Below are 72089 nucleotides of genomic sequence, written 5' to 3' on the forward strand. Positions count from 1 at the left end.
TAAATCGTTTATATAAATTATAAACAGCAAAGGTCCTAGTATCGATCCTTGCGGAACTCCATATTCCGTTTTGATACACTTTGACCATTGATTATTAAATCTAACTTGTTATGTTCTATTGCTTAGATATGATTTAAACCACTCTAATACCATTCTTTTCATTCCATATTGATCTTTTCCCAGTAATCTTTTTCTATCTATCGTTTCAAATGCCCGTTTTAAGTCCAAGAATATTACTCCTATCATTTTTCCCTCACTAATTATCAACTTCCAATCATTAATGACATTTTGTATCGTTGTTTCGCACGATATTTTCTAAATCTCGACTGATATTCTGTTATAATATCATTACTATGCAAGTACTTTTCAATTTGTTCCTTTACAACTAATTCTAAAATCTTCTCATAAATTGGTAATATATTAATTGGTCTATATTCACAGGCTTTCTTTGATTTTTTTATCTTAGGAATCAGTATTATCGTAGATATTTTCCATCTCTCTGGATATCATTTGTATATATCATTTGTTAATGACTCATTTATTACTCTTAATAGTTCATTTTTTATCACTTGAAAACTTATTTTTAATATATCACTAGATATCCCCTCATCTGTTCCCTTCTTCTGTGGCAACGCCATAACAATTTTTTCTAATTTCTGTACATTTATGCATTCAAAATTTTCAATTATGCCCCTGCTTTCTATAAAGATAGAAAGTTTTTGTACTTTTACTGTCATTTTTTCTTATAGATTCTATTATTTCCTTAATACTCTGTATATAAAATATATTAAATTTATTCGCTAAAATACATTTTCCTACATTCTCTAATATTTCAAAATCTATATTATTAATTTCTCTTGAACCCATAGTCTCTCCTCTTATGACTTCTTTTAAGGTTTTCCTCATTAGAGTAGGATCATTTTTATTATCATCTATCATTTTTTCATAGTATTCTTTTTTTTTATTTCTAATTAATTTAACTATCGTATTTCTTTCAATTTTGAACTGCAGCCAATCTTGTTCATTGCACGTATATATCGCCCTCACATATGCTTCATCTCTTTTATTTGTAGCTAATTTTATATCATCCGAATACCATTTTTTCCCTTCCCATAACTTTGGAATTTTAAACTTTTTCTTTGGCTATGATATCTAATGCCGCTACCATATTCTGAACAAACTTCTCTGCTCTTTCATTTACCTCTAAATTACCTTTTTGTTCCAATCTTTTTCCTATTTCGTATAAAAATTCATTTATTTGAAATTTGTTGAAATCCCTACTAATAAATTCTCTATATTTTATCTTATTATTACTTATATTAATTTCAACGCTTATCCATGAATGATCTGATACTTTTGGCTTTTATTTTTGGCTATCGTATACTTTATAGTTTATCTTGGTATTTGCGAAAACTAAATCTATCAAAGTTTGGCTGTTTTTTGTTCTTCGTCGGCTTATCTACATATTGCTTCATGCCCAAGCATAACATTTCATTTATTAGTTTTTTCGCGTAAAACATATTCGTCATTAAATCTATATTAAAGTCACCTAGGATAATACATTGACCTTTCGTTACTAGAAGATCCATTATATCCTCTAGAAATTTTATAAAATCGCCATCTGAAGCACTCGGTGAATGGTACATAACTATAATCACGCCTTTGTATATATTATCTCTCATCTCAACCTCAACGCACCAGCAGTTAGATTCTATCTTCTTTTTCGCTATTACCTGATATCTGATATCTTTTCTTATATAAATCACAACGCCTTCTCTGTTTCTGTTTTCTCCATCGCATCTAACTAAATCATATCCCGGCACATTTAATTCACTATCTTCGATTTCCGGGACGAGTCTGGTCTCCGATAACGCCATGATTGCCAGATTCATCCCCTTTATGTAATCTTGAATTTCGTTTTTGTGCGCCATAAAACTTTGCGTATTCGTGTATACAATTGACTCCTTCCGTGATTGCTATTTAGTAGACTCCTAGCCAGTTCTCTTCTTTTCCTCCTCCAGCGTTCTGATGAAAGTCGGACATTTTCTACTTAAAGCATCGTGTTCGTCATTTATCTTTAAATTGTATGTTTTATTCTTGTGCATACAATTTACACATCTTATCTTTTTTGCCTTACACTCGCCTGCTCTGTGATTCCCAGCACATTTATGACATGTTTCCTGCCGCTTACAATTTTTGGCAATATAGTAATAACCCCAACATTTAAAACATCTCTTAACACTAATGATTGAACACACGACACTTCCCTCCATCCGATATTTATTTTCTCTCTTCTTAGCATTAGCTCATGAATCATTTCATCTAGTATTAATCGCCCTCAACAATTCTCTTCACAATTTTTATGCCAAATTCTTCATCTTCTCTGCCGTCGATTGTATTCTGTGTCTTGATCGATATCAATTAAGATTTCACCTTTCAGCTGTATTTCTTCTTCTCCAACATTTATAACTTTTATTTTCGTTCTTATTTTTTTCGGTTCTGTGATCTTGAAATCTTCACCTAGCTTCTCGCGTACTGTATCTTTCAGTTTTTTCATTTCTCCCTCGCTCTCACATCCCAGAATGACCAAACCTTTACTTCCTTTCCTCAGCTTTGTTATTCCTACCTCCATCTTCTTTATATCTACTTTTTCTTTTACTAGTTTCTTGGTAGTTTCACTCTTTTGTTCCTTTAACGGTTGGACAATTAAGATGCTTTCTTTTTTCTTATTTTTTACTGTCGCACTATAACTTCCTAATCCATGAGTAGTATGTGGGCTGCTATGGGGCGTCAAAACAAACCCCCACCACTTTCCCCCACTGGCGCCGTGGCCTCCAGCTGTTAAGAGGGTTAATAGGGTCTCCACGTGGAAATGGAGCGTTCTGATTGGCTGAGGAACGTGGCCGGAGATAATTAGGTAATTAGTGGTGCGTTCTGATTGGATTCTCCCATAGTTACCCGGCGTGTGATTGGACGCTCTTATAGTTGCCCACATGCGTGATTGGATGTTCCCAAAGCTGCCCGGGGTGTGATTGGTTGTCGAAATGCTAGACGAAAAGATAGGGGGAGGGGGTGAAAGTGTCTGGGGCCGTTCGGGGTCCGACAAAATGGCGTGTGCAAAGATGGCGGACACCTGAGGAGAATTTGTTCCGGGGGGTCTGATCGGGGGTGTGATAAAATGGACAAGAAGGATGACGGGGTGTTGAAGGGGGACATACCTGACTAGCGAAGAATGGAATGCGATGGGAAAATAGGAACGGATAAGTTCGCTTTAGATGTTTTAACGACCTCGAGGTTATACGAAGCTCTTATCCTATGACAAACGCAATGTCTGCAAAATGTTTTAGATATTTTTAGCTTGAAGTAATGTAGCTAGGATTAATTTTAGGTTGGAGGGAAAATAAGAGGGCTGGAATTTAAGTTACAAAATCATTAAGTTTATTATTATTATTATTATGTAATACATTGTACATATTATTTCATAATAGTGTTTTTAATATTTACTTATTCTTAAAAGTATAAGTTTGTATATGGCAGCACGTTATATGAGATTTATCGCATTTATTTTTTCCATGAAGAAAGATTTTACGAAATAATTATACAATTAATCTATCATCTTATCTTTGTAATCCTCGCTGAATGTTTCGAGAAATTGATTAAGATTAATAACCGCGGGACAAATAATAAAGAAATACGCAGCAATATTGTCCACAAGTCTGAGAAAATGTGCCCTGTAGACGCATGATGTTCCATCTACGAGTAGTAGAGTTTCGTTGAAGTCGCAGATTGACTCTGGAATCCAAGGGAGGTAGTCCGTAGCTATCGAAATAAGTGCCTTCTCCATGCTTGTCTATGTAGAAGACAACACAGTGTTATCCAGGGCGATCGTGATTATCGGTGTTCGCGACGATGGCCGTCGACTTCGTCCACACCATCGGGATTCTGTCAGCAGGATACACACCCGCATGTCCGACACTAAGATGACGCAGTGCCCGTAAGATTTCGAACGAATTTATCTCTCGCAGAAAGGGGAGACGATTCAGTTATTTCTCTCCTCTCTGGTGTCGCTATATTTTATCGTCTTGCTTGGATTTTACGGTAGAAGTCTCCTTTTTTTCATATGGGAGTTTCGATAGCTCTTCTTTCTCCGCTTTCATTTGTTCGCACTCCGCTTGTTCTGTTTCCAAGCGCTTATTTCTCCACCTAAGGAGATTCGGAAAATTTTATTTTATCGTAAAAACTCCGCTTTCTGTATTGGAGTCATTGAAGCTTTCATCGGTAAAAGAATAATTGTTGCTCGAGTTACAACTGTTGCCTTCTTACGATTGCATCCAGTATCTCAGCACGCGTTGCGCAACGCGCAACGAAATTTGTTAGAATTTCGATGAAACCCATGATGACCGCAGCATAATTCATGCTCCTCATCTTCCGCTAGGTTTTTGAATGCGGGATTCCTTCTAGATTATATACGTTTCTGCCGAACGTCTTTTGCAAATAAAATACTTTCTCACGGCCTCTGCTATATGTAACGTACCCGCCGTGCAATTTCACATAATTTCCACCGTGAAATGTTCGGAATCGGCTGTTCCGTCAATCCATTCGATACCGTGGAAGTTTTGCGAGAGCTAGTTGTTTTCTTTTCTCGATTTTTCGAGTAATTCGGTGAATGGATACGGTGGTAGCACAATTCAATGATCTACGAAAGCTTCGTTAACCTCGATGAGCGCAACTTCCTTCGGTATAAACTTTCCCTCGATGTCACGGAAATCTTGTATATCGACGATATCCATACGATTATATCCATGATGTAGAATATGCTTTTTTCCGAAGCGGCGTAGTTCATGTGTCGAGTAAAACTGAAGCTTTTCCGTTGTAGTTCGAGTAAATATAAGGAGTGACCACAGTGGGGGATGAGATTTCCTACCATTGTCTTTATCCGCTAAAATCTACAATGATTTGACGCGAAGAGTCGATTTCCATCACGTTTTCGAATTCTGCGTAAAAGATATAATTAATCATTGTTGTAATTGCCTTTTCGAATCGTACCTCTAATTGTAAACTTCCATGTCTGACAAGATTCCAATGTCCTGCGCAATTTGCCGATAGATCGGGAGTGAGATCGAAAGCGAAAAGCGTGAATCCATCGGCATAATCTTCTCTGCTTATGGAATTCCCCTCGTTTAGAAAATGGATGCCGGTTTCCGAGAAGAGAGTGTTATAAGCCTCGATGTAGAGCGGCTCGTCTTTTAAAAAATTTGATTGCAGCGGTCTGCTCGGAATTTGCATGGCATCGGCATATAACGAGAAGAAATTTATACCATAATTTTTGAAATTAAATGGATTTAGCTTTCTATCACCGTTAAACGCTTTGTTATCGACGAATCCGACTATTACGCATTTTGGAAGCTGGCCGAGTATCGCGTTATCAATCGATTCTCCTACCACTCTTGTGTGAATCGTGAACGTTTTAACTTCGACTCGTGTCAGAGGATACTTGGTATCCTTGGCGGTTGTTTTACTCAACATTCTCGCATGATCGAGTAACACTTCGGGGCTTATTTTTGCTCTTCTTATGAGCAAACTAGCATCTAGAATACGTATTTTCGACGTTGAGTTGGCTTCCATGAGACAAAACGCATCTCTCGAGCGAACGAGTTTCATTCTAACCTCTACCCCATTAATTAAAAATTTATCCTGATTAAAGACGTCACAATGAAGATGGCCTAGATCCAGCGAACGACCTCCTTGGACGCGTCTTACGAGAGCTTGATTTGGGGTTCCCGATTCTAATAGCGCGTCCATATGACCGGGTTCATCCGTGTCCCAGAGAGAAGAAGTCAGATGGGAAGTTTTTGTCGGTGAAGAATAATTTAACAATGCTTCAATGTATGCGCAGTACGGATAGGCGTTGTTCGGGGGTGATACGAGTTTTTGATTGAAGTATACATCGATCTGGTTGAACCTCGAATTTAGTAGATGATTTACAGGGCCTACTTTGTTTCCTCCTGCCGCTGTTCCAGGACCGGGTAAACTTTCCATTCGTACGCGAAGGCTTAGCATGGTATGCGTGAGATCTAGATAATCTTCTCCATGTCCGGGTACGATGAATTCTATAGGTGCGTCGTCCGCGAGCGAAGTTACCGGTTTGTAATAAATCCATTGTGAACTCTCGATACTTCGTTTGAGTAGGTGGTAAACTGAAAAGATCGAGCTCACTCTTTAAATACTCGCTCGAGTGAGTATGGAGAAAAGACATATTTCTCAAACTTATGATTCACACTCGCGTCAGTTAAGCGAATAATATCGGATACAGTGCGCTTTTTCCCGCTATTTCGTCGATGTTTCGGCTTTTTAGTTTTTTTCGCCGCTGCTTTTCTTTTCGATGATTTTTTTATTCGTTTTTTTCACGCCGATTTTCGTCGATTTCTTTTTTTTACCGACTCGTCTATGTTTACGAACAGAGCTTCTCCCGGATTTATCGGTGCGTGCGTCGTGCCCTCCAAAGGGAAACTGAGCCACGCGCATTTTTGCGGATGTTTTATCCTGATCCCTTCATTAATTCGCTTATATTTTCTCTGGCTTTTCTCTTGGGATTTCTACCCGATTCCTTGAGTCGCGTTTTGAGAGCTTCCTTGAACGGAGTATTGTTTTCAACATCCTTTATTACGCCAATTCCGGCGCGTAAATCTTCTTTCCCGAGTGCACGTATTGCCCTGCTTAGATAAGGAAGTGCCCTTCTAAATAATCCTCCGAGGAAACTCCCGATTCCCGACACGTTGATAGGGCGAACCGACGAAAATTCGAGGAATTCCTCCTCCCCTACCTCCCCTCCACCGTTCTGCCTTTCGTAATACTCGTTGTATTCCATGGGGTGATTAGTTTTTTCTCAAAGCTCCGTAACTTTCCATCGCAAATGATAATTAACGGACACGTCTAAAATGTAATGTCGCTATCAGAATTTCGGATTCAAATGGTATTTTTTTCTCCATGATGATCTTTTATATCTATTTCAATTTTACGGAATTTCGTTTGACGCAATGGAGTATATTGCAGAGTGGGGAAATATTTTATCAGATTCGTCCCGTACGTGTAATTACAGCCGGGTGTATCGATTGAAACGATTCGAAGAAGCGGACTCTGCGTATCGCCGGTTATGTAAGGCTCGCAAATGTCGCAATAAACGTACATTTTATCAGGGATACCGTGCCATAGGCTATAGGGTTCTATAGTCCAGAAAGATACTGCGCGTCCACTACCGATGGCATAACCGAGTTTCAAAAACGGCGTTAATTCGTTGGAATTAGGTAACTTGTGACGGTAAATTGTGCCGGTATCGATGTTCATCTTCAATATTTGAAAAATATTAGCTGGCAGCTTTATATAATGAACGAGAGTACAGTTGTCGTCACAATCGATGCTTATACGGACATTACCACCTGAGCCTTTTTGTAGTTCGAAAGTAAAATGCGAATCAGTGCATCTGCACTATTTATTAATCGCGTAGATAAATTCCTCTGTATTTTCATAAACCCCTGCCTGTAAGTGCAATTCTTTCACCGTAAACTTATCGTACGTCGTCGTCGTCGTCGTCGTCGTCAAGTTTTCTTGGTATTTTCGGGGTGGAACTCGCTCGTGGTGGTGATAATATTTTGACAAATGTGGTTGCTAACAATTCCTTATTTCCTACGAGTACAGCCGGGATGTTCGTCGTACGCAGTAATCGTGCAAACTGACCTCTTCCTATTGCTTTCACGGTTTTCCTTTCGCGCATCGCATCGTTTGTCAGTTCCGTGATATTCGAATCTTTTATAATGTTACCTTCGATAGTCACGATTCCTTCTTCGTTCCAAGTAATTACTGCTTTATCAATCAAATGTTTCAAAAGTAAACATACCTTGGCACGAAAACTTTTCGGCACATTTTCTAATATTTTTTTGACGCTTTGCCGCTCGCGCCTACGCAAAGACTCGGTCCGTAGTGTATTACTTACGTACTCTTCGAGATGAGGAGATTTGCTCGGTGATTCGCGTGCCTGTTTCGCTACGTCTCCCTCCCGCGCCCCTCCCTCCCGCCCATCTGAATTGTTCTCATCGGCGGCGTTACGCATCGAATCTTCCTTTTGCGTTTTATCAAAATGAAGATATCGCCAAAGTACTTTCTTATACAATTTCCATTTCTCGCTTACATCGCGCGGAGTGGGTGAATTAAGAATTTTGCTCATATCTGAATTGCTCATATCGAGTCGTGATAAAGGCGTACCGGTGTTTGTACGGAATTTAAATTTTCTCCCTGTATCATCTCCAAATTCTGTCGTGCGGCGTTTTCCGTCGTGCCTATTACCGGATGTTGTTGTTGGAGCCGATGCTGCATTCTTTCGGAGATTATCCGTGAAAATCAAGACCATCTTCTTTGCCCTTTCCATAACTCGATTTCTTTTCTCTCGAATTACCCTCCGATAATTTTTGAAAATAGGAAGGATAGTATAGGCCCGATAAGATACGGTAAAAATCCGCCTCGCTGTAGTAATAGCTTTTTCTTACTTTTCCAATTACAACGTTTTCTCGCTAAGTGACACAAAGTTGTTTTATATCTTAGACGATTTTTTTCATTGCGTTCGAGCGGAACGTTACTATTGAAAACGCACTCGCAGATACAGCGAATGAATTTTTCGTCTGCCCAACGTAAGAAAGAGGCGCGCTGATTTTTGTTCGAATAACACAACGCTTCGAGAAGACAGATATTTTTCTTACCGATCGAGCATTCCGCGATTTTTCTCGCATTAATCGATAACGTTCTCTTCTTCATCGCGAGGAACTTGCGCGACTGCCGCGAGAGAATGCGTGGACGATACTTTTATACGAAACTTCCGGAAAAGGATCTGCGCACTACATAAACGTAATTCGCTGTATCATCGGGAAATATGCTCGTGCGAAAACGATACTCGTCCGGAGTCGATTGTTTTAAATCAAGCAGTAATTATCCATAAGGTTGGGACGTGGCGTCGTGGTACGCTTCCTCGAGAAACTTTGGATCGTTCGGATAGACTTGACGAGTGAGATGACGAATTTGCGCGCGATCCCGGGAATTTTTGAAAACCACAAAGTAATTCGCGTTCAGAGATATTCGCGTTGTCCGCGCCCTTAATGAAAGAGATTTTGTGTGATGAGAATTACGCTGAGATTTTTATGATGACTTCCCTTGGTAAATAGATCTACGATCGCTTCGCTCGAAGACGATTCCTTCATAAGATCATCAATTATTATCAATTTCGGACGAGCTGGATCGCTAGAATAATCTTCCGGACGCGATAATCCCTCGTGAAATTCGATCGCCGCAATGAAATCTCGAGTTTCGTATTGAAGCTGTTGATAAGCATCCTGCCACTTCGCGTAATAAAGCAAAATTCTTTCGAAACACATCGGCAATTTCAGATAAATGACGAAGAAATCTCTTCACAAAAATCGTTTTCCCACATCCTGTGGGACCGCACACGATCGACGTACACGGATGTTTCCACCGTACATCCATTTTACGAAATGCCAGATTCGCGTCTGTGCGCGATTTCATAAAGGCTGATGGGTGCTGTAAACTTATCCCAGCGATTTCATAAAGGCTGATGGGTGCTGTAAACTTATCCCAGCGACCGAGGGCCCATCGCGGCGAAGACGCTCGCGCCAGCGTTCCCCCGCGGGGACTAGCGAAAAACATCGCGGGGCGAGCTGATTCATCCCCGCGGTGTAAGCAAGCTTATCCTCGAAGATGCTCGCGCCAGCGAAACAGCGTTATAAGCTAGCCATATGGTTTGCGTTAAAAAATTAAAGATAAAATCATTTTTCTTAAATATAAAATATTTTTATATGAAATGAAAAATCTTTTTTAAAATTTGTTCTATATATATATATATATATATATATATATATATATTCTTACTTTTTCTATAAAAGGTATCGTTTTTATAAAAAAATACAGCGAGGGAAGGAAATTAAAGAAATCAAATTTTTTTCTGTGCATGTAAATATGTTTATTTTTTTAAAATGGAAGGAAGGCGGAAAGGAGTTACGGGAAAAAATATGTTTTAAGAAATATAATTTTTATAGATTTATTTAAAATAAATAAAAAATCAATTTTATAAAAATAAAACTTCTTAATTTTAAAATTACAATATTTACTTAAGATATAAATTAATATTAGCATATGTACACATTTACATTATTTTTACATCTCGTTCTTTGAAAAATATATTTTACAAAAATTTCTTACAATCTTTGCCTAGGGGCGGAAAACTTGATTATTTAAGAAAGATTAGGACGAGAAAATTTATTCCGGTGCATAACCGTACGGAACCGAATAACGATTATTAATAAATCTACGTTTCAGCAATACCGGTGAGCATATCTTTGTTTCATCTCGCGTAACAACGTCGTGAAACGCTGTGCGTCGAATTGCACTGAAATGTAGATTTATCGATGGACCGGCTTCGTCTCGTCTTGTTTTTTCCTTTTCTATTAACATATTCTTAATACTACTAAAATTTATTAACCCGCTATTCGATGAATTTAAAGTAATATCCTTAATTTTACATGTTTTGTGTGTGCACCCCGACGGAGTACGAATAATGTACGCGTAGAATTTCGGACCACCGAAAACGAACGATTCGATGTAGCTACCGCGGCCGTAGTTCTCGAGCTCGTCTGTCATATCGCCCAGGAAATTCCCCGTACGCGGTTCATACTCATTCGGATCGTCAATACTAACATATATACACGAATCCGTATCGTAATATAAAACCCGTTTATCCAATAATTTTAAGTAATTCTATAATTTTAATCGTGCTTGCGCCGTTGTGTATGCCACGATCCCCACGTTCGTAAGCGGAGAATGCACGACTGCCTCTTTTCAGAGTCGCCACGAAACATATATTACCTCGTCGTTTACGGGTAATATACTGGTTATCTCGTGCTCAGGACTCGTAAGCAAAGTCATAAATTACTGATGAGATTTTATAATTTCGGTATTCGGCAAATTGGATCGTTGGCCGAATTTTCCCCAAAATGAATTTAAATCAAGCTTAGCGACCAAACGTAAACCGGGATTGCGTGCGATGTTTCGCCTGTCGAGTGTGATATCCTCGATTTCCTCATATTCCCGAAGGTAACGCTCCTTAGCATCATCGTCAGCGTCTTCCCTGCATTCGCTCGGCCAGCCGCTCGCTTCTTGTTTTAATTGCAAAAAGGTATTAATATATTCGGCAAACAGTCCGCCTTGACGAGTATCGCTATCGTATCGCGCGACTTTATATTTCCAAATTTTGCTCACATGCGTCACGAGATAACCCTTCTCGACGGCTTTACGTAATTCACAAGATACCCAGGTACCCTCGAATTCTCGATCCACCGGGCTTTCGTGAGTACACTCAACTTGTGAGAATGTTTCAGCAACTCCGACATAACGCAAACAATAATTTACCTTATACGCGATACGGTAGTACCGGATGAAAGAGATCACGTGGTGGGAGTACTTACATCGCACGAGACCTTCGACTGAGTTGAAATTATAATTTGGTGATATCCCGATTAACGAAGAACACTCTTGCCCTACGTAAATTTTAGGATGCCCGATCGGGAAAACGCCGGTTTTCAATACGAAAGGATATAGAGAACATACATCGATGTAACGTATTTTTTCCGTACCTGAAACTTCGTATCGCGTGACGATATTTCCCGTGCGTCTATTATAAAACGCTTCGCGAGGATCGAGAGGAGTGTTCTTTATCAACGGATGATCCTTAAGAAAATTCTACATTTCTCTATTATTCGAAATTTCTCAGTCGAAGGAGCACTCCCATTTCTCCATCACGTAGTAACCGCGTTTACGAAGGCGCCATGACATCGCGAGTGTCTGTTCGTAGCGCGCGTCGATCGTATCCCCGCGATTCGCAGACGAAATCGTACTATCGCGATTTACTTTAAAACACGAAGGGCACCCATGCCAGAAACAACCGTGAAATTATAGCACCCAACGTCGTGACCCATTTTCCGTAACCGTTTCATAATATCCATCAACGGGCGTGCCATTGACTTTATATTCGCGGCCTCGCCCCGCGTGGATAATGGGATGTCCGAGTTCGCGTTCCATCCACACCAGCCACTACAGAGCTTTGTGTGATTGCCTGTCAACGTTTCTGTAACCGCCCGACGGAATGACTCCTATTTCCTCCTCACGCAAAAAGTTTTTACGAAAAACTCTCATGCATGTGGAAGCGATAGTCGTACATTCCTCAAACAGACACATGTTTCCACGTTCTAAAAATATTTTTCTAAAACTCATGCACGCTCGTCGAAGGATATGTCGTTTCGACAATATCTGATAATTTCGCGTTGAAAGTCAAAAATATAATTTTCATGAACCACTTCCGCGTGCCATGCGTGGAACTTTTCGTGTTCTTCCGGCGACATGTGATCGGGAAAATAATATCTAGCATCGGGAATTGATCCTATATACGATTGGTTATCGATAATATTAAATAAATGCAGGAAACAGCCTTTATTCGACGTATCACTCAGACCAAAGGCCTTAGGTAAATCGGATAAATGCATCGGCATATAATTAATGCTATCGATAAACTTCGTATGTCCGACCATCATTACGACGATTTTTGTTCCGTTCAAAATAACGCGCGGTTCATGGGTGCTCTTCGGATTTTCTACTAAATATTTTAAGATAAATTGCGCGTCGAACGCGTTCGCATTATGCGCGATATAAATAATTTGTTTGAAACATTTTGTCGTTCGCGTTGCGAAATCGACAAATTGTTTCACGGGGTCGACGGAATACGAACTCGCGCATTCTGCACCATCGGCATCGCACCGTCATGTCGTTTTCGTTTGCACATGCTACGCAAATTTGTTGCGCTACGCAAAGAGTCAGTACATGAATTCTCACGTTTTCGGTACCTACGAGCGTCTCGTCTTGCCGCGTTTCAAAATCGTAAAATATAAACGCGACACGACCGTTTGTTTGTTCATTCATCGCAACGTTATCACTTTCATTTTCACACACCTTTTTTTCTGCTCGCATTATCAGGGTACTTGTATCCTCGCCGGGATCACTAGCTTTACGAGCAAGAGGGCGTATGAAACATAGATGATTTGACGGTTGTAACGAACGACATGTTTTACAAAAGACCGTGTCGCATTTATGTACCGTGTTTGCACGTATAAATCGCCCGCAATCGCTACAAATTTTAACGGAATTATATATGCTCGCGCGAGATTTCCCGTTATATGATTTCTCCGCTCGGTGACGCTCGAAACAAGAATTACCGAAAAACGTACGGTTACACGCACCTAATTATTTCTCTATCACGATTTACGCACGGAGGTGAGGCGCGACAACGAGGGCATTTTTTTGCGAAACGATGTCCCCTATCGTTTCGAAAGCCCTCGTTGCACGTTTCGCAGTAACCATCGCGTGAACCGCTTGCTCGTAAATTTAATATAGGGTTATAATGACGCGAATCCTCGTAATACATTATATTTAATGTATACGAAGGTTCGCGTCCGAGGGAGGCGAGTAATGCGCGACCGTCGTACCTCGGTTTTTCACCTCGGCCAAAATTACTAAAATTATAAATTATTGTTACGTCCGTAGTTCTGGAGGAAAGATAATACCTTTCGTCAGGAGGAAGAGAACTCGGGTGGACGCACGGAACCTTTTCTGTTCTCACGGAACGATGTCGTGAGGTCGATCCGCGAGTCGAACGCGCGTTAAGGGGGCAGGAATCGGGTCAGCGTCGGTGACGTTATTATCCTTACCGCGCTATCGGTGGTCCGTTTTTTGGTCGGAGAACCGAATCTCTTTTACCAAGGATGGACCTCGTGCGATCCTCAGGGAGCCATGAATGGTTCGGGGTCAAGTTTTAGGGTAAAAAAATTGAGATGGAATTCGAGTTAACTGATTTAATAATAATAATAAAAAAATGAATTACAATGCTATTCGGAAATTTCTCTGTATACATTAAAGGGTTGAAATACTAGTTACAAAAAAAGAAAAAAGAAAATTTTTTATACACAAATTTTGAATAATAATAAATAACAACAAACAAAAGAAAATCTGGATTTTATATACCCAATTGTTCCAATTGGGGTAAAAAATTGGTGATCGTGAGCATATCGATGGGATCGGGTTACAGGTGTGGAGAGGGGGGGGAATCAGGCGCTGCGGAAAGCCTTGACTGGGACGAGGTAGAGAAGAGGATCACGGGAAATATACATGGGGATGGTATCGGTAATTTGGTGTTTTGAGATTTGATCCCAAAACTGGATGTCGGGTTTGAATCTTCTTTTAATGAAGAAAGTGCCAGGAGATGGATGGGTGGGAGAGCGGGGAAATTGGCAGACGAGATTGAAGAACTTCTCCACGTCGAAGTTCTCTGGAGTACATTGTCTTTCAAAATCTGCCGCGGAGCGGAGGGCAGTGGCGTACTGTTGCAAGGTGATGTTAGCTAGTCTCGGTTCTACGCCTATCAATTGCTCCGCGAGTTCTTCGGCGTGACCGGTTTTGCGACGAATCCGCTTATTAGATTTCTCCCGACGGTGTCGCAATGCCCGTTTCGTTCGTCTATTCGGGATGGCGTTCGTTTGGTTCACTATGTAAATAAGAGTCAGATGAAAGAGTATGTGAGGTGAGAGTGGTAAAAAGGAAAGAAAAAAAAATTGAGGACTCGTGGTAAGGCAGCTTCACCGAATCAATCGGCGGCTTGCCAGGTTGGAATGTTATGGAATCGGGGGAGACAGCTTCACCTAGTTAATCGGCGGCTTGCCAAGTCGGAGTGTGAAAAAATCGGAGAAGGCAGCTTCACCGAGTTAATCGGCGGCTTGCCAATTTGGAATGTTGGAGTGTTTTAATGAAACAAATATGTAGAGGTCGCGAACCAAACAGCCAGTCCGCGGGAAAAAGTGATAAAGATGGACTTACTTTTATTGTAACGGCCACTGATGATGGACGAGAAGTGTAATGGCTAGGCTGGATCGTGGATCGAATCACACGAAAAATGTAAGAATCGCGCACAGATTCTAACTGATAAAAAGATTTTTCGACAACTTCGGATGGTCCCGTCCGTGAAGGCATGGAGCGATGAGAAGCGGGAAGAGAGCGCTCCAAGTCGCGGTTTTTAAAGGGTTCCGAAGAGGTGGAATATCTGAGGGCGTGATGGATTTCCGCGTTGGCTTGTCGAATGATAGTTTAGAAAAATTGTGAGTATAAAGGAAGGAGGGGAGCGGTGTTCTGTGAATTGTGGTTGTTTTTATATTTCCAGATTTCCTAGCGAATGATGGAATTAGTTAGTAAAAATTTTTCAGCTATTCCACACCCTCAATCATTCATGGGTGTGGCCGCCAACGACCGCTAATCATTTCTTCTTGATTGATGTTTCCCTTAGTTTCCCCACCAATTTGGAGAGTGTCACCCTCGAACGATCCGACATGTTTCTTATCCGTTAGGAATTTGCTTTTGTTAATACTTTTTAATTTTATTGGTATGTCATAAACTTGTCGGTGCCGACAAAGCGGTCTATCGCAAGAATTATTTTTTTTTGATAGTGAGACGTATCTCGAGAGGGATTTTTGTTTATTTATTTAGGGTTTCTTTAGATCATTCGAAGCGCTTCATTTTCAGATTAGCAGCCATTGTCTTTTTCCGAAAGAGAAGAATTCGTGGAGTCCCCCGGACGTAACATTATTATAGCGATATTTTCCGCGGCGAGAAACCGTTGAAAACGTTCGATTTTATATCCGCACCTTCCTCGAAGATCACGATACCTGCGCTTTACGTAAACTCAATCGCCAACTCACGCTGTAACGAAGAAGTCGCGTATCTTACGGATTCCCACCGTTCGTGCAATTCTCCCGTGCGCAGAGTACCACATTCAGTAAATCCTCGCCGCTACGAGGGAGCGAGGAAGGCATAGATTGTCGGAATTTTTTATTTGTAAAATCGAGCGTTTCGCGACGCTTTCTCGCGTTAATTTATTTGATCCCCCTCGCCCTAAAGGTACCGCTACGTTAAAAACGCGTATATGAAATCCATCGCGATATCGAAACCTCCGGCGCTTTGCGCTACCGAACTCACGAGTTTCCATATGTCCTCATGAGTCAAGTCTCGCGCCGGACGAAACGAAAGATGCCGGGCCATGCGATAAATTTGTCGAATCGAAGGATAACCTCACGTAATCACCCGGTCCGCTCAAACGTATCGCATACGCGTCGATTTCGCGAAACACGTTTTCTAAATAATTCACGATATCACTAGCACCTTCCGCGAGAGGATGTATTGCGAATGTCGCCTTCCTACTTAGTACTTCAAATTTTGGAAATTTACGCGAGTTTTCCGCCCATAATTCAATATAAGTGAAATTTTCACTGACCGTGTCGCTGTCATCGACCGCGGCATCCTCGTCGGTTAACCGGTGCTCCTGCTGTTGCTGTTGCTATTGCTGATGTTGCTGCTGGTGATGCTGTTGAAGATCCGTCGAATGGTTCTGAAGCCGGTGTAAATAACGATCTTCTTGTTCTTCTTCGCGTGAAACGCCTCCTCCTGTTTGTACTGAAAATGGGAAACAAAAAATATTAATGATAAATATTTTAATTATACTCGATTTTTATGTTAGCGAATAAAATTCCAGCATACCGAAGGTATCTCTTACCTTGAGCAGCTTTCCTCTTCGCTTTTACAAAGCTTTTATAGAGCGTATTAATAAAAAAAAAACATTTAATTATAAATTTATCGGAAAGAATAAATTATCTTAAAATTTAAAAATAATATTAAATTTACCTTCATAATTTTCTGGAGAATAGCCTGTTCATGTTTCGCACTGATAGAAAACCTCGATCTCTTTTTCTAAAAGCCCATCGCACATTTACTCAAAGGCTCTTCTTCTGTTTTCATTTTCTTCGCTATCATCTTCTTCCTCGTCATCGTCATCGTCATCTTCTTCTCCTTCTCCTTCTCTATCTTCTTGTCTTTCTTCGTCAACTTCTTCTCCTTCTTCATTTACATCTTCTTCTTGTTCTTCTTCGTTTTCCTCCTCATTTTCTTCTTCTCCATATTCGGATTCATCCAGGTCGTTTGCTTGTACTAAAAAAAAGAAAGAAATCGTTATTATTATTATTATCTTTTTTTTTAAGAATTAGTTAATACGAGTTTTATAACTTTTATTATTTTAAATAATTACTCACGCGGTGTGTAAATTTCGATGTCGGCTTCGCTCAGAGTCGGCTCCTCATTGATATTTTCTTCCGCATCTGAAACAAAATTAAGCTCTTATTAATTGAATTCGATAGTCAGTGAGATAATTTTGAAAGCAATATTTGCTGTTTTCTTACCTGAAACTAGATCAACCGTTGGGATATCCTCCTCCTCAGGTTGCACGTCTATCCGCATTCGCACTCGTCTTAAAAATTCGATATTTTAATTTAAAAATCTGAAAATTTAGAAATCTAGATTTTCAATTATATCAATTTTCTATTATTTTACTCACGCTCCTTCCGCCTCGTCTTCGGCGGGGCGTCTCAATCCTCGTAGTTGGTACGGATGTACAACCGCGATGTTATCTCTCGCTTAAAAAATATTTAAATTTAGAATTTTTTATACCTACATATTCTAATTTCAATTACTTTAAAAATAAATATTTACCTCCTCCGGTGCACCTTGTAAAATAAGCGATATGTCCGCCAGCATCATCCTCCCCCACACCAGCCATTGCACCGGTTATATATTCTTTTACAATATTCAAAAGTCTTTTGTCCGCGAAATACCCTAATCTGAACATAATGCTCAATAGGGTTTTCGAGCACTTCGGTACGAATTTTGCAAATGTGATGTAATTTGTTTCTTCTTCATTTGTTAATAATGAAATATAAGCACTCGCGTTTATCGTCGGGTTGATATTCGCGCACACGATAAAAAATCTTCTTAATTTTTCACAGAGCGCCATTTTTTCACTCCTTCACTATTTTAGAATTAAGACAGCAAACGAATCGGCGCAGTAATGTAAAAACCGGCCAAGTCACCCCGAGAAAGTATAATCTCGGAAATAGACTGTTCTATAATTCCGCGCGGTATTTATATTTTAAAAATCTTACTCGCACACTCCGAAAAGAGGGTAGCCCGCAGAAAATACAGCGCTATTGGACAGGCCAAAATTCTTCTTAATACAGGTTACACCTTTTCTATTCTCTCACCTTTTCTTTTCTTTTCTATTTCTCTAGCTAAAACATAGTTAAAAGAAAACGAGCTCCCCACTCAAGAAATATCTCTAACTCCCTTATTTTGTAGTTTCTAGGTTTATTAAAAAATATTTTGCGAAGAAGTTTTAAAAGTCTAGAAAATCTAAAGTTTAAAAGATTTTATAATTTAAAACAATTACAATTTAAAATTTTAAAATTTTAAAATCTTTTAAAATTTTTAAAATTTTTTAAATTTTATAATTTTTCATTTTTCATTTTTCATCTGCGCGCGCAGTTCTTTTTTCTTAGTAGATAAGTCGATGAGCTCGACGAATTCGTCAGCCCTCGGTTCATTCGAGTATCATCTTTCGAGGTTTCAACTTTGTAAATCCGAAATAGTCTCTCATTTCGACGCTTGTGATTATTAATTACATTTGAGAAGAAAACAGGAATAATGGCGAACCGAAAAGCTGTTCCCGATACCGAGAAGCGCAAGTATATCTGCGATATTCCGAAGGGAAATTGTAACGAGGAACGAAACGACAAGTTATGATGCTCCCGACAACATATGGACTCAACATCTCTCACACGAAAAGGATACACGTTGGATTGCAAACGATAAACGAAGGAATTTTTGTGCCAATGGTTAAATTAACCGGTAATTATGCAGAAGGAATTTATTTCGACACCTGGTAACAATTCCTAAACAACATGGGGCTTATCGACGAGTATTTAAACGCTAACAATAAATCGAGACCGGATCCTATCATTCAAAAATGTTGTGATCAACTTTACTCCTCTTATGGATCACGGTCCCTATTACTGGCGTATAAAGAAAATGAAGAGGCCACTATGGAAAATATCGAAATTCAACATTGAGGAACGTCTACGGATTCGCAGCCACCGACGAAGAGATGTAAAACCTTTGCTGTCGCAATTGTGATGCAGAAGAGTACTTTTCACGGATTGGAAAATATTGTGAAATGCGTCGATGCGTACTTAAAACCTTTACAAAGCGTGACCGATAATGTTAACAAATGCACGCAATATCTTATAAAAGAAATAGAATTAAACCTTCCAAAAAGTTACATAGATAGCGATATTGTAAAACTTAGTTTGAAAGGAAATTATCACGAAATGTACGTACGCAATGTATGCGCAATGTATGTACGCAAATAAACAATTTAACATTTCTGGATATGTATTTCGATATAATATTTGTGGAATTAACTTCTCTGAGATTTAATGAAATTCTTCGTATTATTTTCTCAAATCATAATTTGTAACTTTTATTTATGAATTGATATAATGTACAACAATATAATAATAAACTTAATGATTTTGTAACTTAAATTCCTGTCTTTTCCTCTCTTATTTTCTTTTCACTCCAACCTAAAAATTAATGCGCTACGTTGCTTCGAGCTAGAAATATCTAAAAAATTTTTCAGACATTGCGTTTGTTATAGAATAAGAGCTTCATATAGCTCCTAGTTCGTTAGAAAAACATTGAGTGCGAACTTGTTCGTTCCTGTTTTCCTATCGCTTTCCATTCTCGTCAGGTCAAAGTATATTCTCTTCAGACTTCTCTCATCTTTCTTGTCGCAGATATCGCCTTATTGAATCCTGAGCGGTCTCGAAACAAATTTTTAAGTTTCGCTAGCTATTAGGCGTCGAGAAACATTTCGTCTTAAGAAAAACTCGATTTACATCCCATATATACAAAGTAACAAATTCCCATATATACAAAGTAAATTCCTACTTTCGGGACGTTCTGCGTATCGTACCGCAAAAAATCTTTTTCCATTAGCACCGGGGTCGAGCATATTCCCTTCAGACGTTCGTCATTCTTCTTATCATTGGCGCCATTTTGTCGGACGAGCGGCCCCGGAACAAATTTTAATAGTTTTTCGTTAGTTATTAGATTTGGAAAAAAATCTTTCGTCTTAAGAAAAATGTGTGATTTGTATCTCATTTATACAGAGAATCAGTTTCCTTCGATCTAAGATGTGTATCATACCATAATTTCGCATTCCGTTCTCGTCAGGACAGGCATATTCCCTTCAGGCGCTCGTCATCCTTTTTATCGCTGGCGCCATTTTGTCGGACCTCACGAGCGGAACAAATTTTAATAGTTTCGTTAGCTATTGAGTCTGGAAAAATCTTTCGGCTTAAGAAAAAATGATTTGTATCTCATATATACAGAGAATCAGTTTCCTTCGATCTAAGCTGTGTATCATACCATAAAATTCACATTCCGTTCTCACCAGGACAAACATATTCCCTTCAGACGTTCCTCATCCTTCTTATTGCTGGCATCATTTTGCCGGAGTCCACGAGCGACCTCGGAGCAATGCAAAGAATCAATTTCCTTCCTTCAATCCAAGTTATAAAGTCATTCATATCATATCATACCATAAAGTTCACATTCCATTCTCGTTAGTATATTCCTTCAGACGCCTGTCATCTTTGTAGTCGTCATTTTATCAGATCCCAATCCGCCCCGGAACAAATTTTTAATGGTTTCACTAGCTATTAGGTCTCGAGAATCCTCTTGAGAAAAATCCGATTTATTCCCCTCATATACAAAGAATCAATTTCCTTTCTCCCACCCCGTCCTGTCTACCGTACCATAAAAGCGTATTCCATTCTCCGCTAATCAGGTATATCCCCCTTCAACACCCCGTCCTTCTTGTCGCCATTTTATCGCACCCCCGATCAGTCCCCGGAACAAATTCTCCTCAGGTGTCCGCCATCTTTGCACACGTCATTTTGTCGGACCCCGAACGGCCCAGACACTTTCACCCCTCCTCCTCCTATCTTTTCGTCTAGCATTTCGACAACCAACCACCCCGGGCAGCTTTGGGAGCATCCAATCACGCATGTGGGCAACTATGGGAGCGTCCAATCATACACCAGATAACTATGAGAATCCAATCAGAACGCACCACTAATTACCTAATTATCTCCGGCCACGCCCCTCAGCCAATCAGACCGCTCCATTTCCACGCGGAGATCCTATTTTGACAGTTGGAGGCCACGCCTCTGGCGCCAGTGGTAGGGGTTTGTTTTGACGCCTCATAGCAGCCCACATACTACTACTTCCATGTCCTGATATTCCAGTGGTTTTCTCCTGCATATTCCTCTTCACTTCTTCAAGTTCACGCCTAAAAGTTTCCAACTCTTCCCGAATGATTTTTGCAATCATCGTCTTAATTTCATTCTTACATGCTACTTCATCTTTTATCTCCCTCATTGTTCTAATCAACCAATCAATTTTCACCTCTATTCCAGTTTGTTTGCTCGCACCTGATGTAGTCACTGCTATTCCCGTCGAACCCATCGATCCTGTTGATCCCAATCTGTCTCTACTGCCACCCGCTGCAGGCGCTTTCTTCATTCCTGTCTTATCACTGTCGCCAATGATTTCTTTAAATGGTCCTTCGCATCTTACTAATTCATCCTGCTTATTATATACTTTATGCTTGAAAGCGCATCCCGGATGAAAGAAGAATTTAACACAGGCCGTACACTGCAGCACAACGCTTTTTATTTCCTTCTTGCACGCACAGCAATGATACTCTGCATAATCAGATTCAAGCATGTCCTCATTACCGACTGTTATCCTCAATATCGATAAATCACCACGCGTTCCACTAATTAGTTACCTTAGCGTCCACGGTCGCCGAATAATCCACGACACTTTAATCGACACCTTTCAAGCTCCAGAATGTCACATATAAATTCTCACCTTTCTTGGAGTATTCAACACATTCCGACTAGATAACACACACACATATTTATAGTCGATACTATCACCACTGTGGAAGTCTTGTTCCCTTCCTCCCTCTTGGGTCACCGTAAAAACTATGATTTTTACGGAGCGATGTAACATACGTCTGCCTCAAAGAGAGAGAGAGAGAGAGAGATTGATTAGACTTTATTTAGCTTTCTCAGCTATATTGCAAATACATGATACACACTTAAATTATACTTAATATATGCTCTTTTAACATTCGCTTAAACATTTCTAGTTTATCACATCTTTTCATTGTGGCTGGCAACGCGTTGTACATTTTTACTCCTTCGTAGAACATACTTTTTTGTGCACTCCTTGTTCTACGAAATCTTATTATAATATCTCCGGTTTGTCGCGTTTGTCTATCATTTTTACTCCCCACTAGCTCTAATTGATCTTTTAATTGTTCCGGTAGCATGTTATTCACAACCTTAAAGATAAACGTACACATTATAATATAGCCTCTGTCTTATGGACATAAACTGCAGCGTTTGCAGCATATGTTCCACCTTGGTATATTTATTACACTGCAGTATGACTCTCATAGCTCGGTTTTGCGCTTTTTGCAGTTTGCTTAACTGCGTTTCACCCATGTCAATCAACAACGTCGCACAATACTCAAAATGAGGAGTTATAATTGTCTTGTATACCGTGCATCTGGTGTAAGCCGATATAGAACTACCTATTCTATTGAGAAAACTCGTTTTTTTCCCTATTTTCTTTAGCATATAATCACAGTGGTCGTTGAATCGAAGTCTATCGTCAATAATTATACCTAGATACTTCATCGTTTCCACACGCTCTATCTCAGTTCCATCCAAGCATTTCAACGTAATATTACCTCTTAGCTCTTTTCTTATACTTCTAACTATCATGTATTTCGTTTTCCCTGCATTCATTTTTAATTTATTTATATTCATCCACTTTTCTACTATAACAAACACCGTATTCATTTTTCTTTCTAATTCTGCGCTACTTTCTCCCTCCACATATATTAAAGTATCATCCGCAAACATTTTTATCTTACATTCTTCTGGACAGACTTTGATTATATCGTTTATATAAAGTATAAATAACAAAGGTCCCAATACAGATCCCTGTGGAACTCCATATTCCGTTGCCATTAATTTTGACCATAGTAGTAAGTGGGGCACTATGGCGCGTCAAAACAAACCCCCACCACCTTCCCACTGGCGCCAGGGGCGTGGCCGAAAATTGGCAGTCGCGTGGAAATGGAGCGTTCTGATTGGTCGGTGGGGATCGGAGATGATAATTAGATGATAATTAGTGGGAGCGTTCTGATTGGTTGGCTCCGTAGTTGCCAGGCGCGTGATTGGCTCTACCCATAGTGCCCCATGTGTGCGATTGGTTGTCGAAATGCTAGACGAGGTAGGGGAAGGGTGAGAAAGCGCCTGGGACCGATCGGAGTCCGAAAACAAAATGGCGACTGCGAAAAGAAATATGTCTGTAAGAGGAATATACTTGTCGAGAATGGAATGCGATTTTTTGTTCGCGTGGGATGGAGCGAAGAGAAGAAAACCGATTTTTTCTGGAATTTTATTGGTTGTATACGGGATATGAAGAATCACGTTTTCTTAGGGCGGAAGATTTCTAGGCGTCTCATAGGCAGTGAATTTTTTGTATGGGGGCAATATAGATTACGAATGGATATAGGTTTTTGAAGACATGCGATTTTCGGTGTGTAATAACTATTATTTACCAGCTCGTACGGTATTTGGCTGGAGGAAAACAGGAACGGACAGGTTCAGACTAAAGGTTTCTGACGACGATGACGACGACGAACTTAGAGTTATACGAGGATTTTATCCTATCCACAAACACGCTGGCTGAAAAAATTTTCTTTCGATGTGCCGATAACTATGCAGGCTTATTGAAGGGAGAGAGAGAGAAACGTGTGGATCAGGAAAGCATAGAGGTACTAGAAGACAATAGAAAAACACGCTCACGCAGGCCCGTGTAAATGACTTTCAAAAAGGAAGAGTTGTGAAAAATTTAGGATAAAGGGAGAGATAAAGAAACGACGTAAATTTGAATTTATGTTACCAAGTATAAGTCGAATTTATTTTTCGCATATATGAACATATTTTGTTACAGAGTTATTCTTCTTGTTACAAAATTAAATATACGAATATTATACAAAAATTATAATTCACGATTCAATAAAAATATAGTAGTAATTTCATTAAATTTTAATGTAATTAATTCTAAAAATACAATATCAAAATATGTATCCAAAAATGGTAAATTATTTATTTGCGTTCTCACAGCAAGTTCGATATCCTTTTGGTTGCCTCGGACGGTGAGTTTGATGATATCGGCGTCGATGTAATTGTTAGGTAGACATAGTTTTACCTTCTTGATCAAATAACGAGCGCACTCGTTAACAGTATTGACGACGGATGCTAGATGGTTTATACGAGCATCGACACATTTGACGATATTCTCCATCCCTTGAAAAGTAGCTTGTTGCATTACAACTGCAACGGAATAAGTTTTCCTTTTTTTCGACGGAGGTTGTTCCGCCGTTTTCGAGTCTGCTTGCGTATTTCCGGTATTGTTTTCTTTAGGAAAATTTTCATTTTCCTTATACGTCACCAATACAGCTTTCGCACCGTAGGCAGAGGTGAAGTTGATGAATATGTTTGCAAATGTGATGGGATTTACTTTGCTTTTGCTGCTTCCGTTAAAGTATGCGCTCATGTACCGAATACTGTCTTGAAATTGCTGCCACGTGTCCGCATCAAAGCTGATTCCTTCTGCAGAATTACCACTCAATTTAACGACAGGCTCGAAGATCTTTTCTTTAGATAATTGTAATCCCACGTGTAATTTCTTCGTATGAGAGGTATTGAGAGGGTACGTCGTAGAAAGCAGCAAATTTTGTTCCACATTTTGCACACAGTTCTTAAATATCTTGCGAATATTTTCTAATTTAGTGGGATTCGCAGCTTCTTGTTGTCCAGCCATATTACTCGATGAGAGAATTTTGAACAAAATGTCCACTTTTAACAAACGAAAACTCGGAGGGATATTTTCGAAGTAGACGTTTCGAATGTCGTTACTCGAGTGAAGCAGTGTAGCGGTATATTACCTACCTATATCGCATCATCCCCTCCTTTGAAATAAATAAAAAAGTACGATTTATAAATAATATACAGTTAAACCGATTCTAGAAGATTCTAGAAGAAGCGCGTATTTTCGCTTTGTCTCTGCTTTTTTTCAAGGAAAAATTTTCCCCGAATAACAGAATTATTACAGATTCGATCATGTGTTCGAACACACGCGAATCTTCGATGTTAGATGAGAAAAATTTTAAATAAATAAATTATTGAACATTCGAATAAACTATAATTTTACGTTGCTCTTTTTCAAGGAAAGAATTTTCTCGAATAAAGCGAATATTACAGGTTTGATCATGTTCGAATGTGTCAGGGTATTAGATGAGAAAATTTAAAAATCGTAAAATCATCGTAAAATCATCGCATAAAATGCAGAAACTATTTCAAGAAGAAGAAGAAGAAAGTATCGAAATATACAATAGAAGTATGAGTAAGAAATATTTTATAAATGTTTAAAATTTGTTAATGTTTAATTTGTCAAATGTTTGAAGAAGCGAGAACTTTCCTTCCGAAAAATTTAAATAACTATTTATTTGGACGTGCTATATATCTGGCGCCGTTTATACGCCATTAGTAAACAAAAAAAAGTGAAATCGAAAAAGGGTCAAGCTGCAAGTAATATAAATTTTTCGAGAAAAAATAATTTATTACTTAGGCCGAAATAGCATTTTCACTCTCACGTTCTCCTCGAAACTACGAGATAATTCTATAATTTTTTATAAATCACTTTTGGAAAAGATTTTCCCTATAAATAGTGCGTCTAGCGCTATTGGAAATCTATTTCCGAGTTGAACTCTTCCGTGTTTCTACTACGGTTTTGTCGTGCGGAATTTAAAAGTTTGTGTTCGTGATATTTTACGCGAAAAATGGGTAGTGTAATTATTAAAAAAATCATAAAGTTAACATCGAAGTTGGATATCCGTATAAATGCGGATAAATTTTTGTTTAAAATATCCAACGTTTCGCTTGATGCTAATTATTTACTTTTTACACGTTTTTCGTGCGAATGTTCGGATACGATATTGGGTGTGCTATATCAACTGGATTACTTCGCTGGCGACGAGCGTTTACTCCGGATTGCCGGAGAAGTAATAGAAGCGCGACGTGCGGTTGGACACGAGGAGGAGGATGTGGGTGGTCACATCCAAAATCTCCTCTCTCACCTCCGTAATGGTAAGTGACTCTATTATTTTTATAAAAGTAACTCATATATCGAACTAGCGATTTAGCTACTTTTTAATAATAAATTGTAGTAAGAAATGCGCGTCAAAAAGCCACGGCGATAGTATACCCGCTCACCCAGATTCGAAGACGACGCGCGGAGGACGAGCCAGAAGCGGGACCAGCACGTAAGTAATTTCGCTAAAAACTAGCCAGGAAGAATGTTAATATGTAATTTTTATCATTTTCTAAGATTAAAATATTAAATGTTTTTAGGAAGGGCTCGTATTTTACCCACACAGGAATTGGAGGAGGAGGAGGAAGAGGCGCCTCCGGAAATTATTCAATTATCATCTGGTAGGTTTACATTTTAAATAAATAATCTTTAAAACAAATGATAAAAGGTAGAAAATCTTAATACAACTCTGTTTTTAGATACGGCTGTAAGTACTCCCGATCGACGTGTGTTTTCACCTGGTAAGTTGTTAGAGAAAAATATTAATTAATTAAAGTACATAATATTTTTATTAATCAAAGGACAATATTAATATCAAAAATAAAAATTTACGTTATATTTTTCTTAGAATACGATCATATGTACTCCCCTGTAAACCCGGAGGAGAGAGTCTGGAGCGAGGAAGAAGGGGAAGAAGAAGAAATGCGGGAAGAAGAAGAGCAGGAAGAAGAAGAAGAGCGGGAAGAAGAAGAGCAGGAAGAAGAAGAGGAAGAGGAGAGGGAGGACGAGGAGGAAGAGGAGGAGGAGGAGGAGGAGGAAGAGGAGATGGAGGAACGTGAGGAAGAATTTGAACAAAGCGAAGAAGAAATTAGAGAAACACCGCCTGGTATATATTCCTTTTCTTAATTTCTATTAATTTCTCGATTTATGTTCGTATTTAATTTTAAATTATTGAATTTTTAATAGGAATACCTCCCAGTCCTATTCTCTACGTGAGAAGGAACCGACGATAAAAGACTCAGAAAAACATGTATGTTTATCAAATTAAATACGAACATATTCTAATATTCCAAGCAAACTTAAAGTATTTTCTACAAAATTCTAATTTTTGTAACTTTTTGTACAGAAGCGAACATCGAAGAGCCGCAGCGTGGAGGAGGACTTACTGCTCAAGACAATTTGGAGGAGGAGCGGGAAACAGCAGGCGAAGAAAGAGAAGAGGAAGAGGAGGAGGAGGAGGAGGAGGAGGAGGAGGAGGAAGAGGCGGCGGCTGAGGAAGGAGGATAAGTGGAAGAGGAGGAGGAAGAAGGAGGACAAGTGGAAGAGGAGGAAAGAGAACAAGCACGTGGCGGGGAGGTTAGAAATTTCAATCATTTGATATTAATCGGGGAAAATTCGCGCCGGTTTAGAAATTTCGCGTTATTAGGAAGAGAGGCGATGTTCCGTCTGCGTCCGCTACCCGAAGGAGCCGATGTCTATAATTGGCTTGAAAACGCGTTCGCCGAAATTCATGCCTACGCGTTACATACCTCCGAACCGCATGATTACGTGGGATTTTCATTCGATTCGGAGGATTTAACGCACGGCCCGGCGGGATTATCGTTCCGACCGGCACGCGACTTAACTCGCGAGGACATTTGGCGCCTCGTGAGTTCAGTAGCGCAAAGTGCCGGAGGTCTCGATATCGCGCGTGATTTTAACGTACGCGTTTTCAATGTCGCGGCACCCAGAGGTCGCGGACGCGTTTCAAATAAACTCACACGGGAAGACGTTGCGAAACGTTCGATTTTATCAATCTCCAATGCCGATAATTTATGTTTTCCTCGCTCTCTCGTGACCGCGCAAATTTATCACGAGCGCGGTACGTTGCGTGCGGGGGAACTTCACGAACGGTGGAATGTGGTAAGACACCAGAATTCCTCGTTACAACGCGAACTCGCGTTGGATTTGACGAGGAGAGCTGGTGTCACCATTCCATCGGAGGGTTGCGGGATTCGGGAAATAGAATGTTTCCAACGTTTTCTCGCCGCATCCAATATAGCTATTGTTGTTTATAATTCTGCTACTTTTGGACGCGGCGAGAGACCCTTGTTTGACGGAAGCACGGTACTCGCCTCTCTAGAACGCGAACCTTTATATCGGCTAAATATCATATATTACGAGCAACATCGGCATTATAGCCCGATTTTAAATTTAAAAGCAGCCTCGGGGAGTAGAGGGGGGTATTGTATTCCATGTAACATCGGGTATCGCGAGGAAAGGGGTCACCGCTGTTCGAATAAATGTCCGCGTTGTAACAACGTGCCGCCGTGCGATCAACGCGAAATCGTGGAACTCGTTAGGTGTGAAACTTGCAAGCGTTCGTTCTTCGGAAACGCGTGCTTCGAGCATCATCGGGCGACAAAGTCGTATGACGGTAAAACTCCGACGAGCGTTTGTAACACCATTCGTCTCTGCGAAGGTTGCGGGCGAGTTGTAAAAACAACAAAAAAACACGAATGCGGCGTTTCTTTTTGTAAAATTTGCAGTTTGCAAAAACCCGTAAACCATCTTTGTTACATGCAGCCTCTCTCTCGCGAAGACAGATCCCCCGTTGTTGAGTGCGGCGGGGATTCTTCTGTATTTGCGAGAGAGAGCGAGCAGAATAACTCTGATGAGCGGAAATGCAAAAAGGGGCGAGTGGCATTCGTGTTTTATGATTTTGAGACACGCCAAGACCAATCGCTCGTGGGAACCGAAATAAAAATTCACGTCCCGACTCTGTGTGTCGCGCAACAGATTTGCGATTCATGCGCGGAGATAAATGATTTGTCGGTGCGATGCGAATGATGCGGGGTACGCGAATTTGTTTTTCGCCAAGACCCTGTAAAACAATTTATCGAATTCGCAACACGCCCTACAAAACATTTTACTCGTATTATCTGCATAGCGCATAACGCGAAATCGTTTGACGCGCAATTTATCCTTCGGCACATTGTAGAAAATTATTCCGGATTAGAACCGCGAGTAATTTTAAACGGCACAAAAATTATGGTCTTAACAGTTAATCGCACGAAATTTATCGACAGTGTTAATTATATGCCGATGCGTTTGTCAGAATTACCGAAGGCCTTCGGGTTACCGGATATTTGTGACAAAGGTGTCTTTCCGCATTTATTTAATACTGTCGATAATCAATCATATGTCGGTCCACTACCCGATGTTCGCTATTACGCGCCCGAAACCATGCGAACAGAGGAACGCGAACGTTTTCTCGCGTGGCACGCAGAAATGTCGGGAAAAAATGTAATATTTGATTTCCAACGCGAAATACTTGACTATTGTCGCACCGATGTTGATATCCTTCGCCGAGCATGCATGGCCTTCCGAAAGATATTCCTACAGCGTGGAAACGTGTGTCCATTCGAGGAGTGTACAACTATCGCTTCAACGTGCATGAGAGTTTTTAGGAAAAACTTTTTGCGCGAAGGAGAAATAGGAATCATTCCTTCGAGTGGATACAGGTTTAAAGATAACTAGTCGCGCAAAGGCACGCAATGGTTAATTTGGAAGGAACGTGAGTTAGGTCATCGGATAATTCACGCGGGACGCGGACGTGAGTATCGTTTAGCGGAAGGCATGCTCGTCGACGGATATTACGAATGCGAGAATGGTGGTGAGACGCGGCGTCACGTCTTGCAATTTCACGGTTGCTTTTTTCACGGATGTCCGTCTTGCTATCCATTAAATCGCGATAAAACGCTCGAAAATTTTAATGACTCGTTTGACGCGCGTTACGAACGAACGGTTGCAATGTCTTGGCGATTACGTCGTCAAGGATATATCCTAACGGAAAAATGGGAGTGCGTTTTCGACGAAGAAATGCGCGAGAATCGAGAGATGCGAGAATTTCTCGAAAATCACCCCATGGTGCAAATCCCACCTCTCGATCCTCGCGATGCATTTTTCGGCGGACGCACCGGCAATATCGCGACTCGATACGAGGTTACGGGCACCGAGAAGATACGGTATGTAGACGTTTGTTCTCTGTACCCGTATGTACTCAAGACCGGAGTTTTCCCAATTGGTCACCCTGATATTTACGTGGGCGAGGAATGCGCCGATTTAATTGGAATCGCGCCAAATTTCAATTTTACTCCGGTCGAGGGTCTCGTACGTTGCCGAGTACTCCCCCCACGTGATCTCTTCCATCCTGTACTACCGTATCGCGTGCGCGGTAAATTATTATTTGCTCTTTGCTGCGAATCATTTTCTCGCGATGCGTGCACTCACGACGATCCTGCGGAGCGCGAGTTCGAGGGCACATGGGTGTCCTGCGAATTACGCAAAGCAGTCGAAAAAGGTTATCTCGTGACGCGGGTAGACGAAATTTGGCAGTATAAATCTACGTGTTATAACCCCGAAACGCGACAGGGAGGGCTGTTTAGAGAATACATCGACACTTTTTTACAATTGAAACAAGAGGCGAGTGGGTGGCCGAGCGAATGCAATGACGATGTTGCTAAAGAACGCTACCTGAGGGAGTATGAAGCAACCGAAGGCATCGTTCTTGATAAAAACAACATCGTGCGAAATTCCGGCTTACGCTCCGTCGCCAAACTCTGCCTTAATTCGTTTTGGGGGAAATTCGGCCAGCGGAGTAACCTGCCGAATACAGAAATAATAAGATCCCCTCAGCGTTTCGCCGAATTGCTGTCGAGTCCCGAACACGAGATAGTCGGTGTATTGCCCGTTAACGAGGATGCGATATATGTTTCATGGCGGTTAAAGAGCGAAGCGGTAGTACCTTCACCGATAACTAACGTGGTGATAGCGGCATACACGACGGCACAGGCGCGATTAAAATTATACGAATATTTGGAAAAATTAGATCGTCGCGTATTATATTATGATACGGATTCGTGTATATATACGAGCAGCGGTGATCCCGAGGAGTACGAACCGCGTACAGGTAATTTTTTGGGTGACATGACCGACGAGCTCGAGAGTTACGGGCGCGGTAGCTTCATCGAGGCGTTTGTCTCTGGCGGACCGAAATTTTACGCGTACGTGGTACGTACACCGGACGCGCGAAAATATGAAATATGTAAGATAAAGGGGATTAAATTGAACTTTGAAAACTCGAGGCTGCTTAATTTTAAGAGTATTCATAACTTATTATTAAATAGGGAAAAAGAGGAGGAGAAAGAGATAAATCTGCGATTTAAAACAATTCGTCGCACCGCGTTTCACGAAGTAATAACGCGAAACGAGGTGAAAACATGTGCTCCAGTTTTATTAAAACGCAGATTTATCGGCAATCTTCTTTCTTTTCCCTATGGTTTTACGACATAATATTTTACTTAAAATTAATTAAGTTAGGTTAAGGCTCGGATTTTCCCCGTCCTCCCCCAAATGTAAATATGTACAGAATATGTATACAGAATATGTATGGAATAAATATGTTTGTAAAAATTAAGATTATTTTTATTTTAGTTATAGTTTATTTTAGTATTAAATTTAAGAAAAAAATGCGAAATTTGAAAAATGTATATTATACGGTTTCGATTAGAAAATATAAAATTAAAAATGTAAATTTGCGTTTAGTTATTAAGAAAAAAATATAATAAAAATATTTATTTCTCTAATCGTAAGAAAAGTATAATAAAAATTTTGTAAAATTAAATTTTTAAATCCAATTTTTTCCCACTTTCCTATAATTTTCCTATAACTTTCTTTTATCGCTAATTTTTTATATAGAAAATATTTTGAATTTATAATAGAGAATCATTAAAATATCTTTGTAAAATATCTTTTAAATTATAATCCTAAATTATAATCGCATAAGTTACGATTTTTAAATCTGTAAAAGAAAAAGTTATAAATTTTTACGTCCGTAATAATAAGTATTTAATTATTTTTTCCGCGCGTAAGTTTCTCCGACTTGAATTAGCTTTCGAGGAGCACCGCGTACAAGCTCGTAAGCAACGGTGTTCTCGCGGTGAACGCTCGCACGAGCGTACGAGCGCGGCTTGTCGCGGACGAGTACGAGCTCGTTACGCAAAGATGCTGGCGCGAGCATACCTCCGCCGCGGTGGGACCCTTCCGGCGCGAATAAGCTAATCTCAAAAATTTCTCTGAGAAAAAATCAAGTGTTCCATTCGTTCCATTTGTTTATTAATCCGAGTACGACGCGCAAGGTGTTCATTTCGCGAAATGGATGTACGTTGGAAACATCCGTGGACGTCGATCGTGTGCGGACTGACGGGATGTGGAAAAACAATCTTTGTAAAGAGATTTCTTCGTCATTTATCCGCTATGGCAGATGTCTACTTTGAGAGAATTTTGTTTTATTACGCCGAATGGCAGGATGCTGATTATCAGCAACTTCAATACGAAACTCGAGATTCCGCGATCGAATTTCACGAGGGATTACCGCGTCCGGAAGATTATTCCAACGATCCAACGCGCGCGAAATTGATAATAATTGACGATCTTATGAGGGAATCACCCTCGAGCGAAGCGATCATGGATCTGTTTACCAAGGGAAGTCATCATAAGAATCTCAGCGTAATTCTCATCACGCAAAATCTCTTTCATCAGGGCCGTGGACAACGCGATATATCTCTCAACGCGAATTACTTTGTGATTTTCAAAAATCCACGAGATCGCGCGCAAATCCGCCATCTCGCTCGACAAGTCTATCCCAACGATCCAAAGTTCCTCGAGGAAGCGTATCACGACGCCACATCTCAACCTCACGGATATTTATTGCTCGATCTGAAACAATCGACTCCCGACGAGTATCGTTTTCGCACGTGCATATTTCCCGATGATACGCTGAACTACGTTTACGTATCGCGCAGATCCTTTTCCGGAAGTTTCGTATAAAAGTATCGTACTCGCATTCTCTTGCGACAGTCACGCAACTTCCTCGTGATGAAGAAGAGAAGAGAATCCTCGGTTAATGCGAGAAAAATCGCAGAACGTTCGATCGGTAAGAAAAATATCTGTCTTCTCAAAGCGCTGTGTTATTTGAACAAAAATCAACGCTCCTCTTTCTTACGTCAGGCTGATGAAAAATTCATTCATTGTATCCGCGAGTGTGTTTTCAATACTCTCAAGGGTAACGTCCCGCTCGAACGTTCTGAAAAAAATCGTCTCAGCAAATATAAAGCATCTTTGCGTCGCATAGCGAAAAAAGACGGCAATTGGAAAAGTAAGAAAAAGCTATTACTACAGCGAGGCGGATTTTTACCCTATCTCATAGGGCCTATACTTTCGTTCCTATTTTCGAAAATTATCGGAGAATAGCCAGCGAGAGAGAGAGAGAGAGAGAGAGAGAGAGAGTAAACCTAATTATGGAAAGGGCAAAAAAGATGGTCTTGATTTCCACGGAAAATCTCGAAAGAATGCAGCATCGTCTCCGACAACAGCAGCAAACGGAAATAGGCATCGGGGAAAATTCCATGAGGCAGAATTCGGAGACGATACATGGAGAAAATTTAAATTCCGTACAAACACCCGGAACGCCTTTGTCGCGGCTCGATTCCGATATGAGCAAAATTCTTAATTCTCCCACTCCGCGCGATGTAAGTGAGAAATGGAAATTGTATAAAGAAGTACTTTGGAGATATCTCCATTTTGATAAAGCGCAAAAGGAAGATTCGGCGCGTAACACCCCCGATGAGAACAATTCAGATGCGCAGGAGGGAGACGTGGTGGAACTTGCGCGCGAATCACAACCATTGAGCAAACTTTCGCATCTTGACGGGCGAGTAAATGATATACTACGAGGCGAGTCTCTGCGTAAGCGCGAACGGCAAAGAGTCGAAAAAATATTATATAGAAAAGGTGCCGAAAAGTTTTCGCGCCAAGGCGCGTTTACTTTTGAAACATTTGATCGATAAAGCAGTACCCGCGAGAATTACTTGGGACGAGGAAGGAATCGTGACTATCGACGGTGACGTTATAAAAGATTCGAATATCACGGAACTGATAAACGACGCGATGCGAGAGAGAAAAACCGTGAAAGCAATAGGGAGAGGTCAGTTTGCGCGATTACTACGTACGACAAACACCCCGGCTGTACTCGTAGGAAATAAGAAATTGTTAGCAACCACATTTGTCAAGATATTATCATCACCACAAGCGAGTTCCACTCCGAAAATACCGAGAAAACTTTCTACGTCAACGCCGGCGACGTCGACGGCGACGACGCGGAAAAGAGTACGACGCACGAGAAAGGGCCAAAAACGCCAAAAGACCGAAGAAGAAGAAGAGCGAGCGAGGTGCGCATTGTTTCTTTCGCCGCGTTTTCGTAAAGACGATATCCCTATAACCTTCGCAAAAGATTCTCGACAGGCAAGAAAGAGACGCTTACTCGATTGGAGTGAATTGAAATGACCAAGCTTGAAAATTTGTATTACGATCCAGCGCACTATGCGGGATATTCGGCATCGGATAACTTGTCGCGCGCCGCTAAACCGAATTTCTCTCGTAAAGAAGTAGCTCGCTGGCTCGAATCGCAAGACGCGTACACGTTGCACCGTCCATCGAGACGAAAATTTCCGCGATTGCATTACAACGTGACGAATATCGACGATCTGTGGGAGGCCGATTTGATCGAACTCCGTAATCTCAAAAGTTACAACGACGGATTTTCTTATCTTCTCGTGATTATCGACGTACTTAGTAAATTTGTCTGGGTAGAACCGTTGCGGGATAAAACGAGCAAATGCGTGACAAGCGCCTTCCAAAATATTCTCTCGAGAAGCGATGGTCGAGTACCCGTGTACTTGCAAACCGACAAGGGTAAAGAATTTATCGCGCGACCGATGCAAGATTTTTTAAAAGAAAGAGGCATACATTATCGAGTAACTCGCAATCCGGACGTCAAAGCCGCCGTCGTTGAACGCTTCAATAGAACGTTAAAGGAGCGAATGTGGCGCTATTTTACACATAAAAATACGCGGCGTTACATCGAAATGCTGCAAGATATTGTGCGCGCTTACAATCACACTCGTCATTCGTCCATCAGGATGCAACCGGCAACCGTTACGAGAGAAAATGCTCGCATCGCACGCGAAAATATGGAGCGGCGTAGAGGCGCTGGAGAGAAGGCGCCGTCGAAAGTAGTAGAACAAAAGGCTAAATTCGATGTTAACGATCTCGTTCGTGTCAGTAGAGCAAAAGCCACTTTCGAGAAAGGATACGAAGCGCGGTGGAGCGAGGAAATATTTCGAGTTTGTCGCGTTCTTCATTGGCGAAGACCCCGCGTGTACGAATTGTGCGACTTATCGGGCGAACACATCGATGGGATTTTTTATGAACAAGAATTAGCACGGGTCAGAAAAAATTTGAGGGAGGAAGAGTTTATCATCGAGCTCGTGATAAAAAGCAGAGGACGCGGTGCTAATAAACAGCTGCTAGTTAGCTGGCAAGGATCCTATCCTAGTAAATTCGACAGTTGGATTCCCGCTTCGAGTTTAACTTTTCTCCAAGATGGAGGAGGAACAATTTTTTATGATTCTTCAGAGCGATAGCAGTAAGAAGTATTTCCCGGGAAATACATGCTCTTCTTTCACCACTCAATTACCTCACGGCATACATTTATTCGGGGAATGGGAAATCGCGCTTAGCGAGATTCAATTTCCCGCCAGTCTTTTTCACGTACGTCGAAACGATAATAAGATTAGATTTGTTGATTTAAAGAGCGAAAAAGATGAGAAAAATGATGATGAGTTTACGGTGAAAGAATTGCACTTACAGACAGGGATTTATGAAAATACAGAGGAACTTATCTACGCGATTAATAAAGAGTGCAGACGCAGCGATTCGCATTTTAATTTCGAACTACGGAAAGGTTCAGGTGGTAATGTCCGTATAAGCATCGATTGCGACGACAACTGTACTCTCGTTTATTATATAAATCTACCAGCTAATATTTTTCAAATATTGAAGATCAACGTCGATGATGGCGGCACAATTCACCGTCACAAGTTACCTAATTCCGATGAATTAACGACGTTTTTGAAACTCGGTTATTACATCGGTGAGGGACGCACTGTATCTTTCTGGACCGCAGAACCCTGTAGTCTATGGCACGGTACCCCCGATAAAATGTACGTTTATTGCGACATTTGCGAGCCTTACATAACCGGCGATACGCGGAGTCCGCTTCTTCGGATCGTTCCAACCGAAATACCCGGATGTAATTACACGTACGGAACGAATTTAGTAAAATATTTCTCCACTTTGCAATATACTCCTTTGCGTCAAACGAAATTCCATAAAATTGAAATAGATATAAAAGATCATCGTGGAGAAAAAATACCATTCGTATCCGGAACGCTGATAGCAACATTACACTTTAGACGCGTCCGTTAATTACCATTCGCGGTGAAAAGTCTACGAAGCTTTGAGAAAAAACTAAGTCTCCATGGAATACGACGAGTATTACGAAATGCAAAACGGTGGGGGCAGGGGAGGCGGAATTCCACGAATTTTCGTCGGTTCAGCCTATCAGCGCGGTCATGGGATCGGTAGTTTCCTCGGAGGATTATTTAGAAGAGTACTTCCTTATCTAAGCAGGGGAATGCGCGCAGTTGGGAAAGAAGCTTTACGCGCCGGAATTGGCGTGATAGAGGATGTTGAAAACAACACTCCGTTCAGGGAAGCAGTCAAAACGCGGCTCAAGGAATCGGGCGGAAATCTTAAGAGAAAAGCCAAAGAAAATATAAGTAACTTGATGAAGGGCTCGGGATATAAAACATCCACGAAAATACGACCGGGTCAGTTTTCCTTCGGAGGGCACGACGCACGCACCGCTAAATCCGGGAGAAGCGCGGTTCGTAAACGCAGACAAGCCGGTAAAAAAAAGAAATCATCGAAAATTGGCGTGAAAAAAACGATTAAAAAAAAATCATCGAAGAGGAAAGCGGGCAAAATTAAAAAGGCAACGAAGCATCGACGAAATAGCGGGAAAAAGCGCACCGTATCCGATATATTCGCTTAACCGAGGCGCTTTGTAAATTTGTGAGATATGTCCTTTCTTCATACGCACTCGAGCGAGTGTTTAAAGAGCGAGCTCGATCTTTTCAGTTTACTTCCTACTCAAACCAGTATCGAGAATTCGCAATGGGTTTATTACAACCGGTGACCTCGCTCGCGGACGACGCGCCTATAGAATTCGTCGTACCCGGACACGGAGAAGATTATCTAGATCTCACGCATACCATGCTAAGCCTTCGCGTGCGAGTGGAAAGTTTACCCGGTCCTGGAACATCGACAGCGGGAGGAAGAGGAGTGGGAGGAGGAGGAGGAGCAGGCGGAAACAAAGTAGGCCCTGTGAATCATCTACTACATTCGATGTTCAACCAGATCGACGTGTACTTCAATCAAAAACTCGTATCACCCACAAACAACGCCTACGCGTACCGCGCGTACATCGAAGCATTGTTAAATTATTCTTCACCGGCAAAAACTTCCCATCTGACTTCCTGTCTATGGGACACGGACGAACCCGGTTATATGGACGCGCTATTAGAATCGGACAACCCCAATCAAGCTCTCGTGAGACGCTCCCGATACATCCAAGGAGAACGTTCGGTAGATCTAATAGGTCATCTTCATTGCGACGTCTTTAATCAGGATAAATTTTTAATTAACGGAGTGGAGGTTAGAATGAGACTCGTTCGCTCGAGAGATGCGTTTTGCCTCATGGAAAGCAACTCAACGTCGAAAATACGCATTCTAGATGCTAGTTTACTCATAAGAAGAGCAAAAATAAGCCCCGCAGTGTTACTCGAACATGCGCGAATGCTGAGTAAAACAACCGCCAAGTATCCTCTGACGCGAGTCGAGGTTAAAACATTCACGATTCACGCCGGAGTGGTAGGAGAATCGATTGATAACGCGATACTCGGGCAACTTCCGAAACGAGTAATAATCGGATTCGTCGATAACAAAGCGTTTAACGGCGACAGAAAGTTAAATCCATTTAATTTCAAAAATTACGGCATAAATTTCTTCTCGCTATATGCCGATGGCGTGCAAATTCCGAGTAGACCGCTGCAACCGAATTTCTCAAAAGACCATCCGCTCTATGTCGAGGCTTATAACACCCTCTTCTCAGGAACAGGCATCCATTTTCTAAACGAGGGGAATTCTATAAGCAGAGAAGATTATGCCAAAGGTTTCACGCTTTTCGCTTTCGATCTCACTCCCGATCTATCGGCAAATTGCGCTGGACATTGGAATCTTGTCAGACATGGAAGTTTACGATTAGAGGTGCGATTTGAAAAAGCTATTACCTCAACGATTAATTGTATAGTTTACGCAGAATTCGATAACGTGTTAGAGATCGATTCCTCGCGTCAAATTATCGTTGATTTTAGCGGATGAGACATACTCGAATTTCCCCCTCCCACCGTTATCTATTTTTCATTTCTATTTCTTCGAAAGCTTGACAAAAAGTAGCCGCAGTTTTGCTTTAGACGCGAACGTCGTCGCTTCGTGCAAAATAAATTGAAAGTATATTCTACGCATCATGGATATAGTTATCGATATACAAGGTTTCCGCGACGCTGAGGGAAAGTTTATGCCGAAGGAAGTAGCGGTTGTTGCCATTAACGAAGCATTCATAAGTCACTGTATTATGATGCCTCCATATCCATTTGTCGAATTACCCGAAAAATACAGACGAGAAAACAACTGGCTCTCTCGAAACTTCCATGGGATCGAGTGGTTTGACGGAACAGTCAATTCCAAACATTTCATGGCGGAACTATGTGAAATTGCACGACAAGCGCGTTACATATACCAGAGGTCGAGAGAAGATACATTATTTGGAAAATACACTCGCAAGAAACGTATATAATCTAGAAGGAATCTCTCCTGCTTTAAAAAATCTGTCGGAAGGCGAAGAGCATGAATTGCGCTGCGGTCATCACGGGTTTCAGCGAAATTCCAACAAATTTCATTGCGCGTTACGCAATGCGTGCAAATTGAGATACTGGATGCAATCTCAAGAAGGGAACTGCTACATAAGCAGCGCTAATTCTTTTACCATTGAAAGTTCCGATGACAGTGATACAGAAAGCGAGGTTTTTACAATAAAACGAAATTTTCCGAATCTCGTCACGTGGAGAAATAAGAGATTAGAAAAAGAACAGGCGAAGTGCGAACAAATAAAAGCCGAGAAAGAAGATTTATCGAAACTCAAGTGTGAAAAAAAGGAAACTTCTACCCTACAATCCTCGCAAGAGGATAAAAATATAACGACACCGACGAGCCAAAAAACAAGTCAAACATCATTCCACACCGCGGAAGATGAATTCGCCCGAAATCTTACGAGCGTTGCATCATCTCAGTATCGAACATGCGGGTGTGTATCCTGCCGACAGAATCCCGAGGGTGTGGACGAAGTCGACGGCCATCGTCGCGAACACTGATAATCACGATCGTCCTGGACAACACTGGGTTGCTTTCTACCTAGACAAGCACGGAGAAGGCACGTATTTCGATAGCTACGGACTACCACCCCTGGATTCCAGATTCAATCTACGACTTCGACGAAACTCTACTACACATAAATGGAACATCACGCGATTACAGGGCACATTTTCTCAGACCTGTGGACAATATTGCTGCGTATTTCTTTATTATTTGTCTCGCGGTTATAAGCTTAAACAATTTTTCAAAATATTCAGCGAAGATTACGAAGATAATGATAAACTAATCGTACAATTATTTCGTAAAATCTTTCTTCATGGAAAAAAGAAATGTGAAAAATCTCATGTAACGTGCTGTCATATACAAACTTGTACTTTTAAGAACAATTAAACATTAAAGAAACACTATTATGGTATAATTTGTATAATGATATAACAATAAATCTAATTTTTGTAACATAAATTCTTTGTCCATTTTACTTCCTTTCCCACCGATTTAAAATCAATTTTACCCACATAATTCCAAGCTAGAAATATCTAATCTTTTTAAATATTTTTCGTTTGTGTACCATAGAATTAAGGAACATAACCTCGCCAGTGTATAACTCCAAATGTTAGAAAATTCTAGAGTTTACATCTAGAAAATTTATTCAATCCGCGTGTTTGTCTTAGAATAAAAGCTTCGTATAACTCCGAATTCGATGTCATCGACGTCAGAAATATATGGTGCGAACCTGTCCGTTCTCGTTTTCCTCCAGCCAAATACCGTACGAGCTGGTAAATATTAGTTATTACACACCGAAAATCGCATGTCTTCAAAAACCTATATCCATTCGTAATCTATATTGCCCCCATACAAAAAATTCACCGCCTATGAGACGCCTAGAAATCTTCCGCCCTAAGAAAACGTGATTCTTCATATCCCGTATACAACCAATAAAATTCCAGAAAAAATCGGTTTTCTTCTCTTCGCTCCATCCCACGCGAACAAAAAATCGCATTCCATTCTCGACAAGTATATTCCTCTTACAGACATATTTCTTTTCGCAGTCGCCATTTTGTTTTCGGACTCCGATCTGTCCCAGGCACTTTCTCACCCTTCCCCTACCTCGTCTAGCATTTCGACAACCAATCGCACACATGGGGCACTATGGGTAGAGCCAATCACGCGCCTGGCAGCTACGGAGCCAACCAATCAGAACGCTCCCACTAATTACCTAATTATCATCTCCGATCCCCACGGACCAATCAGAACGCTCCATTTCCACGCGACTGCCAATTTTCGGCCACGCCCCTGGCGCCAGAGGAAAGGTGGTGGAGGTTTGTTTTGACGCGCCATAGTGCCCCACTTACTACTGACCATTTATTATTAAATCGCACCTGCTGTGTTCTATTCATTAGATATGAGTTTAACCATTCAAGGACTTTTCCTCTGATTCCATATTGATATAATTTCCCTAATAATCTTTCCCTATCTATCGTTTCAAACGCTCGCTTCAGATCCATGAAAATTACCCCTACCATTCTCCTTTCACCGACTATCAGTTTCCATTCGTCAATAATAGTCTGAATCGCTGTTTCACATGAATAGTGTTTTCTAAAGCCCGATTGATGTTCAGTTATAATCCTATTATTTTCCAAATACCTTTCAATTTGCTCTTTTACTACCAATTCTAACACTTTCTCAAATATAGGTAACACATTAATAGGCCTAAAATCACTCGCCTTCTTGGCTTTATCTACTTTTGGAATCGGTATTATTGTGGACGTTTTCCAACTTTCTGGACAGCAACCATCTCTCAGGGAGTTATTTATTATATCAACAAATTCCTCTTTTATTACGCAAAACGTTGGTTTTAATATATTACTAGTTATTCCCTCTTCCGTGCCTTTTTTATTTGGCAGTCCTTTAATAATTTTCTCTAAATGCTCTACCGTGATTCCCTCAAAATTTTCCATAGTTACCATATTTTCTATAGCATAGATAATTCTTTTACCTGCGCCTGTAGACTGATCCTCTATTATAGATTTTATTATACTATTAATACTCTGTATATAATATAAGTTAAATTTATCCGCTATATTGCACTCTATTGTATTATAATCTATGTTATCTAATATTTCAAAATCTATACCTTTTATTTCTTTATCACATACTGGCTCGCCTCTAATAATTTCTTTTAAAGTTTTCCACATAGTCGAAGGATTATCCTTATTAAAATCTATCATATTTTCATAATATTCTTTCTTTTTCGACCTGATTAGTTTTACTACTGCATTCCTATTAACTTTAAATTGCAACCAGCTTTGTTCTGTATCGTACACTGCTTGTCTAAATGCCTCCCTTTTATCCGCAGCCTCTCTTATTACATCTGAGAACCATTTTTTCCCTTCCCATACTTTCGGAATTCTAATTTTCCTCTTCGGTGCCATTACATCTAACGCATTTACTATACTATTAACAAATTTTTCTGCTCTCTCACTCACACCCATACATACACACTGCCATCTCTGGCTTTCCTGTAATTTATTTTTTACTAACATAACAAATTCACCTTCATCAAACTCTTTGTAATTCCTAGCGCTAAACTCTCTAAATTTACTTTCAATTTTATTCACACTCACCTCAACTTCCAGCCACGCGTGGTCCGTAATTTTGGGTTCATGAATTACTTGCACTTTTTTATTACTATTAGCAAAGATTAGATCTATAATTGTTTGACTATCTTTCGTGATTCTCGTCGGTTCGTTAACATACTGTTTCATACCCAAGCTTAACATTGCCGTTTGCAATTTCTTCGCATAAAACGAGTCCATCATAAGATCTATATTAAAATCTCCTATTACCATGCATTCACCTTTTATTACTAATTCCTCTACTATATCCTCGAAAAATCTCATGAAATCCCCGTGCGATGCGCTTGGTGAGTGATATATTACCATTATCACTCCTTTATATAATTTATCTTTCACTTCTACCGCGACACACCAACAATTCGATTCTAATTTTTGTACTAACACTGTTTCGTAAATAATATCATTCCTTACATATAGAACAACGCCTCCTGTATTTCTATTCAGCATTACATCTAGTCATATTATAACCAGAAACGTTCACTTCACTGTCTTCAATATCCTCGGTCAATCTGGTCTCCGATAATGCTAAGAACGCAGGATTTATTTTCTTCATAATCTGATGTTGAATCTCATCCTTATGCGCTATCAAACTTTGCGCATTTGTATACAGTATAATTTCTTCTTTCTTCTGTAGTTGCTACTTCTCCTCCCAGCCTGCTCTCCTCTTCTCTTCCTGTAACGCCCTCTTAAAAGTCGGACATTCTCGGCTGATAGCTTCATGATCATCATTTATCTTCAAATTGTATGTTCGATTTTTGAACATACAGTTCACACATTTCTTCTCTGTCGCTGTACAGACACGCGAGCTATGATTCCCCGCGCATTTGCAGCATGTTTCTTCTCTCTTACAATTTTCGGCAATATGAAAATATCCCCAGCACTTAAAACACCTTTTGACACTGATGTGATTAAATGCAGGACACTTCTTCCATCTTACATTTAGTTTTGTTTTCTGCAATATCATCTCGTGTGTCTCTTCATCTACTTCCATTATTATTGATCCTTCTTCATTTCCTCTTCTTTGATCGTTATTCTTTACTTTGACCATTCTCTTCACAATTCGCATATTTACTGTATCTATTTTATTCTGCTTCTTTATCGTATTTATAAGCTCATTATCATCTAAGTTCATCTCTTCTAAATTTATATTAATAATTTTTATTTTTGGTTTCGATTTAGACTCCGTCACTTTGTAATTCTCTCCCAGTTTAGCTTGAACTATCTCTTTCAACTTTTTTACCTCCTCTCCAGTTTCACATCCCATGATTACTACTCCTTTGCTTCCTTTTTTTAATTTTGTTACTCCCATTGCCACATTCTTTATATCTACCTTCTCTTTTATCACTTTTTTCGTGTTTTCACTTTCCTGTTGCAATTTCGGTTTAACAATTATAAGACTCTCTTTCTTCTTTTCTTTAACCGCTTCACTGTAGCTTCTTTGCGTTCCTCCCTTCGATCCATACTCTATTCCCTGTATTATTTTCTTCAAGTTTTCCATCTCTTGTTTAACACTTCCTAATTCTTCTTGAACTACTTCTTTAATCATTATTTTAATTTCATTTTTACGCATCGCTTCATCTTTTATTTCTTTCACAGTTCTTATAATCCAGTCTATTTTTATATCAATGCTTGACCCTTTATTTCCACTGCTCGATGTTATGAACACTCCTGTAGATCCTGTAGATCCTGTAGATGATGTCCTATCTCTCCCTGCCGGAGCTTTCTCACTATCAGTTAAAAATTCCTCAAATGGACCTTTACACGGCACGTACTTTTGATTTCTGTCGATAATTTTATGCTTATTTATACATCCTGGATGATAAAAAAGCTTTGGGCAATTTTTACATTTAACGACTCTGCTCTTAATTGCCTTCCTACATGCCGAGCATCGATACTCTGCATATTCGTCGTCCATGCTGATAATTACCGGCCAAAACCGCTAGTATCAGCATAAGCGATCAGTCACCTGTGACCCACTTTCACACGTCAGCACTATTGTGTCCACGTATAATGTCTACTGTCTTGTGAGACTTCAATGTCTCAAATAATAAATTCACTGCTCACATCCACAGATCGCCGTATCCCGGCTAGATAACTTTCATATCCATCCTCGATCTACGGCGACATAACTCGAAATACTTATTTTCCCACTATTTACGCACGAAAATTCACTATTTTGACGGAGCGATGTGACACACGTCTTCACATCGAGAGAGAGAGAGAGAGAGAGAGAGAGAGAGAGAGAAAGAGAGAGAGAGAGAGAGAGTTTGACAGAGATAAAAGAATTGAGGAATCATAGTAGGACAACTTCATCGAATCAACTGGCGGTTTGCCAATTTGGAATGTGGGGGGTGATTTAAAGAAATAATGGGTTAAGATTGTTGTCTATTCGAATCAAACAATCAGTCAACCGCAGAAAAGAATGATACAGACTTACTTTTGTTGTGGCGGGGCGCAGGTGATGGATGAGAGCTGTGGTGGCTGGATCGTGAATCACAACGAAATTGAAATTTCGCGCACAGATTCTAACAGTACGGAAAATGTATTTCACCAATCGCTCCGAAGGAAGATTGGTCCATCCGTGGATGTGTGAAATAAAGAGAAGAAAAAGCGACCCGCTCCAAATCGCGGTTTATAAAGGATTCAGGAAGGATGTATCTGAGGGCGTGACGAATTTCTGTGTTGGCTGTCAAATGATAGTTCAGATAAATTGCGAGTATAGAGGAAGAAGGGGGGCGGTGTTCTGTGGATTGTGATTGTTTTCATGTTCCGGATTTCCTGGTGAATGACGGAATTAATTAGTGAAAATTTCATCCGTCATTCCACACCCTCAATTATCCATTGGTGTACCTGCCAATGGCCACTCTAATCGCTATCTCTTGATTGGTGTTTCCTTAGTTTCCTCAGCAGTTTGGGGAGTATCGCTCTCGAATGATCCCGACGCGTTTTTCATGCATCAGGAATTTGATTTTAATATTTCAAATATTTAATATTTCAAATTTTTTTAGTATGTTATAACTTTCGGCGCCGACAAAGCTGTCTTTCACAGAGAATTATTTTTGATGGCGAGACGTGTCTCGAGAGGAATTTTTATATATTTATTCAGAATCTTTCTAGATCGTTCGAGGCGTTTCATTTCCCGATTAGCAGCCGTTATCTTTCTCCGAAAGAGAAGAATTCGTGAAGTTCCCCGGACGTAACACCCCCTGCTTTAGACAAATGTTGGGGGTGCACAACATTTGCAGCCATAAGATAACGATTCTTTTCTTTCGGTTCTCCTCCCTTTTTCTTTGCGCTAAGAGAATCCACGTGCAACGTATCGTTGGCACGTAATTCTCGAGTTTATGTGAGGAAAAAGGAAAGACCAGGCGACCACCAAAACCCCTTCTTTATTCCCTTATTCTTCTCTGTCTTCGCTTACATGCCATTGTATTGAATTCGCAATACTGCTTAAGGTTAAATTGTGCGCATCATTCATTCTTTTTTTTTTAGAAAAGAAAATTATTTTAAGTGTTTTATGCCTAAAATTTGTTAATGCGTATTTATTTTTTTAATAGAAAAGACTTATTCCTCCTTGTTGAAGAGAGTGAAGAATGCGCAAAATTTTGATGTATGCGGAGGTGCTTGGATTCGATAGAAGAATATTTAGTATTACTATTATTACTATTATTATTACTATTTATTATTACTATTTATTATTACTATTATTATTATTATTTTCATTGTTATCATCATGACTACAAATAAATCCAAAGAAATTATAAGAAGCTTGAAAGAATTAACGATAAATTTTGGCTTAATTTTATCGTATTTCTTATATAGCATCAAGAGGAAGAAAGTGGTTTGATATAACACACACGGACAACAAAATTCTTGTCTACCCTTTTTTTTTAAATAACGTGTTATCCTACGCGAGTACACTGGTCACGTCTCGCTCTGTTTGGAGTTAAATCTCCATGTTTTACACCACAAGATGATTTTTCTATCCCCTTTTTTGGGGGAGGAGGAGTCTTAGTACACATGGCCAAGCTATGGCCATTAGACGTTTTAACGCACTTTACCTGCCTCAGCCGTTGCGTCTCATCTGATTATGTAGAGTTTTATGTGATTTGTTATACTAGGTAAGGTTCGCATGAGAAATTATTCGACTGAGTAATTAGATGTGTAGGATTATTATCCTCCCAACTTGTTAATATTTATTGGGATTTATTTATTATTATGCTGTAGGTTAAGGTGTTGGTGTTTGCAGGTGAGTAAGAAAGTGCTCCCGTTCTCCAGTAGGCACTCAAGTAATACCGATATGAGTAAAGAATTAATCGACTTGGTTACATTTTCTCCTCTTTTATACCTAAAAAAGATGTTTGAATGCTAGGGTCGAATTACCTATGATAAGAGAAACGACGAATACTAAGTTATAAAAAATACAAAGGTCATAAGAATAATAAAAAAAAAAATGAAAAACTAAAATAAAAATAAGAAAAATAAAGGAAAAAAAATTGATATGAAAAAAAATTAATATAATAAATTTAATAAAAAGGAAGTGGATGATATATATATATATATATATATATATATATATATAATCCACTTTCTTTTTATATATATATATTTTATATATATATATATATATATATATATATATATATAAAGGAATCTAAGTAATTGCTATCAAAATTATTTATAATGTTTACGATATACAACTTAAACATTAACTTATTAATTGAGTACAAGGAAATAAATTGAATATAAGAAAATAAAAATTGTATAACTAAGTGTTGTATTTTTACACCGCCGGGAAGATATCTACAACATGGGCTTTTTCCTCAATTCGTGCCTCCCCCACAGATACCGATGCGTCACGAAGGTTCGTGACCCTCCAGTCGTCCTCGTGCGGCAAGACTAATTTGACCATTGCGGCCCCGTTTTCTAGTGGACGCACGATGTTAATGTATCCGCTGTGTTCGGCTAGGATTCGGCACAAGGCTCTAGGTTTTCTAGATCAGAATCTGGTTGGTTTAGCCGGTCCTGTGTAGGCTAGCCCACAGGTAAGAGTCTGCCAGTATAATTCTTGGAAACGTCCCTCCAAACGAAAAATTTGGTGGAATAGTCTCCACACTTGACGTCTTATGTCCCTGAGATCAATCCAAGCGCTTCTCTGGGCCGGATTGACTCCTATAATTAATCCTCTTTGCCATACGTCGCCGTCTTTTACGGCAACAGACTTGCATTCCTCTATGTCGTTGAGCCAGCAAATGAATTCTTTGGATTTGCGGTTCATTCGGAAGTTAAATTCTTCCGATAGGTCTTGCAAGGCTGATTCTCCATTTTTTAACCGCACCTAAAATAGGAGCGGAGATTCTATTCATAGAATCTTACACTCGAGAGTCCACGAGTCAAACGGCTAGTGGCTTCCATTCTTCTCCTCTCCTTTTTACTTCTAGTTTCCCATTGTTTTTGTTCGTTTGCATATTGTTTAAGATATTCTCCTAGCGCGTGATGCGATTGCTCTAGAGATCCATTGGATTGAGGATGAAAAGCGGTTGTACGAAATTTACGGATTCTAAAAAGTTTTGTGATCTTTCTCATTAAATCACTGATAAAATTTCTTCCCTGATCAGTTAATATTGCTTTGGGTGCTCCAAATACGCAAATGATTTATTTATTTATTTATTTATTTAATATTTATTATTTATTTATTTATTTATTTATTTATTTATTTATTTATTTATTTATTTATTTACTTACTTACTTACTTACTTACTTACTTACTTACTTACTTACTTACTTACTTACTTACTTACTTACTTACTTACTTACTTACTTACTTACTTACTTACTTACTTACTTACTTACTTACTTACTTACTTACTTACTTACTTACTTACTTACTTACTTACTTACTTACTTACTTACTTACTTACTTACTTACTTACTTACTTACTTACTTACTTACTTACTTACTTACTTACTTACTTACTTACTTACTTACTTACTTACTTACTTACTTACTTACTTACTTACTTACTTACTTACTTACTTACTTACTTACTTACTTACTTACTTACTTACTTACTTACTTACTTACTTACTTACTTACTTACTTACTTACTTACTTACTTACTTACTTACTTACTTACTTACTTACTTACTTACTTACTTACTTACTTACTTACTTACTTACTTACTTACTTACTTACTTACTTACTTACTTACTTACTTACTTACTTACTTACTTACTTACTTACTTACTTACTTACTTACTTACTTACTTACTTACTTACTTACTTACTTACTTACTTACTTACTTACTTACTTACTTACTTACTTACTTACTTACTTACTTACTTACTTACTTACTTACTTACTTACTTACTTACTTACTTACTTACTTACTTACTTACTTACTTACTTACTTACTTACTTACTTACTTACTTACTTACTTACTTACTTACTTACTTACTTACTTACTTACTTACTTACTTACTTACTTACTTACTTACTTACTTACTTACTTACTTACTTACTTACTTACTTACTTACTTACTTACTTACTTACTTACTTACTTACTTACTTACTTACTTACTTACTTACTTACTTACTTACTTACTTACTTACTTACTTACTTACTTACTTACTTACTTACTTACTTACTTACTTACTTACTTACTTACTTACTTACTTACTTACTTACTTACTTACTTACTTACTTACTTACTTACTTACTTACTTACTTACTTACTTACTTACTTACTTACTTACTTACTTACTTACTTACTTACTTACTTACTTACTTACTTACTTACTTACTTACTTACTTACTTACTTACTTACTTACTTACTTACTTACTTACTTACTTACTTACTTACTTACTTACTTACTTACTTACTTACTTACTTACTTACTTACTTACTTACTTACTTACTTACTTACTTACTTACTTACTTACTTACTTACTTACTTACTTACTTACTTACTTACTTACTTACTTACTTACTTACTTACTTACTTACTTACTTACTTACTTACTTACTTACTTACTTACTTACTTACTTACTTACTTACTTACTTACTTACTTACTTACTTACTTACTTACTTACTTACTTACTTACTTACTTACTTACTTACTTACTTACTTACTTACTTACTTACTTACTTACTTACTTACTTACTTACTTACTTACTTACTTACTTACTTACTTACTTACTTACTTACTTACTTACTTACTTACTTACTTACTTACTTACTTACTTACTTACTTACTTACTTACTTACTTACTTACTTACTTACTTACTTACTTACTTACTTACTTACTTACTTACTTACTTACTTACTTACTTACTTACTTACTTACTTACTTACTTACTTACTTACTTACTTACTTACTTACTTACTTACTTACTTACTTACTTACTTACTTACTTACTTACTTACTTACTTACTTACTTACTTACTTACTTACTTACTTACTTACTTACTTACTTACTTACTTACTTACTTACTTACTTACTTACTTACTTACTTACTTACTTACTTACTTACTTACTTACTTACTTACTTACTTACTTACTTACTTACTTACTTATTTATTTATTTATTTATTTATTTATTTATTAATAAAAGCCTCTGCTATTGTTTCGGAGGTTTGATTTGGCAGGGGAATTCCCATGCTGAATTTAGTTAATTGATCTTGCAATGTCAATATATGTTCGTTTCCTGATTCGGTTTTAGACAGAGGCCTCACGATCCATTGCTATTTTGTCAAAGACAGATCCAGGAGTATCGGTAATCATCATAGGTTGCTTAGTTTTTATTCTGACTAATTTTTTTAATTGACATTGTAGACATTGCTGAATGTATTTCTGAACGTCGGGTTTTAAATTTTCCCAATAATAATTATGTTTTATTCGATGATAAGTTTTAGTGACCTCGCGATGTCCTCCAGTTGGAGAGAAATGCATTTCTTCGATTATAACGGGACGAAGGTCCTTGGGAGGGTATTTTATTAGTCCATTACAAATAATCAATTTAGTGGGCGAATCAAATAAGATTAACTGTATTTACGTTTTAATATCGCTTCAAGGTATATTATTTACAAAGTCTGTTTTTGCGATGTTAATTGTTTCTAGTTGCAGTTCGTTAATTATTTCACGAAGGTTTTTTAAGTCTTTCATGATTTGGTATAGTGTCATTGTAGGGCCTTCTCTTTGCCCTTCACTAATAGGTATAGCAATATGGTAATAATTCTTATGTTTTATGACTTGGACTTTACTTAAGGATAGATCGTTGAGCTTAGGTAGCTCGTTTCGTTCAAAGAGTTTTTGTGAGCCAAAATCTAAAGGTCTCCCTGCTGTGTCAACAAAATACGCGACGTTGTCCTTTCGTAAAAACAATAATTCACGAGATTCGATAATGTTGGTTTTTGTTAGTTTGTTGTTAAGGATAGTTAATTTAAGTTTATTTGTGCTGAACGCTTTATTTTCTTCATTTATTATTTCGTTTTCTTCTTCGTCGTTAGTTTCTTCGTCATTTTTTCCCTCCTTATCACTCTTACTGTTTTGATCCTTCACTTTTTTTATTTCATTTTCTCTTTGAATTTGTGTTAATCTTAAGCGTTTATCTCTTTCGTTTGTTTGGCTATGAGTGAGCATTCTCCTGGCTCTCGGTGAATCGTGTATTAGTGCTTTCTCTGTCTGCTGCACTAGTAATGCATCTAGTTCTGCTTGTGTGAAGAGTATTGAATCCGCATTATCCCTAACCAGGTCGTCGTCAGGTAATAAATTTTTTGTTTGCTCGTGTTACGTCCGAGGTTCTCGAGGAAAAGTAATACCTTCCGTCAGGAGGAGGAGAACTCGGGTGGACGCACAGAACCTTTGTTGCTCTCACAGACCGACGTCGTGAGGTCGATCCGCGAGTCGAACGCGCGTTAAGGGGACAGGAATCGGGTCAGCGTCGGTGACGTTATAATCCTTACCTGCGCCAGCACTATGGTCCGTTTTTTGATCAGAGAACCGAATCTCTTTTACCAGGGATGGATCTCATGCGATCCTCAGGGAACCGTGAACGGTTCGGGGTCAAGTTTTTGGGTAAATAAATCGAGATGGAATTCGAGTTAATTGATTTAATAATAAAAAAAAAGAAATACAATATGTTAATTCTAAGATTTTTCGAAGTGGCGCAAATTTTACTGTGTACATTTGAATATGGAAGTACATGGAAGTATGGTTACAAAAATTTTATACATAAAATTTCAAATAATAATAAATAACAAAACAAAAAAATCTGGTATCTATATACCCAATTGTTCCAATTGGGGCAACAAATTGGTAATCGCGAGCATATCGATGGGATCGGATTGCTGGTGTGGCGGGGGATTAGGATGAGCGCTGCAGAAAGCCTTTACTGAAACAAGGTAGGGAAGAGGATCACGGGAAATGTACATAGGGATAATATCGTTAACTTGGTGTCTTGAGATTTGATCCCAAAACTGGCTGTCGGGTTTAAATTTTCTTTTAATGTAAAAGGTTCCAGGAGGTGAATGGGTGGGAGAGCGGGGAAATTGATGGACGAAATCGTAGAACTTCTCCACGTCGAAGGTCTCTGGAGTGCATTGTTTCTCGAAATCTGCTGCGGAGCGGAGGGCGGTGTCGTATTGTTGTAAATAGATGTTAGAGAGTCTCGGTTCTATTTCGATTAACCGCTCCGCGAGTTCCTCGGCGTGTCCGGTTTCGCGACGAATCCGTTTATTTAATTTCTCCTGACGGTGTCGCAATGCCCGTTTCGTTGGCTTGTTCGAGATGGCTTTCGTTTAGTTCACTATATAAATAAGAGTTAGAGAGAGAGTGTGAGGTAAGAATGATAAAAAAAAGAAATTGAGGAATCGTGATAATGCAGTTTCACCGAGTTAATCGGCGGCTTGCCAAGTCGGAGTGTGGACAAATCGGGGAAAGCAGCTTCACCGAATTAATCGGCGGCTTGCCAATTTGGAATGTTAGAGTGTTTTAAGGAAACAAATATGTCGAGATCGCGAACCAAACAGCCAGTCTACCGCGGGAAAGAGTGATAAAAATGGACTTACTTTTGTTGTGGCGGGCGCTGGTGATGGATGAGAGATGTGATGGCTAAGCTGGATCGTGAATCACACGAAAATGAAAGAATCGCGCACAGATTCTAACTGAGAAAAAGATTTTTCGATAACCTCGGATGGTCCCGTCCGTGAAGGCGTGGAGGGATGAGAAGAAAGAAGAGAGCGATCCGCTCCAAGTCGCGGTTTTTAAAGGGTTCCGAAGGTGGGAATATCTGAGGGCGTGATGGATTTCCGCGTTGGCTTGTCAAATGATAGTTTAGAAAAATTGTGAGTATAGAGGAAGGAGGGGAGCGGTGTTCTGTGAATTGTGATTGTTTTTATATTTCTAGATTTTCTAGCAAATGATGGAATTAGTTAGTGAAAATTTTCCCGCCATTCCACAACCTCAATCATTCATTGATGTAGCTGCCAACGGCCGCTAATCGTTTCTTCTTGATTAGCGTTTCCCTTAATTTCCCCACCAATTTGGGGAGTGTCACTCTCGAACGATCCGACGTATTTCTTATCCGCTAGGAATTTGCTTTTGTTAATATTTTTTATTTTTATTGGTATGTTATAAACTTGTCGGTGCCGACAAAGCTGTCTATCCCAAGAATTATTTTTCTTGATAGTGAGACGTATCTTGAGAGGAATTTTTGTGTATTTATTTAGGATTTCTTTAGATCGTTCGAAGCGCTTCATTTTCTGATTAGCAGCCGTTGTCTTTTTCCGAAAGAGAAGAATTCGTGAAGTCCCCCGGACTTAGACAACACCCCCCGACTTAGACAAATGTTGAGGGTGCACAACATTTGCAACAATAATAATTCTTCTCTTTCGGTTCCCCCTTTTTTTTGTGAAGAAGAAGGAAGGAACAGGCGACCACCAAAACCTCTTCCTTATTTCCTCGTTCTTCCTCGTCTTCGCTTACATTAACTAACGTTACATTATATTCTCAATACTGTTTAAAATTAAATTGTGCGCATCGTTCATTCTCCCCTCTCTTTTTTTTAAAGAAAAATATCTTAAGTGTTTCATGTTTAAAATTTGTTAATGCGTATTTATTTTGAAAGGACTTATTTCTCCTTGTTGGAGAAGGTGAAGAATGCGGAAAATCTTGATGTATGCGGAGGTGCTTGGATTCAATAGAAGAGTATTATTACTAGTATTATTATTATTATTATTATTATTATTATTATTATTATTATTATTACGATTACAAATAAATTCGAAGGAATTATAAGAATTTCAAAAAGATTAATAATAATTTTGGCTTAACTCTATCGTATTTATTATATAGCGTTCAAGAGGAAGAAAATGATTTGTATAACAAACGATCAGCAAATTTTTGCCTGCCCCCCTTTTTTTACAACATGTTATATTACGTGAGTACCACTAGTCGCGTCTCGCTGGTTTGGAATTATATCTCCAAGTTTTGTATCCCAGGATGGTTTTCCTATCCTCTTCCCCCCTTCTTTTTTTTAGAGGTCTTAATACAAATAGTCAAGCCGTGACCATTAGGCGTTTTAGCGCTGTTTACCTGCCTCAGTCATTGCGTATCGTCTGGTTATATGATATATAGCCCGTGATAAGGGAGATTTCGGCCGGGCTGACGTCACGCACCGCAGATGAAGACCAGCGACTACGAGAATTTCTACACCGGGAGCTAGCCGCCTTCGAGGCTGTACGCGGCCTGACCGACCGTATCGAGCATTGGATCCGCCTAATGACCGACCAATTAAGCAGCGGTACCGACCGCGTAATCCAGCCATGCAGGCCGTAATAGACCGGGAAGTTCGCAAGATGGAAGAGGCCGGCGTAATCGAGCCGTCCCAAAACGCCTGGAACTCTCCGATGGTACTCGTAAAAAAGAAGGACGGCACGTATCGGTTCTGCATCGACTTTCGGAAACTGAATGACGTCACGCAAAAGAACGCCTATCCCTTGCCGCATATTACGGCTACGCTCGATAAGCTGCGCGGCGTCAAATATCTCACCATGTTGGATCTTAAGAACGGATATTGGCAAGTCTTGCTGACACCCGAAAGTCGACCAGTCGCCGCGTTCACCGTGCCGGGGAGGGGACTCATGCAGTTCCGAATCATGCCATTCGGGCTACATTCGGCTCCCGCCACGTTCCAACGCCTCCTGAACTTTATCCTGGGGCCAGAGCTCGAGCCCAACGTGCTCGTGTATTTGGACATCATCGTGGCCAGCCCGACCTTCGAGAGGCACCTGAAATACTTAGCCGATGTTTTCCGCCGCCTGCGTACCGCCAAACTCCGACTCAACGTCGACAAGTGCCACTTCTGCCGGGACAGTAGACCTCCGATACTTGGGTCATCTTATTGACTGCCGCGGAATCCGCACCAACCCGGCAAAGGTGAGCGCCATCGCCAATTGGCTAGCGCCCACCAATCTCTGGCAAGTTCGTCAGTTCCTGGGCTTAGCGTCGTGGTATCGACGCTTTATCGCGAACTTCTCCGCCGTAACCGCACCTCTAACACGCCTGACCCGCAAAAACGCCCGCTGGGCCTGGACCGCCATTGAGAACAAGACCTTCCAACGCCTCAAGGACGCTCTAACCTCCGCTCGCGTGCTCCAATTTCGAATTGCCTTTCACCCTGCAGACAGATGCCAGCACGCACGGGTTAGACGTCCTAATACAACGACTGGCCAAAGGAGAACAGGTCATCGCGTACGCTAGCCGTACGTTAAACCCCGCCGAGCGGAACTACAGCGCCACTGAGCTGGAATGCCTCACCGTAGTCTGGGGGATTCGCCGGATGCGGGAATATTTGGAGGGATATCGGTTCACCGTGCCCACCGACCACTCTCTCCAGTGGCTCCAACGCCTGGAAGCCCCGTCGGGTCGCTAGCTGTTCGAACTACAACAACACGATTTCGAGATCGAATACCGACGAGGCACCCAGACTCAGGTGGCCGATGCGCTCTCTCGCCAACCCGAGGGCGCCACGGCACAACAGACGCCCTGTCCGTGGTATCACCGGATCAGTCAAGATGTCCAGACCCGACCAGCCGACCGGCCCGACTACCAAATACGGGACGGACTCCTGTACCGGCACATCCTCCACGACCTGGACTTTCGAGAGATGCCCGCCGACGAGCAATGGAAACGATGTGTTCCGACACCCGAGCGTGCCGCCCTGCTCAAACGATGGCACGACGATCCCGCATCCGGACACTTGGGGACCGCCAAAACCATGGCTCGCGTCGTCCAGCAGTACTACTGGTCAGGGATGCTCCGGGAAATCGAACGGTACGTCCGCACCTGCGCAACCTGTATGGCCCATAAAGTGTCACAACGATCCGCCGGGACCCTCCACACTACTCCGGTCACCGCGCCATGGCAGGTCTCCATCGACCTAGTCCACCGCTACTCCGCTCCAATCATGGACACACATGGATCCTCACGATGCAGGACCGATTTACGAAGTGGCTCGAGGTCACGCCATTGTGGAAGGCCACTGCAGCAAATGTCGCCAGGGCCTTCACCGACCAGACCGTGTACCGTCATGGGTGCCCACAGCGGATAATAACGGACAATGGGACGCAACTGAAGTCCAAGCAGCTAGGAAAGCTGTTGACCGCCTTCGGCATCCAACATCGCACTGCGCCGCCATACACGCCGCAGTGTAATCCGATCGAACAGACCAACCGGACTCTTAAGACCATGGTCGCTCAATATGTGAGCCGCAGCCAGAAGGATGTGGGATGAGCACATCACCGCCCTCCAATACGCCTTCAACACGGAGCGAGACCACGGGGCACACCCCTGCCACTACCTCAACCATGGCAGGGAGCTCGCCCGACCTCACCCGGAGGACCGATGGCACCCGGGAAACACTCCGGCTCCAGAAACGACGCATCGACGGTTGCAAGAGGCTTACGAACTCGTGAGGATGAATTTCGGCTCGTGCCTTCCAACATCAGGAACGGCATTATAACCTGCGTCGGCGGGAATGGAAGCCAAAAATCGGAGAATGGGTGTGGAAGAGGAACCACGTCCTGTCCAACAAGATCAAAGCGTTCAACGCCAAGCTGGCTCCAAAATTCGTGGGACTCCTGGAAGTCCGGAAGATTATCTCGCCTGTCATCGTCGACCTACGGGACGCCCGCGGACGCTGGCATCGACAGGTCCATGTACAGGACCTGAAGGCGCACCCGGCCCAGCCCAAAACCGATAATAATCTACCAAGTAACGACCAGCCCCGCTACGCCAGTGCAACATCGACCGGTCGGTAGAATTACGGTTACCGATCGGGGATGTCCGCACGCGAAACACACGGACCACGGCCGAGGGCGTCACCGGCCTAATAACGCATCGAAACAAGCGCAAAAACAACGCGCGCCGCATTCTGAACATCCCACGCTCGCGTATAAAAGACCACGCACTAAATAGCCAAACAATCAGTTAGTCCGCAGCAGCAACGATGCCAACAGATGCTGAGAAGAAACAGCTCGAGGAGCTGTTCGGACACTGGTCCGATGACGACGACGTCGACAGCCTCCCGGACCCGCCAAGGATAACGGCCGCCAATCCACCACGCGGCACATCGGAGCCAGCGCCCGATCCATCCCGGCGACCACTCCCGCGAGTGGGAACCGTGATCCAACGATCCGACGCCGATCACAGGAGGAAGGCCCTCTTTCTATTGACCTTCCCCCGCCGCCACCACCGGACCGACGGCGATTACAAGGGCGGAGACCACCGTCGAGGCCCAGGACCACGCGGCCCGCCCCAGTCGCATGCGCCGCAGCCCGGACCACACCTGCGCCGAACGTACCGAGGCGCATTAGCGTTGTGCGGCAACCCGGGCCAAGGCCAACACTGCCGCGCCCAAGCGCCGAAAGTCTCGTTGCCAACAGCGAGCCGACCTACAACCCGACCAAGCGGTGGGACCGCGCGCCCCCGGGCCGGTGAAGGTAAGAGTCGCCGCAGGAACGAGGCTCCACGTGCCGCACCGCGCGGTACACACCTCCTGGCGATACCGACAGTGGACCCCGGAAGGTCAGTGGACTCTGCGGTTCAATACCGACGGGACCCTCCGGAGCAGCCGCCTACGCCGCGCCAGCAACAGCGCCTAAAGAGGGGAGTGATGTAACGGCAGGGCCATTGTACAATATATTTATATATATATATATATAGATATACATTGGCTTATTTATCCTGCGCTACCTATCTTACTTGCACGCACACCGCTCGCGCTATCTCACTTGCTTGCCTGTACACCGCACGCGCCGCCTCGCTCACATTATCTCATGGTGCCCCCACGCGATACCGACTTCCCACCGCTAGACCGACGACGCGCAGTGGAGGACGCCGGCCGGGTATGTAAACCCGGCTGGCCGAGACATCGGGACCAGATCCCATCCTGTGATCCGACTCCTGACACCGACCTGACCAGTACTTACTACCTCTCGGGGCTAAGATTTCGCTTGGCTCTGCCGGATTTCACCGATTTTCTTTACCTTCGGGCTGAGGTTTCGCTCAGCTCTGTCGGGTTTCGCCGACTTCTGTCACCACGCCTCGGGCTAAGGTTTCGCTTAGCTCTGTCGGGTTTCGCCGACTTCTGTCACCACTCCGCGGGCTGAGGTTTCGCTCAGCTCCACCGAGTTTCGCCGGTTTTCGTTGCAAAGGCAGAGCTCGACGTGACACTCGGCCCTGTCCGCAATACCTAGTCGTCCAATCTGACATTAGCTTGTAAGTGCATACGATAGAGATTAAGTCCGCTAGTTATAAGCCGGTAATTCTAAGATCTTTAGCTATAACCGCACCGTAGTCACGTGTAAATAAACCGTTGTCGATCGCACGCCGCATTTGTATAGCGCTTTGCGTCAATCGCTTTGCGTCTCCGCTCTGCGTTTCCGCTTTGCGTCTCTGCTTTGCGTCTCCGCTTTGCGTCTCGCCTCCTGCTGCCCACTACACTGCGACATCTCCCGGCCCTGCACTCTGTATCTATCTTTCTATCAATAAACGATCTTTTCGCTGCAACCTGTGTTCGCGTACGCTTGAGTCTCCCCTCCTCTCGAACCCGGACACCGACGAGCCGATCCGAGCATCGAGCGAGGTGACCGCGTTACATATATATAATATATAATTATATATATATATATATAATTTTGACTGAATAAAAATATATCTTTATTTGTGTTCTTTTTATGTTTAGAGATCTGAGTAGCGCCAAATATTTTTACATAAAAATTTTTTTTATTCAAATATAATTTTATCATTTATTTTGTATTGTTACTCTTTAATTCTTTGTGATAAAAACTTAGGTTGAATAAAGCAATTTTGTGATATAATAATTTTAAAGCTAAATAATTATTACCACTTAGGTTAGAAAAAAAAGTCTTGAATGAGTAAAAAAATATACATATCATTTGGTTTTTATTATTTTTAAATTAAAGTTACTACCATTTGGATTTTATTTTTTAAAAATAGTGGTATATCAAATTTTTTATATAAATGAAATATATAATTTGGTTAAGGTGGACTTGTAGCTTAATGTTTATAGGATTATAGCTTGTTGCGAGGCAATCTAAATAATGCAACCCGACCTCGTAACATCGCTGATTAGCCAGAATCTCAAGGATTCCCCGAGATCTATTAATTAAGATCTATTAATTAAAATATATAACTAAAATAATAAGAAATAATGCGCGTCCACGCCGATTGCAATTGATGTGCAATTCGGTAAGGATACTGACTCCGATAACACATGTCGAAACGTACTAAACAACGTTTCGATACGAGGACGCGCCAAGGCTGCGTAACAGCGGGCCGATAAAAAGCGACGAGAGCAATCAGGTGCGTCTCAATTCAGAGGCTCAGAATCAGAGGTACGGATGTACCGACGCGTAGGAATATCAAGGAAATGTGATAGTTCGCGGGTGATTCTGAAGTAAAGAACACCCAAGATTAATAAAACGTTTATTTAAAATTCGGAATAAGTTTGTGGTGCCCCTTTTCCTTCTTCCGTCACTCTCCCCTCAGTTACGCCCGGAGCGGCACAACAAACTTGGTGTCAGTTATTGATATCAAATCTTTTATATAAGTAATAATGATGACATTTCTTAAAGTAAAAATTTACGAATCGGACTTTGTGTAGCAATATTTCCGCTCATAGGGCACGTATGTCCTTTTATTGATACTGTTACGTTTAGCTCGAGGTAAATATTTTTTTTGGAAAATGGATAGGCTAGGAAGGACGCTCCAAATACCCTCTCGCGGGTGGGCGCGCTGAGGCATCCCTACGAGTCGGACACACTGTGCAGAGCCACGAATGCGAATCAACGTCTTGAAAAAGACGCTATGACTTCGACTGCGTGACGTGCGTCCGTCGGTTCGTAATTTAGGCAAGAGAATTTAATCTCTTTTGCCAGGGACAGGATCATGTGCGAATCTTGGGATAACGGGGAATGAAAAAGGGAGGAAATAACTAAAACGATAAATAATTTAAATTTTACATGTAATTAATAATTTTAAAAACGATTACAAGTTTAGCTAACTACAAGATCCGTGTCATTATTTCTTGTGTTGAAGTTTATTCGGTGAAGATATATTTACATTTAATAAAATAATAAAAAAAGGAAAAAGTGTTACGTACAACTTCATATAATATAAATGTTTGGAATTCATATAATATAAATGTTTTAAAAAATTTACGGATGTATTATTTAATTTCCGTGTACAAATTCGATTATATTTGTATGTTTGTCTATATTCTAATTATTCTTATCTTACATGGTTTAGTATATTCAATCTATATTTGATATTTTTATCTTACGTTGTTAATCTATTTAAATTTATATTTTGTTATCTATGTGTGGTTGTTTCGGAGAGGAGGTCGGATTTCTGATGGTGAGGTCTAGGGGAGGAGGGGAAGGAGTTCGCAGAACTCGTCCAAGGATTTCTGGGTACGGAAATCTGGATATATCTGAAAATTAGTGTCATGGCACTCTGGGAAGAGTGCGCTGAAATCTGCGGGTGACCCAGATTCGAATGGTCTAATCGAGGAATAGGACGGAGGAGATATGCACAAATGATAGGGTCTCCTGCTGGAACAACTCGTGATTTCTTCAGCATGTGTAAAAACCTTGGATGTCCTAGGCGAAGGGTAGTTTGGCTGATCGACAAGCTCGCTTGTTGCGACGATAACGGAGCCTCTTCAGGGCTCGCCTCAGTCTCTGAGCGTCGGAAAGAGAGGATGATGCAGATTTCACTAGAAGAAATGGATTTGGAATATGAAGGAAATGTCATTGGTCGTAAATCTTAAGGCTATCTCTGAATATTTCAGGAAACCGAGAGATCCGGCAGAGGAGAAAAATTAAGAAGGGAAAGAGAAAATTGTAAAAGGGGAGAGAAAAAAAAAAGAATAGATTTCCCGAATTATTCGATGGCCATGAACCTGCTGAGTGTGCCACAACGCATAGGGAGTCAGTGAGGTTCGACAGCCGAAGCAAACAGAGAAGAAGCAGATTTTGTCGAATTATTCGGCAGCCATGAACCTGCTGAGTGCTCCGCAACGCATAGGGAGCCCGAGAGGTTCGACGGCTGAAGCCAACAGAGAAGAAGCAGATTTTGCCGAATTATTCGGCGGCCATGAATCTGCTGAGTGCTCCGCAACGCATAGAGAGCCCGAAAGGTCCGACGGCCCAAGCAAAGAAAGAAAGAGAAAAGAAAAAGAAAAAGAGAGTAGAAGTGTAAGGAGAACAGCAGAGGATAGAAAGGATGTAAGGGAGAAATGAGAAAATATAAGGAGAAGAGACTCAAAAACTATTATTAGGGAATTTTACTGTGTGTAATCGAACTTACTGTTACTTTGGAATGCCGGAGACTTGGGACTTGCGAGGTAATGAAGATGGAAGCGGTGTCGCCAGGAAACTTGGTCACTTGTACTTGGTGAAATTATTGATTTATTTCGACTGACACTGACTGATTGAATTACTGACAACTGACGGACTGTTCTGATCGCGTGAAAAAAGGAAGTAGCAGTGCGCGCTCCGTGCCTTTAAGAGCACTATATATATATGATTTCGTTGAGGAAAACATCTGTACACATGTTGTTTTTCCGCGATTAGGATAATAGGGATTATCCGCTTAGCCAAATTCTTAGTAACCGACTCCCAGAAGAGATCAGTTGCGTAACCGTCGCGATCTAATAGAGTAACAGAACATGTGTCACTCGTTTATCCGCTTAATTAAATTCTAATACTGATACCCGAAAGAGAAGAAATCGTGCAGTCGTCACGACGTAACACCCCCCATCTTAGACAAATATCGGGGGTACGATATTTGCATTGAAAAGTAATGATTCTTCTCTTTCGATAGGTACTATTGCTCTTTCTCAACGCGAAGAAGAAGGAAAGAAAGGACTCTGTTTCTTTCGTTCTTCTTGAGTTTTCCTATTTATAAATATATATATAGATTATATATATATATATATTTTTTTCCTCTCTCTTTCCTCCTTTTAGAGAAAGAGTAGAGAAAGAAAAATTCTTGATGCAGCGATAAAAAGCAACTGTTTAAAGTAATAATTATTAATAATAATAAGTATTAATTATAATTATCTACCTTTTCTATTCTTTCTGTTCATTTGATGCGTGTTCATGTACATATATTTTTGTGAAATGATTTTAAACAATTACATCATTATATTTATAATATATATTTTTTTTGTTTTTATATATATATATATATATAGGCATTTGAACAAAAAGTATAGTTATTCTTCCCTTTTACAAAATTCAAATGTATCGATACACATATCAAAGATATTGAAGGAGGAAGATAAATTTAGTATGGGGTAATTAATTTAGTGCTATTAATATATATATTTTTCCTCTGTTTTTTCTATTATCGTTATTATCATTATTATTTATTATTATATTTTTTATTATTTTCATCGTATTACTATTATTGATGTATAGATTATTTAATAGTTGTATAATGCACACGTTCTTTCCTTTCCATAAAGTGAGTTCATTTGAAACACAAAAGAAAAAAGTTTATAACAGGTGGTCCGATACAAAACGTCAGAGGTTAGTCATCAAGTAACCAGATGTTATCCTTTCACACCTGTGGATACTCTCTGTCGTTGCTCGAAAAATATATATGCATATGGATGTACACATATATAATCCCTTTCGATGCTCTCCTGATCTTTGTTTTGCTGATTTTTATTTGGTCGCGAAGATGCACGCTATTTTATGTGCATTGTTCTTATGAACTAGACCGTGCGGCACTACTATATTCCTAGATAGTTTCGGATTGACTGACCGATTGTTGATAGTAATGCCTGGTGTGAGTAAAATGCATCTAGATTTTATAGAAGGTTGATAGGCATCGACAAAACATTTTTTCTTTTTTTTCCCTTTTCTTTTTTTTTCACTGGCGTTCGGTATCGTGATCTTCCAGGGTTGTTTTATAAGATTTAATTGTTGGTAGTAGAAAGGAGAGAAGATGTACATATCTGATGTTAAAGTTACTTACTTAAGGATTTTAATTAAAATGGAATTGCAATGGTTTTTCCTGAAAGCTATTACTAGTATTATCTGTTGCTAATGTATTTCGTATTATCTTATGATTACATTTGTTAATTTCGACAGATGGATAAATATTTACCGCGATTCTTTTATCGATCCGCATATCCTAAATTTACGAGGGCGTCTCGAAAATTCAACATGTAGCCGTTCTCGTGTGATATAACCAGCTTGATGAGTGCGGCTCCGTCCTGCAGAGGGTGTACTATTTTTAAGTATCCTTCTTGTTCTTCTGCGAGGATTTGGCATAATGCCCTGATTTTCTTAGACCATACTAGAGTTGGCACTGTCGGGCCAGTGTAGGCTAACTCACACGTGAGAACTTGCCACGGCAATTCTTGAAAGCGATCTTGTAGGATGTATAATTCGTTGAATCGCCGCCACACTTCTCGTCCTTCGTCCCTGAGGGCTACCCGGGCAATTCCTTGGATCCGCCCGACTGCCGTTACTATTCCTCGATGCCATATGTCGCCTTCCTTGAGTGCGACGGCCAGATTTATTTTCACCAAGTGTGGCCAGCAGATGAGGGTACTTGACTTCCGATTCATTCGGAACCCAAGTTCTTCCATTAATTCTTTTAAGCTCGGCTCTTCAGTTTTGAGTCGTATTCAAAAGAGATGCGGCGATTCCATTCGGAGTATCTTGCAGTCAAGGCGCCCACGGGTCAAACGGCTGGTATCGATGACGTTAGATTCCATTCTTCGGTATTATCTGATGCAAAGATATGGATGATGATATTAAAGAAGATTTTAATTTTTCAATTGTATAGAAAAGGTTGGTTGAGAAGTTGATACAACTTCCGTGAAAAGGAGAGAATATATTGAGTTTGGATCTATGCCTTTCGTTGGAACCTCTCGTAGTGCGTTGCTTGGGGTTGTATGCTCAGAATTGAATTCAGGAGGAGGGGCGCTCGCCTCCGAAGATTTTTTCTGTCCATATGTGCTAAGGTGTAATAAAAGATGGATAATGGAATCCCAAATAGATCCGAGTAGATGTATTGACCATCCATACTGTATGCAGAACATATGCGTGTACTGCTGTGTCTAGTATCAATTTTAAGATTCTAATGGTCATGTATATCCCAATCATTCCGGCGCTGATGTTACCAAAAATGAGAAACTGGTCCCAAAATCTTTCCCAGGCAGATGTAGCTATTTTTTTCTATGGATGCTTCGTCTAATAAATTAGAAAATGATCCTCCGTTTACAGAGTCAGGTTGCCCTAGTATTCCTCGGGCTACAGTATTAAGTACTGCAGGCCGTTCTGCTGAAAACATTATATGATCCCGAAGATCCTGTAAATCCTTTTCCGTGTATATCCCGCTTGTGGCGAGTGCTCCAGGATTAATATACTTCCAAGTTAATTTGGTGGTTGGTTTTATGATGATGAGGGGTAGTGATTCGATTGGTTTGTATGGTGTATGGGTGTGAATTTGTACCACGAATCTCCTAATAGATACATGGCGGATGCGAGTTTATTACAATTTATCTCAGTTCCTTGTTGTAGTAGAATGTGTGTCTGAGGGGTTAAAAATTGTGTTTGGTTGTCTCGTATTACTTGTAACTGATTGTAGCATTTGTCAGTTTGAGTAATTTTTACTTCGATTGGTACGCACTTTATTATGTGTATTACCTCTCCGGCTCATAGGGCCATATCCTGGTCCCTTCATTAGACGGTAGGCGAAAACATCTGGTGACTGAGTAGCTATAGCTAAGGCATTTTTTAGCATTTTTTGCTCGAGGTTACATTGCTGCAAGAGAACATTTCGGTATAACTGGCTCATTTGTGTACGGACATGCCTCTCTATGTATACAAATTTACATAGGTGAATATATCGAGATTATAAGCGCGGTTTTCCGTTTTCTTAAAGATTTTATTATCAGGGGTTGTTATAAAAATGAATAATTTGGGATGTTCTGTTCAGGTAAGCGTATATCCGCATTTTAGAAGTAGTTCCCTTGCTGGTTAAGGCGAAAACCGTCATCCGCAACCAGGGCATAAATTTCCATGGATTGATCGTCCAGTTCGTCCAGGTCGATTATTTTTCCTGCGACTCCTTCATATAATAAGCCATAATTACTAAGTTGACAATCGTCTTCGGGTAATGCATTCCAGAATGTATCTCCTTCTTCTAGATCGATACACTGAGTAGTGAGTTCACAGATTACTCTTGAACGGATAATCCTATTGGTATCTACTTTTACTTTGGCTGTATAATCTTGTAAGGTGATCTTTATAGTCGCGAGGACGGTGACGTCTGTCCATGTTCCATAAGGGTCTGAATACGTTTCCCCCATGACATGTTCCGTCGGCATCTAATTGTCCCGCCAATGTTACAGGCCTGGTAATCGTTTGGTTAGGAAGAATGTCTGTAATAAGCGTTGCTCCTAGGTGGTATTGACCAAACACATGCATATTTATGCATGCTCCTTGAGATACTTCCTGTATGTATGAATATTTGCCATTGGGAACATCCATAGGGTGAGAGAACATCCCACATTTTCTGATTAGTCTATCAATCTCGATTTTATATTCGTGTACTTTTATGCTTTTAAATTAAATTAAATCATTAACTTGAAGTAATTGCAAATAAACTCGGACCTTCTTTAGAGTCTGCGGCGGAATGTCGCATTCTTCGATGTTCAAGAGCGATAATGTAGTTAAATTGGCCTGCGGTGATCCACAGTCATAGCCTATTATTCCATGAGCTTTCCGAATCCAAATAAATGTTATCATTATGGCGATCCTTCCGATCATCTGAAAATTTAATTATTCGAAGTTTGCTTGATATGAGAAATCCTTAAACGATTGGGATGAACTACGCGATTGGTTTTCTTAATTTTAATTCTAACGTTATTTCGATTTAATATTTTTAAGATTTCGTGCGAGCCTGTGTATTGGTCTCTAAATTTTCCTGGTTTGGGCCCTTTCTGCAAGAATACGAAATCCCCTGGTTTAAAAGTTTGTGGTTTAATCTTCTTGTCGTAATATTTCTTTGATTTGATTTTTGCTTCGACAATATTTTCGCGAGCATTTTGCGAGCATTTGCTTGTATGATGTGAAGCTGAGTAATTAGATTTATTAAATATTCATCATAATTTATCTTCTGGAGCTAAAGGTTCGGCTAGACGGTTCTTGCTATTTTCCCAAAAACTAATTCGTATGGGATATGTTTAGTTGCTTCGTGTACACTAGTGTTATAGTTGAATGTAGTGAGACCGATCCACCTGTCCCACTGTTTTCCTTCAGTTGCATATTGTTTTAAATATTCTCCAAGTGCATGATGGGATCTTTCTAACGAACCATTGGATTGCGGATGAAAGGCAGTAGTGCGCAGTTTGCGAATCTTGAATATTTTAGCGAGTTTTTTCATTAGATCGCTAAGGAAGTTTCTTCCTTGATCAGTCAATATTGCTTTTGATGCTCTTAGTATACAAATAAATTTATCAACAAATGCTTCCGCAATTGTCTCAGAGGTTTGATTTGGCAACGGTATTGCCATGCAAAACTTAGTTGATCTTGCAAGGTTAGAATATATTCGTTTCCTTCGGTTTTAGGTAATGGACCTACAATATCCATGGCTACCTTATCAAAGGCGGATGGTGTATCAGTAATGATCATGGGCTATTTAGTTTTGACTCGTACTAATTTTTTTAATTGGCATTGCAAGCATTGTTGTATGTATTTGTGCACATCTGATTTTAAATCTTCCCAATAATAGTTGTGTTTAATTCTATTGTATGTTTTGGTAACACCTCGGTGTCCTCCTGTGGGCGCACAGTGTATCTCACTGATTATACTTGGGCGGAGATCTTTTGGGGGATATTTTATTAATCCATTGCAAATAATTATTTTAGTGTACGCGTCAACGAAGATTAATTATATCTGTTTTAATATTGCTCCATGGTATATTCTGGATAAATTCGGTTTTGGTTATACTAACAGTTTCCAGTTTTAATTCGTCTGCCATTTTACGCAGGTCTTTCAAAGCTGATGTTATTTGTATTAAGGTCATTGTTGGTCCTTCTCGTTGTCCTTCGCTAATCATTAAAACCAGATGATAATAGTTCCTATACTTTATAGCTCGAGTTTCTCCTAAAATAAGATCCCTTAATTTAGGTAATTCGTTTCGTTCGAACAATTTTTGTGAACCTGAGTCTAAAGGTTTTCCGTTGATGTCGACAAAATAGACTATATTATCCTTACGTAAGAATAACAATTCTCGAGAATCGACGACATTGCTTTTCAGTGCCTGATTTTCAATAATGACGGATTTAGTTTTCCTTAAATCATTTTCTTCATTTTTTTCATTATCCTCTTCTTCGTCTTCCTCTTTCCTTCTTCTTCTTTTTCTTCTTCTTCTTCGCTACTTTCTTTACTCTTTGTATTTTCATTCGCTAAGTCTGTTACCTCTATAGTTTCGGGATTGATTAGAGAATATGGTTGCGATCTTTTCAGGTGATCATCCTTTTCTTTTATTGTTTGACTTCTTGTTTGCATTCTATGAAGTGCAGGCGGATTATGAATTAATGCCTTCTCTATAATTTGATTTTTTGTCGATTCGTTTAATTCTTCTTGGGTGAACGATATGGAATTCACGTTTTCTTTGAAAGAATTGTCGATATTTGCCATTTCGGATTGTTCGTTGTCCGATAAATATAATTCGAAATCTTCATTCTCTTCCATTTCTTCTTCCTCTTCGGATTCTTCCAACAATTTGGAAATTACGTCTGCATCTTCTGGTTTATTAGGATTTAAAATTTTCCTATTGATAATGGTTTTGCAATATATTTTTATTGGGTTCATTGGGTTGATAATGGGTCGGCATTTACGTTAGTTTTTCCGGCTTTATATACGACGTCATAATCATATTCCGCCAGTTTCAATCTCCAACGAAGTATTTTTATATTCGCATCTTGTGCATTCTTAAATCATAGTAAAGGCTTATGATCAGTAACTTAGGTAAATTTTCGTCCATAAAGATACGGTCGAAAATGTTTAACACAATAAACTATTGCTACTGCTTCCTTTTCATAAGTATCGTATTTTAATTCATTGTCTGATAAGATCCGTGATGCATATGCGATTGGACGATCTTTATTTATTTCCCCTTGCGATAGAATTCCTCCTACGGCTATTCTTGAAGCGTCCGTTGTTAAAATAAACGGTTTTGAGAAATCGGGATATTGCAAGATGGGTTCTTCGCATAGTTTCTGCTTCAAGGTTTCAAATGATTCTTCCTGAACAGATGTCCAGTCAAATCGTGTGTCATTTTTTAACAGATTTGTTAATGGTTTAGCGAGCTTCGAGAAGTTTGGAATGAATCGTCTATAATATCCTACTTAATCCGAGAAATTGTTTGATATTTTTAGGCGTTTTTGGTTTAGGAAACTGTTGCACTGCTTCCAATTTTTTGGGGTCTGGTTTAATCCCGTTTTTGCTGATCACGTGTCCTAAATATGTTACTTTAGTTTTTAGAAATTCGCATTTATCTGGCTGTAATTTTAAGTTTGCTTCGCGTAACCTGTTTATTAAATTATTATACTTCCTTTCATGAGGAGGCATATATAACGATATCATCCATATAGACGAATAATTCTTTCCCCTGTAATCCGATTAGCACTAGATCCATTAGACGTTAAAAAGTGGCAGGTGCGTTTTTTAGACTGAAGGGCATTCTATCGAATTCATAATGCCCGAAAGGAGTAGTAAAAGCTGTTTTATGGCTATCTGAAGGATCCATTTTGATCTGGTGAAATCCAGAGGCTAAATCGCAAACTGAGAAATATTGCGCTCCTCCCAATTGATCAATGATACCTATATTCGGTAAAGGGTAGGCATCTCCAATGGTCTTATTGTTCAATGCTCGAAAATCCAAAACCATTCTCCAGCGTTTGTTTCCCTTTGAATCTTCCTTTTTTGGCATTATCCATATAGGAGTTATACGAAGATTGAGATGGCTTTATTATTCCAACTTCTAACAATTCTCCTACCTGCCTGTTTATCTCCTCTTTATGAACTTGTGGAAATCGGTACTGTCGTGTATTTATTGACAGATCGTCTATGGTTGGTATCTGATGTTGCAATACATGAGTAGCAGTTAATTTTTCGTCAGGTATGTGGAATCTGTCCTGATTGATTTTTATAAGTTTTATTACCTTTTCCTTTTCTTGTTCGTTTAAGTGCTCCAACCGCAAGGATTCTATAATTTCAGTAAGCCAATTCCTTGCGTCCTCCTTTGATATTACTAAGCATTCGTAGGGATTATCGGTTAAGGTAACGAGTGATAATCCTTGTGTGAATTTGTCTTTATGTTTTGATTTATACTTGTGTATACCAATGGTGTATGGGTATTTATCAAATATTTCTTGAGACTGATTTTGTTTTGATGAAAAAATTCTAGAAGACGGTTTTTTATCTTTCATTTTGCAGTTTTTAATTAAGTTTGTCCTTCCTATGAGCTCCTTGATAGTATTTTGAGAGGTTTCTGTTCCTTTTTTATTTCTTTCCTTCGAGAGCATCTCAATTTTTCGAAATTTAATATTTTTTAGTTGAAGTGAGAAATTCTTATTTTTAATTTCTCTTAGATGGAGTTGTGTCGAGTTATGCAGTGAGGTTTGGTAACTTCCCTCCTCGCAACCGACGGAGCTGAGAATTGCTAGAGAAGTGTGGAAGTTTTCATCTGCAATTCCAGGATTCTCAGGGGAGGTTTGGAAATTTCCCCCTCCAAGGATCTTGGGATGAATTGGTATTGGAGCAGAGGTTTGGTAACTTCCCTCTGCAATTTCAGGATTCTCAGGAGAGGTTTGAAAATTTCCCCCTCCAAGAATCTTGGGATGAATTGATATTGGAGCAGAGGTTTGGTAACTTCCCTCTGCAATTTCAGGATTCTCAGGAGAGGTTTGGAAATTTTCTCCAAGGATTTTGAAATTGAAGCCCTCATTTTTATTTTTATCTTTATTTTCTAATTTCTCATAGGTTTGACTTTCATTTTCAGAGTTCTTGATAGAGATAAGATTCTTATTTCCCTCTTGGTTTGTATCTGTAGTTCCGTCTTCAAGTAAGTAAACGTGTTCGTTCTCGTTCTTAAGATTGATAATTCTTTCGATATCATTTCTATAAAGGGTATTAACCTTGTCGTTGACAGTTTCAGTACTATCCAGAGATAATGAATACGTTGGAAATTTTAAAATATGCGCCTCGAGATTTTTTTCATGATCGTTGAGCATTTCGTCGAGAGTCTTAAGTCGCAATATTGGTACTTGTATTTCCGTTTCTTCGTCTAACGTGCTTATAATATTTATGTATGCCTTTCCAGCAATGTTTTCTACTATGGAATCTCACAAATAAATTTCATGTGCTATTTTTAATTTAGGTATGTATCCGATCTTTACTTCGGGGTTATCTATTCTCACATAAAACAATGACTCTGATCGTGATAGTACGATGATGATTTCTGGAGAAGAGAATGGTATATTAATTCCAGATATGTTTAGATGTCTCTGAGCATAATCTATCGTTGAAGAGGTTTGTTTAAAGAAATCGTTACCGAGTATACTAAATTGTGAAATAGGGAAATCGTTAGACACTATGTGAAATTTTACTAAAATTTTAAAGAGAGTTAAAGTAATTTCACCGAGAGTATAAACAGGGTATTCATTTATTCCATTTAATTTTAATATATTTCCATTTAATTTTAATATACAAGAGTAATCAATAGCAATATGTTTAGGTACAAAATCTTTTTTGATTATATTCGATCCAGAACCAATATCTAACATAAAAGTTAAAAGAGAATTTATTTTATCTAAGGTTATTCGGACAGTAGGCACGCGACTATGTTTGTCGAGGTTTACTGTCACGAGTTGAGCGTTCGGTGTGTTTTTTATCGGGGTGTTGAAGATGTCGATGGGTGTGAAACCTGCTCGGTCACCCGTTGCACACCCGACTTCGGTGGACCATTGGAGTTTTCCGTTGTTTGTTTTTCTACGATTATTATTTAAAATTCGTAAGTCGCAGTTTTCTAAAAGATGTCCCTGTGCCTTGCAGTAGCGACAATACGGAGAGCTACCCGATTTTTGGATTAACTTAGATCGATAATCTTTAGCGATATGATCGAAGTTGTGGCAATTTTGACAAGAGATTTTTGATTTATTTTCCGCTGTTTGCTGTCATTTTGTTTTTTCCAGCAATTACTGGCCGAATGCCCGAGTTTGTCGCACCATTGACAGATTAGGAAAGCTTTATTTTGATTGCTGTTATTATTCGTACGACAAGTCTTGGCATTATGTCCCGATTTCGAGCATAACTGACAAGTGATAGTATTTTCGCGTATCATGTTAACGGTTCGTCGTGTCTGTGAGTCGCGAAGTCGACACGTATTAGCGTGTCCACGTTTCTTGCAAATCTGGCAAATAAGTATTTCGTTTTCCAAATTCTTCCAGTTCTACTATAATTTTGATAAGCATTTTGATTAAACTTCTTACAATTATTAGCTGAATGTCCACTTTCATAACAAATTTGACAGGTTTCTCGCGGTACAGTGATATCAATCGGTTTTGAAGTGGTACTTGATCTGCGGCACAAGTCCGAAATTGCGCGTAATTCTCTTTGTATACGTAGTGCACGGTTCCCTTGACGTCGAGATTTTTGGCTACTCTTTGTTCGATTTCCGGATTCAGATCTCTAATAAAACATTTACACATATCTTTTTCTAATGAGTCCATGATACTACGTTCTGGGAGAGAATTTCCGGAGTTTCGATTGGCTTCTAATATTTGCTTCCCTAAAATCTTTACTCGATTTGCGTAAGTTACAACATCTTTATTACCTTTTTGATAAATAGAGCCTAGTTCACCTTGTAATTGATATACGTTTTTGGAATGACCATAAATTTGTTTTAAAAAATTTGTAAGTTGAGCAATATTGTCGAAGTCCTGACCTGCGACGGGCTTCTCCAACTATTCGCGTTCTTATAACTTTAGTGATATTGCGATTCGGCTTCATCTGGTAACATGGATTTAGCTTCTTCACATCCCTCGATAAAATAACTTAGAGGGATGTTCTGGCCGTCAAAGAAAGGGACGGCCTCAATAGCGTATTTTAATGTG

The 72089-nt window shown here is 40.0% G+C and overlaps 5 protein-coding genes and 1 pseudogene across 8 annotated transcripts; 4 read left to right on the top strand and 2 right to left on the bottom strand.

Annotated features, from left to right (window-relative positions):
• Positions 1 to 16397: 16397 nt before the first annotated feature.
• Positions 16398 to 17683, bottom strand: LOC148937156 (uncharacterized). Of its 2 annotated transcripts, XR_016138604.1 has the most exons (4): positions 17382 to 17683; positions 17235 to 17300; positions 16703 to 17133; positions 16398 to 16602 (listed from the first exon to the last, which is right to left on the bottom strand). XR_016138604.1 is itself a non-coding variant. In XM_089073851.1 (3 exons), the coding sequence occupies exons 1-3, from the start codon at positions 17437 to 17439 to the stop codon at positions 16916 to 16918; spliced, it is 342 nt and encodes a 113-aa protein (XP_088929977.1). In that variant the 5' UTR covers positions 17440 to 17683; the 3' UTR covers positions 16617 to 16915. The 2 variants fall into 2 exon arrangements, 1 of the variants encoding a protein (XP_088929977.1); XM_089073851.1 differs by lacking the exon at positions 16398 to 16602 and having other exon boundaries at positions 16617 to 17133.
• Positions 17684 to 18172: 489 nt separating this feature from the next.
• On the top strand, positions 18173 to 19446 carry LOC148937157 (uncharacterized; annotated as a pseudogene).
• A 6094-nt stretch (positions 19447 to 25540) lies between these two features.
• LOC112552628 (uncharacterized) lies at positions 25541 to 28094 on the top strand. Of its 3 annotated transcripts, XM_089073850.1 has the most exons (7): positions 25541 to 26333; positions 26414 to 26509; positions 26598 to 26678; positions 26757 to 26798; positions 26906 to 27163; positions 27244 to 27307; positions 27404 to 27499. In XM_089073850.1, the coding sequence occupies exons 1-6, from the start codon at positions 26027 to 26029 to the stop codon at positions 27288 to 27290; spliced, it is 831 nt and encodes a 276-aa protein (XP_088929976.1). In that variant the 5' UTR covers positions 25541 to 26026; the 3' UTR covers positions 27291 to 27307; positions 27404 to 27499. The 3 variants fall into 3 exon arrangements, with proteins under 3 accessions (XP_088929976.1, XP_088929973.1, XP_088929975.1); XM_089073847.1 differs by lacking the exon at positions 27244 to 27307 and having other exon boundaries at positions 27404 to 28094; XM_089073849.1 differs by having other exon boundaries at positions 27244 to 27525.
• Positions 28095 to 28687: 593 nt separating this feature from the next.
• On the top strand, positions 28688 to 31202 carry LOC148937158 (uncharacterized). The gene is given in 3 exon segments (XM_089074142.1): positions 28688 to 28693; positions 29056 to 31110; positions 31197 to 31202. Coding segments are annotated over 3 exon segments (2067 nt in total).
• An 879-nt stretch (positions 31203 to 32081) lies between these two features.
• On the top strand, positions 32082 to 33599 carry LOC148937159 (uncharacterized). The gene has a single exon (XM_089073852.1). It carries the CDS (start codon positions 32473 to 32475, stop codon positions 33145 to 33147), a length of 675 nt encoding a protein of 224 aa, XP_088929978.1. The 5' UTR covers positions 32082 to 32472; the 3' UTR covers positions 33148 to 33599.
• A 7359-nt stretch (positions 33600 to 40958) lies between these two features.
• On the bottom strand, positions 40959 to 44481 carry LOC148937160 (uncharacterized). Its single transcript, XM_089074143.1, has 2 exons — positions 42991 to 44481; positions 40959 to 42566 (listed from the first exon to the last, which is right to left on the bottom strand). Exons 1-2 carry the CDS (start codon positions 44260 to 44262, stop codon positions 40959 to 40961), a joined length of 2880 nt encoding a protein of 959 aa, XP_088930269.1. The 5' UTR covers positions 44263 to 44481.
• Positions 44482 to 72089: the final 27608 nt, after the last annotated feature.

The sequence above is a fragment of the Pogonomyrmex barbatus genome, unplaced genomic scaffold (genome assembly GCF_055798465.1).
Source record: "Pogonomyrmex barbatus isolate J1 unplaced genomic scaffold, ASM5579846v1 scaffold16, whole genome shotgun sequence".
NCBI classification, from domain to species: domain Eukaryota; kingdom Metazoa; phylum Arthropoda; class Insecta; order Hymenoptera; family Formicidae; genus Pogonomyrmex; species Pogonomyrmex barbatus.

What these genes read in the sequence shown, in the direction of transcription:
- LOC148937156 (XM_089073851.1), bottom strand. Translation starts at nt 17,439, where the DNA reads ATGCGGATAGACGTGCAACCTGAGGAGGAGGATATCCCAACGGTTGAT. An exon ending in AACGGTTGATCTAGTTTCAG is followed by an intron (nt 17,301 to 17,381) that starts GTAAGAAAACAG and finishes ATTTTGTTTCAG; the next exon opens with ATGCGGAAGAAAATATCAAT. An exon ending in CATCGAAATTTACACACCGC is followed by an intron (nt 17,134 to 17,234) that starts GTGAGTAATTAT and finishes TCTTTTTTTTAG; the next exon opens with TACAAGCAAACGACCTGGAT.
- LOC112552628 (XM_089073847.1), top strand. Translation starts at nt 26,027, where the DNA reads ATGGGTAGTGTAATTATTAAAAAAATCATAAAGTTAACATCGAAGTTG. An exon ending in CCTCTCTCACCTCCGTAATG is followed by an intron (nt 26,334 to 26,413) that starts GTAAGTGACTCT and finishes AATAAATTGTAG; the next exon opens with TAAGAAATGCGCGTCAAAAA. An exon ending in AATTAGAGAAACACCGCCTG is followed by an intron (nt 27,164 to 27,403) that starts GTATATATTCCT and finishes CTTTTTGTACAG; the next exon opens with AAGCGAACATCGAAGAGCCG.
- LOC148937159 (XM_089073852.1), top strand. Translation starts at nt 32,473, where the DNA reads ATGGATGTACGTTGGAAACATCCGTGGACGTCGATCGTGTGCGGACTG.
- LOC148937160 (XM_089074143.1), bottom strand. Translation starts at nt 44,262, where the DNA reads ATGGACGACGAATATGCAGAGTATCGATGCTCGGCATGTAGGAAGGCA. An exon ending in GGAGAGCAGGCTGGGAGGAG is followed by an intron (nt 42,567 to 42,990) that starts AAGTAGCAACTA and finishes GTAATAAAAGGT; the next exon opens with GAATGCATGGTAATAGGAGA.